We start from the raw sequence: 72,089 nt of genomic DNA, 5'->3' as shown, positions 1-72,089 counted from the left end.
GATACAACCTCACCTGATATAGGACGCCCATACAACCTGACCTGACATAGGACGCCCATACAACCTCACCTGCCATAGGACGCCCATACAACCTCACCCGCCATAGGACGCCGATACAACCTCACCCGCCATAGGACGCCCATACAACCTCACCTGCCATAGGACGCCCATACAACCTCACCTGCTATAGGACGCAGATACAACCTCACCTGCTATAGGACGCAGATACAACCTCACCTGCCATAGGACGCCCATACAACCTCACCTGCCATAGGACGCCGATACAACCTCACCTGACACAGGACACCCATACAACCTCACCTGCCATAGGACGCCGATACAACCTCACCTGCCATAGGACGCAGATACAACCTCACCTGCCATAGGACGCCGATACAACCTCACCTGCTATAGGACGCAGATACAACCTCACCTGACATAGGATGCCGATACAACCTCACCTGACATAGGACGCAGAGACAACCTCACCTGACATAGGACGCAGAGACAACCTCACCTGACATAGGACGCAGATACAACCTCACCTGACATAGGATGCCGATACAACCTCACCTGCTATAGGACGCAGATACAACCTCACCTGACATAGGACGCCGATACAACCTCACCTGACATAGGATGCCGATACAATCTCACCTGACATAGGATGCCGATGCAACCTCACCTGACATAGGACGCAGATACAACCTCACCTGCCATAGGACGCTCATACAACCTCACCTGCTATAGGATGCCGATACAACCTCACCTGACACAGGACGCCCATACAACCTCACCTGACACAGGACGCCCATACAACCTCACCTGCCATAGGACGCCCATACAACCTCACCTGCTATAGGATGCCGATACAACCTCACCTGACATAGGACGCCGATACAACCTTACCTGCCATAGGACGCCCATACAACCTCACCTGCCATAGGACGCCGATACAACCTCACCTGCCATACGACGCCCATACAACCTCACCTGCCATAAGACGCCCATACATCCTCACCTGACACAGGACGCCCATGCAACCTCACCTGCCATAGGACGCCCATACAACCTCACCTGCCATAGGACGCCCATACAACCTCACCTGCCATAGGACGCCCATACAACCTCACCTGACACAGGACGCCCATACAACCTCACCTGCCATAGGACGCCCATACAACCTCACCTGCTATAGGATGCCGATACAACCTCACCTGACATAGGACGCCGATACAACCTTACCTGCCATAGGACACCCATACAACCTCACCTGCCATAGGACGCCCATACAACCTCACCTGCCATAGGACGCAGATACAACCTCACCTGACATAGGACGCCGATACAACCTCACCTGCTATAGGACGCCCATACAACCTCACCTGCCATAGGACGCCGATACAACCTCACCTGATATAGGACGCCCATACAACCTCACCTGCCATAGGACTCCGATACAACCTCAACTGCCATAGGAAGCCGATACAACCTCACCTGCTATAGGACGCAGATACAACCTCACCTGATATAGGACGCCCATACAACCTGACCTGACATAGGACGCCCATACAACCTCACCTGCCATAGGACGCCCATACAACCTGACCTGACATAGGACGCCCATACAACCTCACCTGCCATAGGACGCCCATACAACCTCACATGCCATAGGACGCCCATACAATCTCACCTGCCATAGAACGCCCATACAACCTCACCTGCCATAGAACGCCCATACAACCTCACCTGCCATAGAACGCCCATACAACCTCACCTGCCATAGGACGCCCATACAACCTCACCTGCCATAGGACGCCCATACAACCTCACCCGCCATAGGACGCCCATACAACCTCACCCGCCATAGGACGCCCATACACCCTCACCCGCCATAGGACGCCCATACAACCTCACCTGCCATAGGACGCCCATACAACCTCACCCGCCATAGGACGCCCATACAACCTCACCCGCCATAGGACGCCCATACAACCTCACCCGCCATAGGACGCCCATACAACCTCACCCGCCATAGGACGCCCATACAACCTCACCCGCCATAGGACGCCCATACAACCTCACCCGCCATAGGACGCCCATACAACCTCACCCGCCATAGGACGCCCATACAACCTCACCCGCCATAGGACGCCCATACAACCTCACCCGCCATAGGACGCCCATACAACCTCACCCGCCATAGGACGCCCATACAACCTCACCTGCCATAGGACGCCCATACAACCTCACCCGCCATAGGACGCCTATACAACCTCACCCGCCATAGGACGCCCATACAACCTCACCCGCCATAGGACGCCCATACAACCTCACCCGCCATAGGACGCCCATACAACCTCACCCGCCATAGGACGCCCATACAACCTCACCCGCCATAGGACGCCCATACAACCTCACCCGCCATAGGACGCCCATACAACCTCACCCGCCATAGGACGCCTATACACCCTCACCTGCCATAGGACGCCCATACAACCTCACCTGCCATAGGACGCCCATACAACCTCACCTGCCATAGAACGCCCATACAACCTCACCTGCCATAGGACGCCCATACAACCTCACCTGCCATAGAACGCCCATACAACCTCACCTGCCATAGGACACCCATACAACCTCACCTGCCATAGGACGCCCATACAACCTCACCTGCCATAGGACGCCCATACAACCTGACCTGACATAGGACGCCCATACAACCTCACCTGACATAGGACGCCCATACAACCTCACCTGCCATAGGACGCCCATACAACCTCACCCGCCATAGGACGCCCATACAACCTCACGCGCCATAGGACGCCCATACACCCTCACCCGCCATAGGACGCCCATACAACCTCACCCGCCATAGGACGCCCATACAACCTCACCCGCCATAGGACGCCCATACAACCTCACCTGCCATAGGACGCCCATACAACCTCACCTGCCATAGGACGCCCATACAACCTCACCTGCCATAGGACTCCGATACAACCTCACCTGCTATAGGATGCCGATACATCCTCACCTGACACAGGACGCCCATACAACCTCACGTGCCATAGGACGCCGATACAACCTCACCTGCCATAGGACTCCGATACAACCTCACCTGCCATAGAACGCCCATACAACCTCACCTGCCATAGGACGCCCATACAACCTCACCTGCCATAGGACGCCCATACAACCTCACCTGCCATAGGACGCCCATACAACCTGACCTGACATAGGACGCCCATACAACCTCACCTGCCATAGGACGCCCATACAACCTCACCTGCCATAGGACGCCCATACAACCTCACCTGCCATAGGACGCCCATACAACTTCACCTGCCATAGAACGCCCATACAACCTCACCTGCCATAGAACGCCCATACAACCTCACCTGCCATAGATCGCCCATACAACCTCACCAGCCATAGGACGCCCATACAACCTCACCTGCCATAGGACGCCCATACAACCTCACCTGCCATAGGACGCCAATACAACCTCACCTGACACAGGATGTCCATACAACCTCACCTGCCATAGGACTCCGATACAACCTCACCTACTATAGGATGCCGATACAACCTCACCTGACACAGGATGCCCATACAACCTCACCCGCCATATGACTCCGATACAACCTCACCTGCTATAGGACGCCGATACAACCTCACCTGCCATAGGACGCCCATACAACCTCACCCGCCATAGGACGCCTATACAACCTCACCCACCATAGGACGCCCATACAACCTCACCCGCCATAGGACGCCCATACACCCTCACCTGCCATAGTACGCCCATACAACCTCACCCGCCATAGGACGCCCATACAACCTCACCCGCCATAGGACGCCGATACAACCTCACCCGCCATAGGACGCCGATACAACCTCACCCGCCATAGGACGCCTATACAACCTCACCCACCATAGGACGCCCATACAACCTCACCCGCCATAGGACGCCCATACACCCTCACCTGCCATAGTTCGCCCATACAACCTCACCCGCCATAGGACGCCCATACAACCTCACCCGCCATAGGACGCCCATACAACCTCACCTGCCATAGAACGCCCATACAACCTCACATGCCATAGGACGCCCATACAACCTCACCTGCCATAGGACGCCCATACAACCTCACCTGCCATGGGACGCCCATACAACCTGACCTGACATAGGACGCCCATACAACCTCACCTGCCATAGGACGCCCATACAACCTCACCTGTCATAGGACGCCCATACAACCTCACCTGCCATAGAACGCCCATACAACCTCACCTGCCATAGAACGCCCATACAACCTCACCAGCCATAGGACGCCCATACAATCTCACCAGCCATAGGACGCCCATACAACCTCACCTGCCATAGGACGCCCATACAACCTCACCTGCCATAGGACGCCCATACAACCTCACCTGCCATAGGACGCCAATACAACCTCACCTGACACAGGATGCCCATACAACCTCACCTGCCATAGGACTCCGATACAACCTCACCTGCTATAGGATGCCGATACAACCTCACCTGACACAGGATGCCCATACAACCTCACTTGCCATATGACTCCGATACAACCTCACCTGCTATAGGACGCCCATACAACCTCACCTGCTATAGGACGCCCATACAACCTCACCTGCTATAGGACGCCCATACAACCTCACCTGCCATAGGACGCCCATACAACCTCACCTGCCATAGGACACCGATACAACCTCACCTGCTATAGGACGCCCATACAACCTCACCTGCCATAGGACTCCGTTACAACCTCACCTGCTATAGGACGCACATACAACCTCACCTGCCATAGGACGCCCATACAACCTCACCTGCCATAGGACGCCCATACAACCTCACCTGCCATAGGACGCCCATACAACCTCACCTGCCATAGGACGCCCATACAACCTCACATGCCATAGGACGCCCATACAACCTCACCTGCCATAGAACGCCCATACAACCTCACCTGCCATAGAACGCCCATACAACCTCACCTGCCATAGAACGCCCATACAACCTCACCTGCCATAGGACGCCCATACAACCTCACCCGCCATAGGACGCCCATACAACCTCACCCGCCATAGGACGCCCATACACCCTCACCTGCCATAGGACGCCCATACAACCTCACCTGCCATAGGACGCCCATACAACCTCACCCGCCATAGGACGCCCATACAACCTCACCCGCAATAGGACGCCCATACAACCTCACCCGCCATAGGACGCCCATACAACCTCACCCGCCATAGGACGCCCATACAACCTCACCCGCCATAGGACGCCCATACAACCTCACCCGCCATAGGACGCCCATACAACCTCACCCGCCATAGGACGCCCATACAACCTCACCCGCCATAGGACGCCCATACAACCTCACCCGCCATAGGACGCCCATACAACCTCACCCGCCATAGGACGCCCATACAACCTCACCCGCCATAGGACGCCCATACAACCTCACCCGCCATAGGACGCCGATACAACCTCACCCGCCATAGGACGCCTATACAACCTCACCCGCCATAGGACCCCCATACAACCTCACCCGCCATAGGACGCCCATACAACCTCACCCGCCATAGGACGCCCATACAACCTCACCCGCCATAGGACGCCCATACAACCTCACCCGCCATAGGACGCCCATACACCCTCACCTGCCATAGTACGCCCATACAACCTCACCTGCCATAGGACGCCCATACAACCTCACCTGCCATAGGACGCCCATACAACCTCACCTGCCATAGAACGCCCATACAACCTCACCTGCCATAGGCCGCCCATACAACCTCACCTGCCATAGGACGCCCATACAACCTCACCTGCCATAGGACGCCCATACAACCTGACCTGACATAGGACGCCCATACAACCTCACCTGACATAGGACGCCCATACAACCTCACCTGCCATAGGACGCCCATACAACCTCACCCGCCATAGGACGCCCATACAACCTCACCCGCCATAGGACGCCCATACACCCTCACCCGCCATAGGACGCCCATACAACCTCACCCGCCATAGGACGCCCATACAACCTCACCCGCCATAGGACGCCCATACAACCTCACCTGCCATAGGACGCCCATACAACCTCACCTGCCATAGGACGCCCATACAACCTCACCTGCCATAGGACTCCGATACAACCTCACCTGCTATAGGATGCCGATACACCCTCACCTGACACAGGACGCCCATACAACCTCACGTGCCATAGGACGCCGATACAACCTCACCTGCCATAGGACTCCGATACAACCTCACCTGCCATAGAACGCCCATACAACCTCACCTGCCATAGGACGCCCATACAACCTCACCTGCCATAGGACGCCCATACAACCTCACCTGCCATAGGACGCCCATACACCCTCACCTGCCATAGGACGCCCATACAACCTCACCTGCCATAGGACGCCCATACAACCTCACCCGCCATAGGACGCCCATACAACCTCACCCGCAATAGGACGCCCATACAACCTCACCCGCCATAGGACGCCCATACAACCTCACCCGCCATAGGACGCCCATACAACCTCACCCGCCATAGGACGCCCATACAACCTCACCCGCCATAGGACGCCCATACAACCTCACCCGCCATAGGACGCCCATACAACCTCACCCGCCATAGGACGCCCATACAACCTCACCCGCCATAGGACGCCCATACAACCTCACCCGCCATAGGACGCCCATACAACCTCACCTGCCATAGGACGCCGATACAACCTCACCCGCCATAGGACGCCTATACAACCTCACCCGCCATAGGACGCCCATACAACCTCACCCGCCATAGGACGCCCATACAACCTCACCCGCCATAGGACGCCCATACAACCTCACCCGCCATAGGACGCCCATACAACCTCACCCGCCATAGGACGCCCATACACCCTCACCTGCCATAGGACGCCCATACAACCTCACCTGCCATAGGACGCCCATACAACCTCACCTGCCATAGAACGCCCATACAACCTCACCTGCCATAGGCCGCCCATACAACCTCACCTGCCATAGGACGCCCATACAACCTCACCTGCCATAGGACGCCCATACAACCTCACCTGACATAGGACGCCCATACAACCTCACCTGACATAGGACGCCCATACAACCTCACCTGCCATAGGACGCCCATACAACCTCACCCGCCATAGGACGCCCATACAACCTCACCCGCCATAGGACGCCCATACACCCTCACCCGCCATAGGACGCCCGTACAACCTCACCCGCCATAGGACGCCCATACAACCTCACCCGCCATAGGACGCCCATACAACCTCACCTGCCATAGGACGCCCATACAACCTCACCTGCCATAGGACGCCCATACAACCTCACCTGCCATAGGACTCCGATACAACCTCACCTGCTATAGGATGCCGATACATCCTCACCTGACACAGGACGCCCATACAACCTCACGTGCCATAGGACGCCGATACAACCTCACCTGCCATAGGACTCCGATACAACCTCACCTGCCATAGAACGCCCATACAACCTCAGCTGCCATAGGACGCCCATACAACCTCACCTGCCATAGGACGCCCATACAACCTCACCTGCCATAGGACGCCCATACAACCTGACCTGACATAGGACGCCCATACAACCTCACCTGCCATAGGACGCCCATACAACCTCACCTGCCATAGGACGCCCATACAACCTCACCTGCCATAGGACGCCCATACAACTTCACCTGCCATATAACGCCCATACAACCTCACCTGCCATAGAACGCCCATACAACCTCACCTGCCATAGAACGCCCATACAACCTCACCAGCCATAGGACGCCCATACAACCTCACCTGCCATAGGACGCCCATACAACCTCACCTGCCATAGGACGCCAATACAACCTCACCTGACACAGGATGTCCATACAACCTCACCTGCCATAGGACTCCGATACAACCTCACCTGCTATAGGATGCCGATACAACCTCACCTGACACAGGATGCCCATACAACCTCACCCGCCATATGACTCAGATACAACCTCACCTGCAATAGGACGCCGATACAACCTCACCTGCCATAGGACGCCCATACAACCTCACCCGCCATAGGACGCCTATACAACCTCACCCACCATAGGACGCCCATACAACCTCACCCGCCATAGGACGCCCATACACCCTCACCTGCCATAGTACGCCCATACAACCTCACCCGCCATAGGACGCCGATACAACCTCACCCGCCATAGGACGCCGATACAACCTCACCCGCCATAGGACGCCTATACAACCTCACCCACCATAGGACGCCCATACAACCTCACCCGCCATAGGACGCCCATACACCCTCACCTGCCATAGTACGCCCATACAACCTCACCCGCCATAGGACGCCCATACAACCTCACCCGCCATAGGACGCCCATACAACCTCACCTGCCATACAACGACCATACAACCTCACCTGCCATAGGACGCCCATACAACCTCACCTGCCATAGGACGCCCATACAACCTGACCTGCCATAGGACGCCCATACAACCTGACCTGCCATAGGACGCCCATACAACCTCACCTGCCATAGGACGCCCATACAACCTCACCTGTCATAGGACGCCCATACAACCTCACCTGACATAGGACGCCCATACAACCTCACCTGCCATAGGACGCCCATACAACCTGACCTGACATAGGACGCCCATACAACCTCACCTGCCATAGGACGCCCATACAACCTCACCTGCCATAGGACGCCCATACAACCTCACCTGCAATAGAACGCCCATACAACCTCACCTGCCATAGAACGCCCATACAACCTCACCAGCCATAGGACGCCCATACAACCTCACCAGCCATAGGACGCCCATACAACCTCACCTGCCATAGGACGCCCATACAACCTCACCTGCCATAGGACGCCGATACAACCTCACCTGACATAGGACGCCCATACAACCTCACCTGACACAGGATGCCCATACAACCTCACCTGCCATAGGACTCCGATACAACCTCACCTGCTATAGGATGCCGATACAACCTCACCTGACACAGGATGCCCATACAACCTCACCCGCCATATGACTCCGATACAACCTCACCTGCTATAGGACGCCCATACAACCTCACCTGCTATAGGACGCCCATACAACCTCACCTGCTATAGGACGCCCATACAACCTCACCTGCCATAGGACGCCCATACAACCTCACCTGCCATAGGACGCCGATACAACCTCACCTGCCATAGGACGCCAATACAACCTCACCTGACACAGGATGCCCATACAACCTCACCTGCCATAGGACTCCGATACAACCTCACCTGCTATAGGATGCCGATACAACCTCACCTGACCCAGGATGCCCATACAACCTCACCCGCCATATGACTCCGATACAACCTCACCTGCTATAGGACGCCCATACAACCTCACCTGCTATGGGACGCCCATACAACCTCACCTGCTATAGGACGCCCATACAACCTCACCTGCCATAGGACGCCCATACAACCTCACCTGCCATAGGACACCGATACAACCTCACCTGCTATAGGACGCCCATACAACCTCACCTGCCATAGGACTCCGTTACAACCTCACCTGCTATAGGACGCCCATACAACCTCACCTGCCATAGGACGCCGATACAACCTCACCTGATATAGGACGCCCATACAACCTCACCTGCCATAGGACTCCGATACAACCTCAACTGCCATAGGACGCCGATACAACCTCACCTGCTATAGGACGCAGATACAACCTCACCTGATATAGGACGCCCATACAACCTCACCTGACATAGGACGCCCATACAACCTCACCTGCCATAGGACGCCCATACAACCTCACCTGACATAGGACGCCCATACAACCTCACCTGACACAGGATGCCCATACAACCTCACCTGCCATAGGACTCCGATACAACCTCACCTGCTATAGGATACCGATACAACCTCACCTGACACAGGATGCCCATACAACCTCACCCGCCATATGACTCCGATACAACCTCACCTGCTATAGGACGCCCATACAACCTCACCTGCTATAGGACGCCCATACAACCTCACCTGCCATAGGACGCCCATAGAACCTCACCTGCCATAGGACGCCCATACAACCTCACCTGCCATAGGACGCCGATACAACCTCACCTGCTATAGGACGCCCATACAACCTCACCTGCCATAGGACTCCGATACAACCTCACCTGCTATAGGACGCCCACACAACCTCACCTGCCATAGGACGCCGATACAACCTCACCTGATATAGGACGCCCATACAACCTCACCTGCCATAGGACGCCGATACAACCTCACCTGCCATACGACGCCCATACAACCTCACCTGCCATAAGACGCCCATACAACCTCACCTGACACAGGACGCCCATACACCCTCACCTGCCATAGTACGCCCATACAACCTCACCTGCCATAGGACGCCCATACAACCTCACCTGACACAGGACGCCCATACAAACTCACCTGCCATAGGACGCCCATACAACCTCACCTGACACAGGACGCCCATACAACCTCACCTGCCATAGGACGCCCATACAACCTCACCTGACACAGGACGCCCATACAACCTCACCTGCCATAGGACGCCCATATAACCTCACCTGACACAGGACGCCCATACAACCTCACCTGCCATAGGACGCCCATACAACCTCACCTGCTATAGGACGCCGATACAACCTCACCTGACATAGGACGCCGATACAACCTTACCTGCCATAGGACACCCATACAACCTCACCTGCCATAGGACGCCCATACAACCTCACCTGCCATAGGACGCCCATACAACCTCATCTGCCATAGGACGCCCATACAACCTCATCTGCCATAGGACGCCCATACAACCTCACCTGCCATAGGACGCCCATACAACCTCACCTGCCATAGGACGCCCATACAACCTCACCTGCCATAGGACGCCCATACAACCTCACCTGATACAGGACGCCCACACAACCTCACGTGCCATAGGACGCCGATACAACCTCACCTGCCATAGGACGCCGATAAAACATCACCTGCCATAGGACGCAGATACAACCTCACCTGACATAGGACACCGATACAACCTCACCTGCCATAGGACGCCCATACAACCTCACCTGCTATAGGACGCAGATACAACCTCACCTGACATAGGAAGCCCATACAACCTCACATGCCATAGGAAGCCCATACAACCTCACCTGCCATAGGAAGCCCATACAACCTCACCTGCCATAGGACGCCCATACAACCTCACCTGCTATAGGACGCCCATACAACCTCACCTGACACAGGACGCCCATACAACCTCACCTACCATAGGACGCCCATACATCCTCACCTGACAGAGGACGCCCATACAACCTCACCTGCCATAGGACGCCCATACATCCTCACCTGACATAGGACGCCCATACAACCTCACCTGCCATAGGACGCCGATACAACCTCACCTGCTATAGGACGCAGATACAACCTCATCTGACATAGGACACCGATACAACCTCACCTGACATAGGACGCCGATACAACCTCACCTGACACAGGATGCCCATACAACCTCACCTGCCATAGGACTCCGATACAACCTCACCTGCTATAGGACGCCCATACAACCTCACCTGACATAGGACTCCGATACAACCTCACCTGCTATAGGATGCCGATACAACCTCACCTGACACAGGATGCCCATACAACCTCACCCGCCATATGACTCCGATACAACCTCACCTGCTATAGGACGCCCATACAACCTCACCTGCTATAGGACGCCCATACAACCTCACATGCTATAGGACGCCCATACAACCTCACCTGCCATAGGACGCCCATACAACCTCACCTGCCATAGGACGCCGATACAACCTCACCTGCTATAGGACGCCCATACAACCTCACCTGCCATAGGACTCCGATACAACCTCACCTGCTATAGGACGCCCATACAACCTCACCTGCCATAGGACGCCGATACAACCTCACCTGATATAGGACGCCCATACAACCTCACCTGCCATAGGACTCCGATACAACCTCAACTGCCATAGGACGCCGATACAACCTCACCTGCTATAGGACGCAGATACAACCTCACCTGATATAGGACGCCCATACAACCTCACCTGACATAGGACGCCCATACAACCTCACCTGCCATAGGACTCCCATACAACCTCACCTGACATAGGACACCCATACAACCTCACCTGCCATAGGATGCCGATACAACCTCACCCGCCATAGGACGCCCATACAACCTCACCTGCCATAGGACGCCCATACAACCTCACCTGCTATAGGACGCAGATACAACCTCACCTGCTATAGGACGCAGATACAACCTCACCTGCCATAGGACGCCCATACAACCTCACCTGCCATAGGACGCCGATACAACCTCACCTGACACAGGACACCCATACAACCTCACCTGCCATAGGACGCCGATACAACCTCACCTGCCATAGGACGCCGATACAACCTCACCTGCCATAGGACGCCGATACAACCTCACCTGACACAGGACGCCCATACAACCTCACCTGCCATAGGACGCCTGTGATGAACCTGTAGCCGCCATCTTGGTAATGATAAATCATATCCAGGGATGGCCACACTTCAGCAGCCCCCACCCTTGGGACCTTCTGTTAAAACGTCAACTAGATAGTTTCCCCCCATCCAGGCTCCTGTAAGATAAGAAGCCTACTTAACACTTGAATGCTAGGAGCTTCAAAGACTTCGAGAGGAAACACAGCCAGCAGGGGGGGGTGCTTCGTCCATCTGTAACTGACCATTTGTCCCATAGGACTAGTTTCTTTGTCTGTCACATATGGAGGCATAAGATATAGAAACATGAAAAGTACACGCATGTTGCGTGGGATGGGCCAATAAAAAAATATCACGGCGTCCCGGAGCCATTGCGCACACAAGCCTCCGCGGTAGACGTTTGTACGTGCTCTGGAAGCCAAGATATAGCGCTGAGCCATTCCTGAGGACCGTATGGTATCATAATTGATATCAAAAGGTCGGTTACGGCGGCCCGAATCCGTGGGAACCCCTGTGGGTATCCTGAGACCATCCCAGAAGAAGTTATTGGGTTCCTTAGAATTTGGGCTTCTGATCGAAGTTAGACCTGAGGGTGGAGACTGAGTCAGCTGACCTCACCAGCAGTGGGCGGGACAGGGCAGGTAAGATAGCAGGACAGACAAGAGACAAGTCAGTCTTGACCCAAGAGTGGTGTGCTGAACATCTGAGCACCAGCTGAGGCCACCAAGGGGAGGAGCAGTTTGACCATGCGGTGGTAGGCCTCAGCCTGTAACAAAGAACCGTGCCTGCGACCGCAGAATCCTCTCCCTGCGTCACAAGAAAATCAAGAAACCGGTAACTGATATGCTGTGGTGATTCTGTGTGTTGTATTCCATTGTTGTATAGTTTAGCCTGACCTTATACCTGTGTATATTTAGTTGTATATCGTGTATCTAGTGTATTATTATAATCAATTACCTCAAGTAATTGTGGGCCTGCCTTTTATTCTGCATAACGAACGCACGTCCGTGTGAGCTCGGCTCAAGCCAAAAACGCTACCCAGGGTTGGTTCCTGACCCGATATAGGCCCATTCACGGACTGGGCGTATATCTAAAATAGGGACTGGTGGCAGCATACCAACTGGGGATTGGGGAAGGCTGGTAGTGACGGTCGGAGGTTCAGATATATATATTCCTGGCGCGGCCAAGGAAGATATATATACCGCCCTCACTACAGAGGGCCCCGATACCCAGTAGGTTACAGGACAGTCTCTCTGGCGACCGCTTATCCTAGGTGCAGTTCCTTGACTGACCTGAGGCTAAGAGGGCGCTAGCGAGTTGTGCTGTGTAGTGACGTTGAAGGGATAACACACTACCGTGTTCCCTGCGCTGGTTGCAGCTACCTGGCACTACTTTCTCTAGGTGCAGTACCTTGACTGACCTGAGAGGTAAGGGGGCGCCAGAGAGCTGCACCCACCGGCCGGCTTTCATCACATTGGTGGCAGAGCGGTGGGATTGCAGAATAATAGTGTTGTGGGACCCCTACTCCCAGGCACTAAAGACTGCCAGTGGTAACTTCCACTGCTGGAGTCTTAAGGTCAGCCCAACGTTAGACGGTCAGGCTAAAAGTATAACAAGGTGTGTGCAAACTCAGGGTTGCAGCGGTGTCGGTTACCAAGATGGCAGACGGCACCAGGAGCAAGACCCTGCAAGAGGCTAATGCTACGGTCCGTGTGGCAGGAGGGGAGGACATTGTTACTCATGGCGAGGAGGAGTCCAGCCCGGGCACCTCAGGGAGCCAGTCCCCAGTATACGGTCCCGCAGTGGGCTGCCCACCACCTACCCAGCCCAGCCTGTCCAGATCACAAGCCCTTTTACAAGCGGCTATGGCAAGTCTCCAGTCTCATGGCGATGCCGTCTACAAAACCCTCCTGGCAGCATCAGAGAAGGCAGCGGAGGAGGAGCGTGCAGAGCGGGCTGCGGAGCGGGCTGCGGAGCGGGCTGCGGAGCGTGAAGCTGCAGAGCGCCGGGAGGCTGCGGAGCGTGAAGCTGCAGAGCGCCGGGAGGTTGCGGAGCGTGCAGAGCGAGCTGCGGAGCGCCAGCACCAACTGGACCTGGCCCAGCGGGGGCTTCCGCTAGAGCAACCAACCCATCAGGAGACCAAGTCGTCCAAAGTCCGAGCTGAGGACTTCCCTCTACTGGAGAAGGATGGGGACCTGGACTCCTTTCTGGTGGCATTTGAACGGACCTGTCTTCAGCACCATCTGGCCCGGGATCAGTGGGCCAGATACCTGACCCCCCGTTTGAGGGGTAAGTCCCTGGATGCCTTGGGGGACTTACCTGCCGGGGAGGTACAGAACTACGACTGCATCAAGCGGGCCCTGATCCGGCAGTACAACCTCACTCCCGAGTCGTACCGCCAGAAGTTCCGGAGCCTGCTGCGTGGCCCCAAGGACACCTGGACCGATCATATGCGGGCGCTGTTGAGAGCCGCAGAGCACTGGACCTCGGGTCTAGCGCTTACTACCCGCCAGGAGGTCCAGGAACTGTTCGTCACGGAGCAGTTCTTGTGGAACTGCCCAGAGGACCTCCGACAGTTCCTCCGTGACCGAAAACCAACAGGGGCTTCTGCTACAGCCGCCCTGGCAGACGAGTATGCCAATAACAGGGCGCCTGAGCTGAAGAAGTCTGCCAGCAGCACCTGGAGAGGGGGTAAGCCCAGTCATGCCCCTGTTTCCCCGGCCCCTAGAACACAAGGGGTGTATCCCCCTGTTGCCCTCTCCAGGCAAGGACCAGACGTAAGACGTTGTCATCTATGCAACAAACCAGGACACTTTAGGGCTGAGTGTCCCCAGCGCCAAAAGACCCCATCCCAGTCCCAGAGAGCGCCCAATGTTTTGTGTGTGGGAGGGGGTGGTGGTAGGTCCCTGGACAACATCCAACCCGTCACCATAGGCCGTTCTGCGGTCATGGGACTGCGGGACACGGGCGCTGAACGAACACTGGTACGGCCTGAGGTGGTGTCCCCCCAGGACTTGGTACCAGGAAAGACTCTTTCCGTCTCCGGGGTTGGAGGCGTGGAGCCGGCACTTCCCGTTGCCATGGTGTATTTGGACTGGGGTGCCGGAAGGGGGATGCGGGAGGTGGGAGTAACGCCAAATATTCCCGCAAATGTTTTATTAGGGACCGACTTGGGGCGTCTAGTATCGCAGTATGTACCCTCTGAACCCCCAAGTTCGGCCCCCCAAGAGTGTATTGATTTGTCTGCTGCTAATGCCAACCATGTTGTATGTAGTGTGTGTCCTGCTGAGGAGGAGGGAGTGAAACCTGAGGGTAACACCTGCACAGACACAACACAAACAGGGTTAGTGAAAGCAGGTGGGGAGTGTGGGGATGCCCGCAGAGGTGCTCAGCCGGCGTGCCGTGACCTCTTGTCCTCCGGTGAGGGAGGGGGCGGGCAGGATTCTGTAGAGGGAAGCTCAGGGATGGAGAGGGGGGCAGCTACCGGCAGTGTAGGGCTCCCAGGGGTATCCAGGCTGCTGAGTATAGGCCCACTGCAGGGGGAGGAACAGGCCATGGGAGGTGGGGGTGTCCCAAGAGAGGAGCCGCCAGGTAAGACCCCAGGGCAGGAGTTCCCCACATCCGAGATGTCCAAAGGCCTAGGAAGCCTGCCTGATCGGGCGGCTTGGTCAGAAACAGAGGGGAAGCAGGCACTACCCACGGTCACAGCGGTCATAGCCGCTGTCACCAGGAGTGGGAGCGCCGGAGCCCAAGGAGCCTTGCAGAGGTCCGACGGCTTCCCCACTTCTGACCAAGTGTCTGCCGGGTCAGACAGCGGCCAGGTGACATGCCCGGAGGGGCTGACGGAGGATGTGGCAGTTTCGTCGATTCTGGCCACATCAAGTCAGGAATTTCAGGCTGCGTTGGAAGCAGACGACAGCCTGAAAGCTCTCAAGGAACAGGCGGCACAGCCTCCCATGGAGTCAGACTGCGAGCGTGTGGTCTGGGACCAGGGACGGCTGTACCGGGTAACGGTCCAGCAGGGTTCACCGGAGGCGTGGCCCAGGGACCGACAGTTAGTGGTACCCTATCCGTTCAGGGCGGAATTGTTGCGGATCGCACACGAGATTCCGATGGCCGGACACCTAGGGATCGCTAAAACCAAGGCCAGGATAGCTCAGCATTTCTACTGGCCTGGGATGGGAGCCGCGGTGGGTGCCTACTGCCGTTCGTGTGACACCTGTCAGAGGGTGGGGAAGGCGGGGCCGCGCCCCAAAGCCCCACTGGTAACTCTGCCAATCATCGAAGAGCCTTTCTCGAGGGTCGCTGTGGATCTTATTGGACCTCTGTCCACTCCCAGCCACTCCGGGAAATGCTTCATACTCACGGTAGTGGACTATGTCACCCGGTACCCGGAAGCGGTAGCTTTGTCGTCCATTCGGGCCGACAAGGTGGCTACCGCCTTACTGGAGATCTTCTCCAGAGTGGGTTTCCCCCAAGAAATGCTCACCGACCGAGGGACCCAGTTCATGTCGCGGCTGATGGAGTCCCTCTGTAAGCAAATGCAGGTGCAACATCTGGTGGCCAGCCCGTATCACCCACAGACTAATGGCCTGTGTGAGCGGTTCAATGGCACCTTAAAGCAGATGCTTAAGATGTTGGTCGACTCCCACGGGAGAGACTGGGAGCGTTACCTCCCACACCTCCTATTTGCTTACCGGGAGGTTCCGCAGGCCTCAACGGGGTTCTCCCCTTTTGAGCTCCTGTACGGGCGACGGGTACGGGGCCCCCTGGCTCTGGTGAAGGAAGCATGGGAAGGGGATTTGGCCACCCCCGAGGTGTCGGTCATCGAGTATGTCGTGCGCCACCGGGACAGGATGATGGCCTTGGCAAAGCTGGTGCAGGACAATATGGCCCAGGCCCAGGCCGACCAGAAGCGGTGGTACGACCAGAATGCTTGTGAGAGGACCTACCAGGTGGGTCAAAAGGTGTGGGTACTGGTCCCCGTACCACAGAACAAGCTTCAGGCAGCCTGGGAAGGTCCCTACTTCGTGCACCAGAAACTCAATGCCGTCACCTATCTGGTCACCCTGGATCACGCCCGTGGAAGGAGGAAGGCCTTCCACGGGAACATGATGAAGGCTCATCATGAGCGGGAAGCGACTGCCCACCCAGTGTGCAACCTTCCCGAGGAAGGAGAGGTAGAAACCCTCCTGGATCTGCTCACCCAAGCCAAGGCGGGTGGGTCCATCGAGGATGTGGGGGTTGGCCACCAGCTCACGGAGGACCAACGGTCCCAGCTGGGGACCACCCTGCACCCCTTCCGGGGGCTGTTCAGCAGCCTGCCCGGAAGGACTGAGATGGCTGTCCACGACGTGGACACTGGCGATCACCCGCCGATCCGGCGTTCAGCATATCGGGTCTCTTTCGAGGTGCAGGGAAACATGCGCCAAGAGATAGACGAGATGCTGAAGCTGGGGGTGATCCAGGCATCCAGCAGCGCGTGGGCCTCGCCTGTAGTCCTCGTACCAAAGAAGGACCGAACTACACGGTTCTGCGTGGACTACCGGGGGCTCAACGCTGTAACGGCCACCGATGCGTTCCCCATACCACGCATCGATGACCTGCTCGATCGGATGGCCGGGGCTAAGTACCTGACCATCATGGATCTGAGCCGGGGGTACTGGCAGATTCCTCTGACCCCCGCGGCAAGGGAACGCTCTGCCTTTATCACCCCTTTTGGACTGTACGAGTCCACAGTGATGCCATTCGGCATGAAGAATGCCCCTGCCACTTTTCAGCGGATGGTCAATACGCTGCTTGAGGGACTTGAAGGGTACGCGGCTGCGTACTTGGACGATATTGCAGTCTTCAGTCCCACTTGGGAGGATCACCTAGAGCACCTGCGGCAGGTGCTCGGTCGGATCCACCGGGCAGGCTTGACCATCAAGCCGGAAAAGTGCCAGCTGGGCATGAGTGAGGTCCTCTACCTGGGTCACCGGGTAGGCGGGGGGGTTCTGAAGCCAGAACCGGGGAAAGTGGATGCCATCGCATCCTGGCCCACTCCTAGGACCAAAAAGCAGGTGATGTCCTTCTTGGGGACCGCCGGGTACTATAGGAGGTTCGTCCCACACTATAGCACCCTGGCCAAGCCCCTGACGGACCTCACCAAGAAGAAGCTGCCCGTCGCAGTCGACTGGACAGTCGCCTGCGAGACAGCTTTCGGGGCACTCAAGGCCGCCCTAAGTAGCTCCCCTGTACTGCAAGCTGCCGACTTCGACCGGCCGTTTGTGGTACAGACCGACGCCAGTGACTTTGGCCTCGGTGCTGTGCTAAGTCAGGTCAACACGACAGGCCAGGAACATCCTGTCTTGTACCTGAGCAGGAAGCTACTGCCCCGGGAGGTGGCTTACTCCACGGTGGAAAAAGAATGCCTGGCAATTGTATGGGCCCTGCAGCGTCTGCAGCCCTACTTGTACGGGAGCCATTTCACCGTGGAGACGGACCACAACCCCCTCAGCTGGTTACACACGGTCTCTGGGTCGAATGGCAGGTTGCTACGCTGGAGCCTCGCTCTCCAGCAGTACCACTTCTCCATTCGCCACAGAAGAGGCCGTGACCACGGTAACGCTGACGGGTTATCCCGGCAAGGGGAGGGTGCAGAAGGACGCACGGGGGAACACAGGAATGTGCTACCCCCTCGCGCCCTCGTATAGGGGGAGGTGTGATGAACCTGTAGCCGCCATCTTGGTAATGATAAATCATATCCAGGGATGGCCACACTTCAGCAGCCCCCACCCTTGGGACCTTCTGTTAAAACGTCAACTAGATAGTTTCCCCCCATCCAGGCTCCTGTAAGATAAGAAGCCTACTTAACACTTGAATGCTAGGAGCTTCAAAGACTTCGAGAGGAAACACAGCCAGCAGGGGGGGGTGCTTCGTCCATCTGTAACTGACCATTTGTCCCATAGGACTAGTTTCTTTGTCTGTCACAAGCATGGAGGCATAAGATATAGAAACATGAAAAGTACACGCATGTTGCGTGGGATGGGCCAATAAAAAAATATCACGGCGTCCCGGAGCCATTGCGCACACAAGCCTCCGCGGTAGACGTTTGTACGTGCTCTGGAAGCCAAGATATAGCGCTGAGCCATTCCTGAGGACCGTATGGTATCATAATTGATATCAAAAGGTCGGTTACGGCGGCCCGAATCCGTGGGAACCCCTGTGGGTATCCTGAGACCATCCCAGAAGAAGTTATTGGGTTCCTTAGAATTTGGGCTTCTGATCGAAGTTAGACCTGAGGGTGGAGACTGAGTCAGCTGACCTCACCAGCAGTGGGCGGGACAGGGCAGGTAAGATAGCAGGACAGACAAGAGACAAGTCAGTCTTGACCCAAGAGTGGTGTGCTGAACATCTGAGCACCAGCTGAGGCCACCAAGGGGAGGAGCAGTTTGACCATGCGGTGGTAGGCCTCAGCCTGTAACAAAGAACCGTGCCTGCGACCGCAGAATCCTCTCCCTGCGTCACAAGAAAATCAAGAAACCGGTAACTGATATGCTGTGGTGATTCTGTGTGTTGTATTCCATTGTTGTATAGTTTAGCCTGACCTTATACCTGTGTATATTTAGTTGTATATCGTGTATCTAGTGTATTATTATAATCAATTACCTCAAGTAATTGTGGGCCTGCCTTTTATTCTGCATAACGAACGCACGTCCGTGTGAGCTCGGCTCAAGCCAAAAACGCTACCCAGGGTTGGTTCCTGACCCGATATAGGCCCATTCACGGACTGGGCGTATATCTAAAATAGGGACTGGTGGCAGCATACCAACTGGGGATTGGGGAAGGCTGGTAGTGACGGTCGGAGGTTCAGATATATATATTCCTGGCGCGGCCAAGGAAGATATATATACCGCCCTCACTACAGAGGGCCCCGATACCCAGTAGGTTACAGGACAGTCTCTCTGGCGACCGCTTATCCTAGGTGCAGTTCCTTGACTGACCTGAGGCTAAGAGGGCGCTAGCGAGTTGTGCTGTGTAGTGACGTTGAAGGGATAACACACTACCGTGTTCCCTGCGCTGGTTGCAGCTACCTGGCACTACTTTCTCTAGGTGCAGTACCTTGACTGACCTGAGAGGTAAGGGGGCGCCAGAGAGCTGCACCCACCGGCCGGCTTTCATCACAACGCAGATACAACCTCACCTGACATAGGAAGCCCATACAACCTCACCCGCCATAGGACGCTCATACAACCTCACCTGACATAGGACACCGATACAACCTCACCTGACATAGGACGCCGATACAACCTCACCTGACATAGGAAACCCATACAACCTCTCCGGCCATAGGACGCCCATACATCCTCACCTGACATAGGACGCCGATGCAACCTCACCTGACATAGGACGCCGATGCAACCTCACCTGACATAGGACGTCCTGGTTCTGATATTGAGATGAAAAGTTTTTTGGTCCAGATATAATGTGAGACCTCATGGATCCAAGTAAATTCAGTCACTACCCACCCAACTTGACTAACAGCTGCAACTTGTTCTGAGCAGGGTGAGATCTCAGCAGGGGAGAGGGACAGTGATGAGTTGTCAATCAGGCACATTGAGATAAAATTTCATGAAAGATTATACTGCTATTCAGCTATAGATATACAAAAGAAGCACACCAGCCACATCAGTCTCAGGGCCAATAATAATGTATGCAGTTTGCATTGTGAATTCTGGTGACAGATCTGCTTTAAATGTAGTACACTGACAGGAGCAAGTGCTCTTAAGGAGACGGTGACAATAGATAGCGATGTTTTTATATGCAACTCGCACACAATCTACAAGGTTTCCGGTAAAAAAAATGTTTAAACTACTGATGACTGTCAGATTCAGCCATTTACTTCCATAATTGCTTCTTCTCTGTTTTCCTAGCAGCTGAAATGCCGGCAGCCCACACAATTCCCAATATCTGTAACGCTCTGCTGGCGGTGCGAGCGCTGCGTACTGAACCTTAGTGCCGTCTCCACTGTCTGGTCCCAGTCCTGCAGAGCGAGCTGGAGACTCATTTCGTTAATGAGAGCCGGGGTGAAGCCCGGATGGCTGGCCAGGATTTTGTTCACGACTTCCAAGGCTCCGGAATAATTCTGTCGTAACTCGTAATAGTGAGCCTAAAATAAAGCCATGTGCATGCATTAAATGCTCTATGTAGCAAAAGCCGTATACTGCTTCTGAATAGTAATTGTGAGAAAAGCATACATTGGACGAGCACTTATGGTCTCTTACAGGGGCAGGAAATTAGATATTGATCGCCTATCCTAAGGAAAGGCCGTGAATATGTAATCAGTGGGGTCTGACACCCGGCATCCCACCGATCAGCTGCATGCGGCTCCCATGGAGGTCAGATTTGCAGTGTGATCAGTGCAGCGCCGTACACGTGTAGTGGCCGTACTTGGTACTGCACCTCGGGCACTATTGAAGTGAGCTGCTTCACCCAAGAACAGCCACTCCACAGAGCCACTGTGGGATCCACGGGTGACAGACCACCTCCGGTATGATACGTCAGGGTTCCCCAACTCCAGTCCTCAAGGCCCACCAACAGGTCATGTTTTCAGGATTTCCTTAGTATTGCACAGGTGATGCAATTATCACCTGTGTAATACTAAGGAAATCCTGAAAACATGACCTGTTGGTGGGCCTTGAGGACTGGAGTTGGGGAACCCTGTGATACGTCATCAATATACAAGTCCTGGACAACTGCTCCCATTTACCTGGTCATAAAGGTTCTCAAGTATTAGATAGACTGAACAGTCAGTGCTAATAGCGGCATTTTCCATGTTATGAACGATTCTTCTCATGGACAATAATGAGTCTTTTTACATTGCTATCTGTGTATATTTTTCAAGGGAGGTTTTCCAGCTGACAACAAGATCTAGATCTGATAACTGGACCGGTGTGATCACGTCATGAACAGAACAGATCACATTCCCTTGAAATACACCGTGACAGCAAGCAGAGATCTCAAGAAGCATGAAGAATTCCTACAGAAAGTCAATTCTAAAATGGCAAAACGTTTAACTGCACAAAGAATTAGGTTTGTGGGAATATTCCCCAGAGACGACCAGTCAACTGCAATAAATGTATATGTGATATTTTATCCTGGTGTCAATCCTGCAATGCTCCTGAATTTATTTTTTATTTATTTTACTCACTTATATGGCGCCATTAATTCCACAGCGCTTCACAGACATCATCACTGTCCCCATTGGGGCTCACAATCAGTCACTGGGCTATACCGGGGGGGAGAAGGTCACTGGGCTATACCGGTGAGGAAGTCACTGGGCTATGCCGGGGAGGAAGGTCACTGGGCTATACCGGGGAGGAAGTCACTGGGCTATACCGGTGAGGAAGTCACTGGGCTATACCGGGGAGGAAGGTCACTGGGCTATACCAGGGGGGAGGAAGGTCACTGGGCTATACCGGGGAGGAAGGTCACTGGGCTATACCGGGGGGGAGGAAGGTCACTGGGCTATACCGGGGGGGAGGAAGGTCACTGGGCTATACCGGGGGGGAGAAGGTCACTGGGCTATACCGGGGAGGAAGGTCACTGGGCTATACCGGGGAGGAAGGTCACTGGGCTATACCAGGGGGGAGGAAGTCACTGGGCTATACCGGGGAGGAAGGTCACTGGGCTATACCGGGGGGGAGAAGGTTACTGGGCTATACCGGGGAGGAAGGTCACTGGGCTATACCAGGGGGGAGGAAGTCACTGGGCTATACCAGGGGGGAGGAAGTCACTGTGCTATACCAGGGAGGAAGGTCACTGGGCTATACCAGGGGGGAGAAGGTCACTGTGCTATACCAGGGAGGAAGGTCACTGGGCTATACCGGGGGAGAAGGTCACTGGGCTATACCGGGGAGGAAGGTCACTGGGCTATACCGGGGAGGAAGGTCACTGGGCTATACCGGGGAGGAAGGTCACTGGGCTATACCAGGGAGGAAGGTCACTGGGCTATACCGGGGGAGAAGGTCACTGGGCTATACCGGGGAGGAAGGTCACTGGGCTATACCGGGGAGGAAGGTCACTGGGCTATACCGGGGAGGAAGGTCACTGGGCTATACCGGGGAGGAAGGTCACTGGGCTATACCGGGGAGGAAGTCACCGGGCTATACCGGGGAGGAAGTCACCGGGCTATACCGGGGAGGAAGGTCACTGGGCTATACCGGGGAGGAAGTCACCGGGCTATACCGGGGAGGAAGGTCACTGGGCTATACCAGGGAGGAAGGTCACTGGGCTATACCAGGGGGGAGAAGGTCACTGGGCTATACCGGGGAGGAAGGTCACTGGGCTATACCGGGGAGGAAGGTCACTGGGCTATACCGGGGAGGAAGGTCACTGGGCTATACCGGGGAGGAAGGTCACTGGGCTATACCGGAGAGGAAGTCACCGGGCTATACCAGGAGGTGCAGGGGTCACTGGACTACACCGGGATGGGGGGGGGGGGGTCACTGGGCTAAACCAAGGGGTAAGCCACTGGGCTATACAGGGGGGAGTCACTGGGTTATACCAAGGGGGGGGGGGGAGTCACTGGGTTATACCAGGGGAGGGGGGTCACTGGGCTATACAGGGGGTCCACTGGGCTACACCGGGGGGGAAGTCGCTGGGCTATATCATTCCCTGACTCCCGTTTACTTCTATGGGAGTTCTGGAACTACAATAGTAAAGCTCATCTCCGTTCACTCTTGCGGCAGGACGTGGCCAGGGATCATTGTTCTAGGGATAAGTGGGACCACATCTATGAGACATTTATGGGCCGTCCTATGAGCATGGGAAAGCCTCTTTAAGTAGGATTTAATGACGTTTCATAAGGATCTACTTATAACTTAGACGGTTTCACATGTCCAGCATTCACGGTCTGAGTATGGACCGCTATGTCTGGACCGGCCGCGGGTCTCCTGACTCCACTTTACAGACTCCTAGACATATATAAGGCTCTTAAGTTCATACATGGAGACTGCGTCCAGCCCGGGTACTGCGCTTGGTGCTCGGACCGTTAATGTCGGACGTGTGAAACCACCTACGTTGTAAGTAGATCCTATGTGAAGCGTCAGAGAAGCCTACATTTATAGTACTGGTACTCATTTATGTAGAAGGACTGATGGGGCCTTTCAGCATCGCCAATATGAATGCTGCTGCCCAATATTCAGTAATGCACCTACATCGGTGAGGATCCGTCGGTCAGCTGTTTGTAGCTGCAGCCAGCTGTATAGGAGCAGAGGAGCACAGCTCTATGCGCTGCTTTATGACCACTCTCGGGTGCGGAAGCTCCTATAGAAGTGAATAGGAGCGGAGCTGCAGCATCCAAAGATGGTCACTACACTGTGCACATCTGTCAGTGAAGAGGACAACAACTGATCGAAGGGTGCACTGAGGAACAGACCCCCACACATCCAATATTAATCGATAGGTCATCAATATACAAGCCCCCCTTAACTCCCCTCCTTTCTGGATGCTCCTAATAAACTTTACCTTTATGACCAGATTATCTACAAGATTATCCAGATGTAAGTTAAAGGGGTTTTCCCACTAACAAAGTTAATTTTAAAGTTGATTTTAATCAATAAATCTTGGAATAACAATAATTTCCACAATTGGATGTGTTTAAATAAAATGTTCCTGTGCTGAGATAATCTTATAAATGTGCCCCTGCTGTGTACTGTGTAATGGCTGTGTCTGACCATGCGGGAACATGGTCTGATCATACCACAGCTCCTGGGCAGGGGAGGAAGCAAAAGAGTATACAGACATTACAGCACGGGATCACACCTGATTCTTTCTGTGAGATAAAATATTTCTCTGCATCTTTTTAAAAAATGTTTTATCTCACAGAAAGAATCAGGTGTGATCCTCTGCTGTAATGTCTGTATACTCTTTTGCTTCCTCCCCTGCCCAGGAGCTGTGGTATGATCAGACCATGTTCCCGCATGGTCAGACACAGCCATTACACAGTACACAGCAGGGGCACATTTATAAGATTATCTCAGCACAGGAACATTTTATTTAAACACATCCAATTGTGGAAATTATTATTATTCCAAGATTTATTGATTAAAATCAACTTTGTTTGTGGAAAAACCCCTTTAAGTAAAACTGCATCGATAGCAAGACATTTACTAGAACAATGAACTCGGCATTCACGCCACCATTTTTGATGATCTTACCCTTCCCATCATTGCGAACACGTCCGTGTCATCGCTCTGTCCGTCCTCAAAGTACTTCAGAGCCTTTTTAGCATTGGCTTCCCTCCCGCAGGTCAGATCCAGCCACCCTTTCAAAACCAATCCCTGCAAGACCAGAGCTCGACATTTCATTTCATCTTGTCAGACAATAAAACAAGGCGTCCATGCTGTTCAGGACTAACGTGATGACGGTGCTCGGCTTCAGAGAACCATCTCTCCGTCTTTACCCACCACCCACCCTGTAAGTACCTGGATAAGCAAAAGCTGGGAAAATTACTTAAGGCATAAAACACAAGATTTGATTTATATAGATGCAAAACGTTTGGTTATAAATGTTGTACTCGTGCGCTCTCTGTGTACAAAGTCCATAGACAGAGAGCTGCTTATCACAGGAGGGGGCATTGCCGGACTAGTGTAGTCCCAATGTTAATCCCTTAGTGATAAATCCTTCAGTTAGTAGACAACAGCACGCACTTTGTCAAGTGACACATCCCTGAATTCTGTGTTTCAGCCTCTATCTCTTGCATAGTAAAAACCTGCTGACAGATTCCCTTTAACACTTTCCCATTTTTTTGCTTTTAAGTTTTTCTTCCTTTTCTTCCAAAAGCAAAATTATTTATTTCTCTGACCACTTGAAGGCTTGAAGTATAGGGGGATGAGCTGTAGTTTTGAATGTCGCCATTTTTCTACCATTCAATGTGCAAGAAAACAAGAAAAACAAGATTTCAAGTGCGGTGAAATTGTGCAAGTAGAAAAGAAAAAAAAAAGATGCAGGTTCAGCTCCTGAGCCAGCATACAAGAAGGTGACTTCTCAGATGTCGCACTCGTATGTCAGATGTCGCACTCAGGCTGCGTGACCTTATATCTCCACGGAGCACGCTGCTGGTTCAGTTTCTGTAAGTAACATGATATGTTGCGGAGGACTGTAGATTGTGAAAACTTGTAAACTGATGTATAAAAAAGAAAAACATAAGGGCCGATTCATCAAAGCTTTTACGGCAGAAAAGTGAAGTAAAAGCTTTAAAAAGTCATAACATTTTTGCACAATGGGGTGTTGCATAAAAACGTTGAGATTTTGGACATTTTGACGCTAGTCTGAATCAACTCTACCGGAATGGTCAAAGCTGGTGAGACGAGGTGTGCCTATACCCGCCCACCAAATTCCTCAAATGTACCGGCCTCTTAGAAGAGGTGTCAAATTCATTAAAGTGACGTAATAAATTCAGCCCCTTCTACTGCAGTAAGACTAGCATGGGCTACTCCAGTCTTGATGAACCGGACCCATTATTTTGCAGGTTGCAGTGCACCATAATGGCGCACAACCTCAGTCAAGCTATTAGGAGAATATATCAGTCTGAGTGGCAACGAGCATAACCCTGAATATAAGTTTGGATGGGGCTGGCTATAGTTCCTTGCATATCGGCGGACGGCAGGAAAAACTTAGAAGGGGACTCAGTGGTAACGTGGTCTCTTCATTCTCTGGAAATCCCACAGAGGTCGCACCTTCACTGATCATAAAGTGATACCAATCCCCACTTTATGGCACGGCATACTGCCCAGTGAGTGTATGAGGGTATTGTTGTATTATGGCGCTGTGTTACTTACATCTCGGTCTCCGTTTGATATCTTAATCATCCAGTCGACATACTCCCGCGCTTTGTCATGACGCTGCACGTGCCACAGGAACAGCCCGGCGTAGTATAAGGCTCTGGGCGCCGCAGTCTTTCGCTGCTCTTTCATCCTCGTTTCCAGATCCTGAATCGCTTCTCTGTCTGCACAAAAGTAAAAGGAACTTTATTGTCTTTAGACACAGAAATATAATTAACCGTTTAAAATAAGAAAAGAAAGAGAATATTGATATAATGTCAGGGGTCTCTATGTGTATGTTATAGATTCCCAAAATATCCATGTCCTAGTGAGGCTGTGTCCCAGAGGACCAGGCTGCTACACAAAAATAAACGTCCATCCTAATTATCTGTCATCTCAGTGGGGACGATATTGGACTGACTACATGACCTGTAGGAAAATTATACAGGTGTATTCAGTCTCTGCCCACCCAGCCTGACTGACAGCAGCAGCTTGTACTGAGCAGTGTGAGATCTCAGTAGGGAGGAGGGACAGTGAGGAGCTGTCAATCAGGCCAGGTGGGCGGAGATTGAGCTAAACTTCATAGAGGATTATACAGCCATTCTGACATGGTTTTTCAAAGTAAATACCGTACAGCAACCTTATAAGGTCACATAGTGTTGCATATATTTCTGATATTAAAGAAATCAGAACGACAATGTATAAGCCTGACGTCAGTATAACAATATTAAGGGAAAAATAAAATATTAAAATTATTAATGCATTTAATTTAAAACAAATACATTTAAAAAATATGGCAAATGTTGTGAATGGATTAAAATGTTTTTCCAGCATTTGGAGGGAGAGAGAAGACGAGAGAGAGAGAGAGGGGACGAGAGAGAGAGAAGACGAGAGAGAGAAGACGAGAGAGAGAGAGAGAAGACGAGAGAGAGAGAGAGAAGACGAGAGAGAGAGAAGACGAGAGAGAGAGAGAAGACGAGAGAGAGAGAAGACGAGAGAGAGAAGACGAGAGAGAGAGAGAAGATGAGAGAGAGAGAGAAGACGAGAGAGAGAGAAGACGAGAGAGAGAGAGAGAAGACGAGAGAGAGAGAAGACGAGAGAGAGAAGACGAGAGAGAGAGAAGACAAGAGAGAGAGAGAAGACGAGAGAGAAGACGAGAGAGAGAGAGAGAAGACGAGAGAGAGAGAAGACAAGAGAGAGAGAGAAGACGAGAGAGAGAGAGAGAAGACGAGAGAGAGAAAGAAGACGAGAGAGAGAAGACGAGAGAGCGAGAGAAGACGAGAGAGCGAGAGAGAAGACGAGAGAGCGAGAGAGAAGACGAGAGAGAGAGAGAAGACGAGAGAAAGAGAGAAGACGAGAGAGAGAGAGAAGACGAGAGAGAGAAGACGAGAGAGCGAGAGAAGACGAGAGAGCGAGAGAGAAGACGAGAGAGAGAGAGAAGACGAGAGAGAGAGAGAAGACGAGAGAAAGAGAGAAGACGAGAGAAAGAGAGAAGACGAAAGAGAGAGAGAAGACGAGAGAGAGAGAGAAGACGAGAGAGAGAGAAGACGAGAGAGAGAAGACGAGAGAGAGAGAAGACGAGAGAGAAGACGAGAGAGAAGACGAGAGAGAAGACGAGAGAGAGAGAAGACGAGAGAGAGAGAGAAGACGAGAGAGAGAAGACGAGAGAGAGAAGACGAGAGAGAGAAGACGAGAGAGAGATGACGAGAGAGAAGACGAGAGAGAGGGAAGACGAGAGAAGACGAGAGAGAGAAGACGAGAGAGAGAGAAGAGAAGAGAGAGAAGACGAGAGAGAGAGAGAGAAGACGAGAGAGAGAGAGAAGACGAGAGAGAGAGACAGACGAGAGAGAGAGAGAAGACGAGAGAGAGAGAGAGAGAAGACGAGAGAGAGAAGACGAGAGAGAAGACGAGAGAGAAGACGAGAGAGTAGAGAAGAGAGAGAAGAGAGAAAAGAGAGAAGAGAAAAGAGAGAAGAGAAAAGAGAAGATCGAGAAGAGAGAGGAGAAGAGAAAGAGAAAGAAAACATCTAATTGTATCTATTAAGCCATCGACCTTGGTATTTCAGCCCAGATTAATTCACTTGGGGAAAGGGCTGTGGAGTCGGTAAGTCAAACCTTCGACTCCTCAATTTCCATGACACCGACTCCACGACTCCCTCATACATGGCTCATGTTTAAGTGATAAATTTACTGTATCACAGGTTCATCTCCGCTAAAAGTCTAGACCCTTAGATCAGGAATAGGACAGACATTTATAGGACATTACATAACTTTCTCAAATTCTTTTGAAAAAATATTCCCCACAAACTGCATTGAACTACTGTACCCAATTTATTATATGTTTTAGGAGTTGAAGTCGGTCCATTTTATAACAACTCCAACTTCACCAAAATGGACACCGACTCCAACTCCACAGCCCTGCTTGGGGATCAGCTGCAATACTGCACACATCCTATGACCAAGAGTGGTGCTGTTTTCTTTTTAAAAGTCCAAATCTTACATATTCAATAAGTTGCTTATTCATTTTCCACAGTATGACCACTAATAAGACTATTCATTCTGGGCGAGGATTACCAGGGTGTGAGCTCTTCTTGTGCGCATAGATCAAGGCCATTACAGCACACAGAGACACATCCGCCTTGTCTTTCAGCGTTTCCAGTTCCTGGATGGACTCGGACACTTGATCTGCGGATAAAGAGAATAAAGCAAACATGGGTTAAAAGGAGTGTTCAAATGGAAAAGGTTAACCGGGAGTTTCAGCTAAAATCCATTACCTTCCATTAACATCCCAAAGGCCCGGAAAAAGAAGAACACCGGATCATTCCCATACTCCTTCAGCCCCTCATTAGCGGCTGCCTGCACGTGATGAAAGTACTTTTCCTGGCAGTAGTAATTGATTAATGCCGGAAAAGAGGAAAGAATTACAATTGTAGGCGCTTTCTAGAAATCCCCAAAGAACATTTCCATGAACGGTCATGAAAAACACAATGTTGACTCTTAGGATTCTGGAGAAACACAGGCTAAAAGGAAAGGTGTGAGAAGATCTGCAGGCTGCATCCTGCACAAGATCGATGGCCATTACTGCTCTTCTGGTGATCTGCACTCTCTCTCTCCGACAGGTGATGGCGTCCTATGGCTACACCTCTGTAGGGACCACCCTGGCACAGCAGAAGTGCCGCCTAGGCTTCTGCAGTAGTGATGAGCGAGTATGTTTTGTTAACCCTTTCGGCGAGTATGCTCGGGCCGAGCACCGAGTATTTATAGCGTGCTCGGTGATATGTTTGTGTGCATGATTTGTGACTTTTTGACAGCTTTGATACATGTGAGGAATGTCTGCTTCTTACACATTCCTCACATGTATTAAAGCTGTCAAACAGTCGCAAATCATGCACACGGGAGTGATTCAAACATATCACCGAGCACGCTATAAATACTCAGTGCTCGGCCGAGCATACTCGGCGAAAGGGTTAAGAAAACATACTCGCTCATCACTATTCTGCAGACTTCTACAAATTTCTGCTAGAAGCCACAGGAACATGCGCAGAGGCAAATCCAGACAAAATCATATGGATTTTGGAATAGATTTAGAATAAGCAATATAAAAAGAAAAGTAATCACTGGTAACAGCCTGTAGAGTTGGCGCGTATTGATTGGCAGGAACCTGTTCATTGGCCAGTGATCTGTGGCTGCTAGACGGTAGCCCTGAGAACAGCCTCTTACATAGCGGCATCGGCGGCTCTTCTTTTGGCGTGATGTCATATGTGTTTCACACCGCGATGATAATGTCACGCCAGGTCGGCTAATCAGATGAAGAGCGGCAGATGCTGTCAGGTAAGAGGCAGGTCCCAGGGTTCCTGTCGTGGCCATCAGACTGCGTCCTGTGGGGCGATTTGCACCACCTCTACTAGCCTGGTCTCTTGAGTTGTCATCGCAGCAGACTGCGCTATATTGACCGGCAGGGAACCAGGGGAGTTTTACCAGGGGAGTTGAGTACAGAATATTTGTTTTTATCTTCGACTTACTGAAAAGTGATTTTCCTTTTTATTTTGTACATTTTTTATTTTTAAGAAGTTGTGGATTTTCAGTAATCAACAAAAAATGGGATCTGTTGATATATTTTTATTTCAATGGGAAAAAAATCAGCAAGTGAGACAGGCAGCAGCTCCATGAGTCATTACTGACCCTAATGGGTTTTGTTTTACTCCCATATCATCCACTATGCTTCTTAGACCACATTCACAAATTCAGTATTTGATCAGTATTTTACACCAGTATTTGGAAGCCAAAGCCAGAAGCCGACGTTCGCCGTCAGCCCCCTCCCCGACGTTCGCCGTCAGCCCACCCCGACGTTCGCCGTCAGCCCACCCCCTCCCCCGACGTTCGCCATCAGATCCCCAGATGTTTGCCGTTAGGCCCAGCCCCCCATCGTTGGCCGTCAGCCCTCCCCCGACGTTCGCCGTCAGCCCTCCCCCGACGTTCGCCATCAGATCTCCAGATGTTTGCCGTTAGGCCCTGCCCCCCATCGTTCGCCGTCAGCCCTCCCCCGATGTTCGCCGTCAGGCCCCCCATCGTTCGCTGTCAGCCCCCCCCCGACATTCGCTGTCAGTCCTCCCCGACGTTCGCCGTCAGCCAATAGTGAACTATAAAAGACGATACAATCTATTCTGAGGCATTCTCCGGTCCCTGGTACATTTTTGGGTCCTTTTGCTTTGGGAATGGGGTTTTGCTTTTTTCTGCCATTTCCACATACGTGCAAAAAAAATTATGAATAAAATGAACAAAAAAAAATACTATACTAGTGAAAACTGCAAGAAAAAAATCACAAACACCTAAGTGTGAAGGAGGGAGCAGAGCTCGACCCCCTCTGACTTATATGTGACAGACCGAGGGCTGATAATAAACGCATATTCGCTCTTATTCAGTCGCCATCTACACTATAGCACAGCCAGTAAGTCGCAGCCGCTCCCACCTGAGCACTGGAGGCGGCAGCATCTGCAGCCATGTTCCCGGAATGCCCGGATGCTGCCTCTCTCCACAGCGGACACCGCTGACACTAAGGACCAGTCCTGTAACCCCGCCCACCGGAAGTACAAGGCCGGTGCGGCTCCAAGTTCTCGGAGTCCTTAGGAGACAATATTTACGTGATGACGTCACCAGCGCTTTACGTTCTGTCATAGTCAGTGTAATCATTTCTGAACACTAGAGGGAAAGCAAAGTATAAACTGCACGTTATAATATGTCGGCCTTTGTGGTGTGACGGAAGTGAGGGTTAACCAGTTATATGCCGCTGTCGATCGCTGATGACAGCGGCATTTAAATAAGAGTCGCGCATGTGATCGAGAGCACCAGCTCCCGTCTGCTCCCCCGCAAGGCGATCGTGGGGCACCGGTGGCTTACAATGACGGGGGGAGGGGCAGCTCACAAAAAGAGACAAAAAGAGCTACAACTCATTCTGCAGCAAGCAATTAGGGAAAAAAAGCAGTAATGTTGGACAACCCGTTAACCCTTTAAAGATTTAGTATTTTTTTTTATTTTTGCGTTGTTGTTTAGGCCCAACTATTTTCATTTAAAGGGAACCTGTCACCTGAAAAGGTTCACAATGCTATTAACCTGCAGATTAACCCCATGTCTGTCAGTTAATCAATTTTTTTTCAGGTGACAGGTTCCCTTTAAATAATAATAAAATGTCCCCAAAAGAGGAAAACCCCTTTAAGGGCCAATTTTTTTAACTTAAAGGTGTTGTCCTATGAAATACAGTTTTTTTGACTTATGAAAAAGGCTACATGGTACGTGTATTATTGCTGGCGGTCCAGCTGCTGAGACCCCGACCAATCCGGAGAACAGGGGGCTCCTATAGTCAGTGAGTGGAGCTACAGCCACAGAGGGAGCTAAGTGACGGAGGGGACGTTTTCATTTCTGCCTCCTCATTTTGCATCAGCTATATATTTTTTTTACTTTAAGGCTTTGTAGCTACTTAGGGACTTTATTTTTTTGGGAAAGGCTTTATATTGTAAAAGCTGCAAAAAAATATGTATTTTATGGCATCCACTAAGGGGTATTTCAGGCAAAAGTATTGGTTGCCTCCCCACTGGCAGGTGATAAATGGTGGGACCTGATCTCCGCGATCAGTGCAGTGCACTGGAGTTTACATGGCCTTATGTAGGAATCTGGCTGTCAGTCACTGGTGCCCTACTGATCGTACAGGCAGCTGATCCCGATAATGCTCATCTATAGCACGATGCAGGAATTATCTTCCGTATTGCTGATCATATTGTCAGGCTACTCTCGTGTTATTGATGAGGAACAACAGTTTTGATGCAATTGATTTTTTTTTTTCTGCAAAGACCTTTCAGTGACTGCGTCGGTCAGGGGGTTCATTGACCCTTTATTTTAACATTTGACTTGGTGCCGGGTCAGAAGTTTAAAGCGGATCTGTCACCAGACTTCACAATACAAGCAGCATACAATACTAAATAGATCTCTTACACCTGATGAGGCTGGTGTATTTACTTAGAAAAATCCAAGTCCTTTGTTTCCCTCCCTAATATTAAAGTGAGCATTTTATGAGTCCAGATCTCAGCAGGACTCATAAAATGGACATTTTACTATCCGGATTATATAGCCGTTCTGACAAGGATTTTCATTGTAAATATACCAGCCTCATCGGGTCTAACAGATTTAATTTGTATATTCAGTTTTTATTTTGCAATCTGGTGACAGATCCTCTTTAACCCCTTACCGACATGTGATGTGTCAATTGCCCCTGTCTATGGAGGGGGTTCAGGATCTGAACGTGCACCATACCTGGGAGAGTGAAAATTTGAATCACCCCCTTTTTCCATAATTAATAATATTGAAATACTGGCAGATACTTTTCCATCAGCGAGGCGTCTGATTAGCCCTTAATTTATTCTGCAGCCGGACAATGACCCCCAAACATACAGCCAATGTCATTAAGAGCTATCTTCAGCATAAAGAAGAACAAGGAATGATGATTTGGCCCCACAGAGCCCTAATCCCACATCGTCCAGTCTGTCTGGGATCACATGAAGAGACAGAAGGATTTACACAATCAACATCCTCAGAAGATCTGTGGTTAGTTCTCCAAGATGTTTGGAACAACCTCCCTGCCGAGGTCCTTCAAAAACTGTGTGCAAGTACCTAGAAGAAGTGATGAAGGCAAAGGGCGGTTACACCAAATATTGATGGGATTTAGATTTCTCTTTTGTTCATTCACTTTGCATTTTGTTAATTGATCAAAATAAACTATTAACTCTGATATTTTTAAAGCATTCTTACTTTCCAGCATTTTCCCACATTTTAAGAAATATAAAAAAAGACATAGAATAAGGTGTAAATCACATGAAAGTAACATGTGAACATGTGGTCAGGTGGCCACAGTCTTGAAGAACTCAACTAGTGACCCCTATGAAGGTCTGTTACACAGTTCTTCTGCACAATGGCACTTCTGGTCACCTATTGTCACCATCAGGAAACTGAACACGGCTCCAGAGCTTATTTTAAAAGGGGACGTCACCACTTTGAGACATGTAGATCAGGAGAGCAGACTGTCAGTCATTACATGTCTCTTTCATTTATAATAAGTTCTGGAGGCAGATTCTTGGTGAGATCTGTGTCCGGCTCATAGATCTTAACAGCTCATTTACATAGTAAAAAAAAAGTGTATTTCTCTAGAATAAGATATCAGATCATCGATATCAAGGTATCATTTTATTCAGCTTCCTATGACCTACTCGAGGTGGGCACACTTGGGGAGGAGAAAGTGACATTGCTGAATGCCTGTGGTATCTTCCCCTAGCCACAGGCATTCAGCACAGTGACAGCCGTGGCGCAGGCACACAGAGGAGCAGTGTCCGTCAATGACACTTCTCGCCCCTCTCTCTGCCTGTGCACCAGCCATTTTTCCCTTCCTGCACTCACGTCTGTCAGACATGCATACAATTGATGTCGGCACTGCCCGGAACAGGAGCAGAGGAGCTGTAATCAGCCCCTTGCTCCTCCGGGAACTCCACCTGAACACAGGCCACTTCCGGCCTGCGCACTGAAGGAGATGGCGCACACAGGGGACGGCGCGATGCTGTGACGTCATCACGCCTTTCAGCGTCCACTTCTGCACGAGACAGATTAGGTGAGTATAAGCTTTTTTTTACATTTTTCTTATTAGTTTGCCAATGAATGGGGGACATAGCAAGAGAGGCTGGCTGTGGGGATCTACATGGAGCTAGCTGTGGAGCTGGCTGTGGGGACCAATGTGAGGCTTGCTGTGGGGAAATACGTGGTGCTGGCTTTTGGGACCTACGTGGTGCTGACTTTGGGAACATAACAAGAGGGGCTGTTGGGGACATCATATTATATGGGAAACAATATACGGGGAGCTGTGGGGACATTATACCTAGGCTGTGGTTACATCATACTCTGTAGGATATGTGGGGAGGCATAATACTGTATAGGGGGCCAAGGGGGACATTATACTGGGGCTGTGGAGACATCATCCTGTATCGGGTTGTGGTGACCATACTGTATAGGGTGCCGTTGAGGACATTATTTTGTATATGGGGCTGTGGTGGACATCATACTGTATATTGGGGGGTTCTGGTAAACATCATGGTTTATATTGGGGGACTGTTGCGGATATATCGCATGGGCCGCTGTGGTGTCTATCATACCATGTAGGGCAGTGTTCCTCAACTCTACTATATACAGTATGATCCCCCATTTAGCCTCCTATATACAATATGAGCCCCCACATAGCCTCTTAAATACAGTATGAGGCCCCACATAGCCTCCGATGTACAGTATGACCCACACACAGCCCCTCTACATACAGTATGAGCCCCCACATAGCCTCCTATATACATGTAAAGTCCCCATACACATATGAAAAAAACCCGACATACTCGCCTCACTCCCGTTCCCCCGCTGCTCTGCTCCGGTGCACTCACTCTCGGCACAGCAGATGCGATTAAGTGACGTCATCGTGTCAGCTGTCTCACATGGTGATTGGTGAAAAAGGAGCCGGCAACCCTTCCTCCACCAATGTATTCACCGCTGTCTACCCCTACGTCCTGATGATGCAGACAGCAGTGACAGCGGGTGGCTGAGGGCATGGTGCGGCCGGTGGGCCACTGTTCCAGCCCTTTGGCTGTCTCGGTTAGTGGGCCGGACTGGGACAGCCAGAGGGCCGGATGTGGCCACAGTTTGACCAGCTCTGCTCTAGTGGCTGCAGTAATAGAATCATCTCACTTGATTCTTCATATTGGATCTCTGAAAAATAAAAATGTAGCTTTGCATACTAGAGAAATCTTATACCGAGTAATGGTGTTCACGGGTGTTTTTTGCCACCTTATATCACTAATTTCCTTGCTAAGATAACATTCTCTGGAACGTTTTCATTATCCTGACGCCTCTGTTATCAGTGCTGGCACATTACGGGTGCTATAAGCAATAAACCCCTCACTTTTGTGGCTTAAAAGTAGTTTACTGGATGAGTGGTGAATGGAAGACCCCTGTAACAAATGCATGAGAGACACGCGGCGAACATTTTCCTGTACGTCACCTGTAGCAGCCGATATAGAGCTTCTTATCTTTCCTGTGCTGGAGATATATCTCAGCCATTTTCTCCTTGGTCTGGACAAAATACGGCTGCTCTGGAGAAACATTTCGGGGCATGGACAAAGCTCGTTCCACGTCCCCGTGAGACAGGGCCAGCTCAGCGTTGGCTATCATGAGGCGCAGCTCCTCCGCTGTCCCGGAGAATTCATTGATTGCATCTTGTAAGACTTTGGCAGCTTTGTGCTGTAGATATAAAAGGGAAAGTGGAAAAGATTTATTATAAGAGGCAGGACAGATGCAACACACTCGCTAGAAGAAAAATATTCTGGAAATTAAAGGTGGTTGTCTCCTAAGAAAAAACAGCTTTCAGAGTGCAGCTCCTGGGGGAGATCTGATAATCCGGCACCCGTGGCCACAGCCGGCCTACTGGAAGGCAATAATAATGACCACTATGAGCAAGATATGGGGGTCCGACCTCTGGCACCATCACAGAAGACTGTGAATGAGAATGAAGAGGCCATTTCCCCGTTCTCTGGATGAGTGGGGGGTACTAACGGTTGGACCCTCAGCAATCAATATGTTACTCTAAACAGTGGTGGCCAGTTTCAGCGGTGCAGGGAAAGAGTTTAGAGGGACTGCAGAGCTGAAACACTTTCTCCATTTTTATGATCTATGATTGTGGGGATCTTACATTTAAAGTGTAAAGAAACTTTTGTAAATTTTTTATACATATTTTACGCCCTTTAAATCTGAGCAGATAGGTGGGGGTCCAGGTCCTGAAACCCCCCGACAACTGCTTAAAAAACCTTTTAAAAGTGCGCAGCTCAGGTGACAGTAGAGCAAGTGCACAGCAGAGTATGGATTAATTAAAAAGTCATAGGAGCACAGAACTACTGCCAGATCGTAACCCCCCCCACCCCCCCGGCTGAGCGCACAACCCCCTGACAGAGCACACAACCCCCCTGACCGAGTGCACACAGAGCAGACATGTAGTAGGAAGCTTAACTTTCTACTGAAGCCGTACTCATCTGAGCATGCATGCCCAGACAGGAGTTGGCCGCTCCTATGACTTTCTTTTGAAGCCGTACTCCATGATATGCGAGCTCCATGAGCTGCCCACTTCTAGGAGGTCTATTGAATGATGTGTGGGGGTCTCAGGACTCAGTCCCTCACCAATCTGCTCAGAATTAAAAGGCCTAAAACATATACATTTTATTTTTTACTCTTTAAATGTGACAATAAATTCCTTTTTTACTAATACTCTGCAGGTATACAGTTCTTATTACCGGATTACAGAGAGGAGTGATGTTTTCTATGCAATTGCAAACCTGACATGTAACTGTAAAGGCGGCTTTATACGTCCGTATGTAAATGATAGCAAAGTATATTTCTTACAAACAAGATAACAAGTTCTCTAGTAGTGATGGGACCGGAGTGAGTGGACGCTTTCCCTCCGTTACCTGCTCTCCGTTCATGCTATGACAATCAACGAGCTCCAGGAAGATGGACACTCGGTCACTTGCTCCGATTTCTACTTTTCTTCCTTTTGCCTTTAGAGAAGATCCGGCCTTTTTCATTCCCGGTAAGTTCATTGCCATCTGTAGTGTTTTAATGGCCTCCTGAATTTCTCCCATTCGTTTCTGGGTCTGCGCTTTCAGGAGATTGTACAATGGATATTCACTAGTGTTGAGCGAGCATGCTCGACACTGCTCGGTACTCGCCCGAGCATCTCACTACTCAGGATGTTCGGCGAGCACCGAGCATTTCTGGGTTACTCGGGCGGGAGCTCCGGTCTCCGCCCTGCATGTTTGGCGCTCTTTACAGAGCCAATGAACATGCAGGGATTGCCAGCCAGTCACTGTAATGCCGCAGCCATGTTGTGGGCATTACAGTGATTGGCTGGACGCACAGCGTCACCTTGAGTATTTAAAACCGTGCGCCGCCATCTTGGACACAGTCGCCCGGGATCAGACAGTGTAGGATCAGTGCTGCTGAGTTAGGGAGAGATATATAGTGCAAAATAGGTAGTGTAGGGTCTATAAAGCCTGCCAAATCAAACAAACAGTCCTTCTGAGGACTAATATCCATCCCAGATATCAAGCAGGCAGGCTGTATAGGAGACGCAATGGTTATACCAACAAACACTGCATTACAGTCCTGTGTGCTGCTGCTGGTCAAATTACTAGACTTAGCTCCCGGTCTCAGGGGCCAGGAAAAATCCTTTTTTTTTCATCTAAATCCTCTTTTTTTTTTCTCTCAGTCAGACTGTACAAATACCCGTCTCATTAACCTTTCGGTATTCTCCCCCCCCCAAAAAAAAAAAAAAATTGAGTGTGTCTGTGAGTGTTCAGACACAAATATATCTGTTTAAACGAGTCTGGTTTCGGCTGGATAACTAGAACTGTGGTTTTGCAGTTCCACGGTTCAAATCTCTGTATTACCCACTTTTTTGCCTTTTTTACATAAAAAAACAGTTTGAGTGTCTCGCTGACTGTTCAGACACAAATATATCTGTTTAAAAGATTCCGGTGTAGGCCAGAGAACTAGAACTGTGGTTTTCCTCTTCCACGGTTCTAATCTCCTTTTTATTACCCTTTTGCCATTGATAGTGCGAGTGTAAGCTATTTTAGTTAATTTACAATGGGCAAGGCGCGTGGCAAGGGACATGGAACTGGACGTTCTGGTGACGGTGTGTGCAGAGGACGGGGCCGTGGCCAAGGTGAAAATGTGCCGCAACCAACAGCCACATCTTCTCGCTCCCAGTTCTTGACCGAATTACTAGGGAAGCACTGTCAGGCAAAATGTATTTTTGTCCTAGTTTTAAAAATGAGAGATGTCCTAAATTTCCACCCCTCTGTCCATTTGTAAGACATAGGACTCACTGTAGCTTCCCCCAACCCTCAGGAATTTTTATGACGCCATAAAACCTCAGCCCAGAGCAAGTATACTGGTATACCCTGGATCTTTCCCTCCAAAAATCCTATTGTTTAAAAGTTTGTACAATTAATGTAGAATTTAATAAGGCACATGACTGTCATAAACCCAGGGACCACATTTTTGGAATGCTCACTTTTTTCCGGTTACAATGGTATATCTTGCATGGCTGGGAAACCGCCGGAAACGTGGGAAATGGTTTCTTAGCTTCTGAGCGTCATAGAGATATCATATTTGATAGCCATCCGCATGAATATTAGTGACGGCAAACATGATGTCTCCATCTTGGATGTGGGACACCCCCACACCAAGATATGAAAGATGGAGGATTTTTATGTCTTATGCAGCTGGGTGGGTTCACAAAACCGAGTCCCCGTGTGAGGTAAGCGATATGGGTGTCTCCTGGTGTTTTGGCCCCATACTAAAAACCAGAACGGCCATAAACCAGCAGATTCTTCTCAGGGACGTCAGACGCATGCCCTACACGCTGCGTGGAAGAATCACATCTAATTTCCGGGGAGCCGTCCCCCCCACAGAATCTGAGACCATCACCTTGTGAAGCAGGTTTTGCTATTACTTATCCCTTTTATTTTAATAACTGTTTTATGCATATATGTAAATTGTCTCTTTTATAATATCTTGTATATATTTTGTAAACACTGCCCCCCTTTCGGGAGTAAATCATTATTATTTACCAGTTTCGTTCTTCTTGTCCTATGTCGAGCAAACACGTTCCTCACCCGCTAATTCACGTTACCTAACGGGTACCCGATCCACCTGTTAAGAGATCGGTGGTGGCAGTATACCAGTATTTATGTGATATTGTGGTTTGAGGGTGGCTGGTCGGAGGTATATATACGTTCCTGGAAGGAACTGGTGGTATATATATGTCCTGTCACATCACGTGACGCAATAGTCGACATAAATTAGAGCAGCTGCACCCGTGCTTATCCTCGGTCAATATCGTGTTTGACCAGCAGGATAAGGGGGCGACAGAGAGCGGCAAGGTCTGACCCAAAAGTGGGTGTTGTTTCCTGACAAGCACATAACAACACCAGTATTGCGAACTGATCAGTGTGAACAGGTTATTAATTGGATAGCAGATAATACTTCCAGTCACCTGGGCACCACCACCTCCGGTCTGTCTTCCACACGGTCAAGTGTTAGTAGCTTTGAGTTTCGACCGCATACTCCTCCTCACCCTGATGCTCCTTCCTCCCACCATGCCGAGTGTCGTCAGACAGCAACTGATCCCACACTTGGACACTCTGAAGAGCTGTTCACTGGTCCATTTCCATATTTGGGCCCCTCGCCTGCTCCGCTTGAAGTGGTGGAAGAGGAGATTCCATGTTGCGATGACCAAATATTTGAACAGCCACGGCCACAGGAAGGCGACGCTGGCAATTTGTCACAAGAGGTGGACGATGACGAGACACAATTGCCACGAAGTGAGGAGGAGGACCGTGGTGCGGAAGTGGAAGAGGAGGAGGTGGTGGATGATCTAGTAACTGACCCAACGTGGCAGGAGGACACGCAGAGCGAGGCCAGCAGCACACAGGGGGAGGGAGGCAGAGTACCCCAACAGGCTGGAAGAAGCAGTGTGGTGGCCGCAGACAGAAGGCGGGCAACCGTTTCCCATAACACCAACACGAGGGACGTTGCCAGTACAACCGGTAGGTCTTCCAGAGTCTGGAATTTTTTTAAAGACTCTGCTGATAACCACAAAAAGGCCATTTGTACCACCTGCCAGGCCAGCATCAGCAGGGGTGACAAAACTACCAGCCTGACCACCACCAGCATGATCAGGCACATGTCAGCAAAGCACCCGACTTTGTGGGGCGAACCCCAGGGTCCATGACCAGTGTCAGCGGGTGTCACCACTGCTTCTTCCGCTGTTGTGCATGTAAGAGAAACCCCTGTTGTGCGTGCAAGGCAATCCCCTGTCCATACTGCATGCAAAGATGCCCCCTCCTCTCAGTCTTCACTTGTTATGGCAGTTTCTCAAGAAACAGCATCAACGTCCACGTCCACGTCCCACCGCAGCGTTCAATTGTCCATATCGCAGACCTTTGAATGAAAGCGCAAATTCGCAGCCAACGCCCCACAGACCCCTAAATTCGCACATTTCACGACTGCTTGCGTTGGAAATGCTGCCTTTTAGGCAGCTCCTGTGCATCCTCCTCCTCCTCATGTTCAGCCTCCATCTCAGATATCACCACATCAGTTACAAGCTGGAAGCACTGCCGTACTGCCTCAGCCAAGCGGCAACAGGCTGTGCTGAAACTCATAAGCTTAGGTGATAAGCCTCACACTGCTTGTGAGTTGTGGACAGCTATGAAAGAGCAGGCAGATCTGTGGCTGAGACCGCTGAACCTACATCCAGGCATGGTCGTGTGTGACAATGGCCGCAACCTGGTGGCGGCTCTGAGGCGAGGCGAGATCACACACGTACCATGGCTGGCTCATGTGCTTAACCTCGTGGTTCAGCGGTTTCTTAAATCGTACCCCGAGTTGCCAGATCTGCTCATCAAAGTACGCCGCCTGTCAGCTCATTTTCGGAAGTCGGCTACAGCTTCCGCCGCCCTTCCTGTGTTGCAGCAGCGTTTGCAGCTTCCGTCACACCGACTGGTGTGTGATGTCCCCACACGTTGGAACTCTACCCTCCACATGTTGCAAAGGATTTGTGAGCAGAAGAGAGCATTGTGGAGTACCAGCATCAACAATGCCATCGGTATTCAGTTCAGACTCCACACATAAGACCTCAGGAGTGGACCTGGATGTCTGACATATGTACCATCCTGACAAACTTTGAGGAGTCCACCAAGATGGTGAGTGGCGATGACGCCATCATTAGCATCAGCATTCCACTTGTCTGTCTTTTGCAACGCTCTCTGCAGAGAATTAAAGAGGAGGCATTGCAGCCAGAGTATGATGAGATGGATCAAGAAGCCGTAGCGGGCGATTACACACAGCCCAGCCTCATCTCATCCCAACGTGCATTGGGGGACAATCAGGGAGAGGAGGAGGAGGAGGAAGAACAGGAGCTTGTATCATGCACTGTAGACGGTAGTACCTGTACAACTGTCATACCGTCGGTTCAGCATGGCTGGCCTGAGGACAGGTGGGAGGAGGACGGAGGACAGCATGGTCAGTCGTTATCTTGGTGAGGACACGGAAGTCTTGCCCATTACCAGTCTGGTACGCATGGCTGCCTTTATGTTACATTGCCTTAACCGTGACCCTCGCGTTGTCAAAATGTTGGGTGACAGTCATTACTGGTTGGTGACACTTTTAGACCCCCGCTCCAAGGAGAACTTTCACTCTCTTATTCCTGAGGTGGAGAGGTCTACAAAAATGGGGCAGTACCAGAAGGCCCTTGCTGTAGAACTGTTAAAAAAATTCCCATCTGAACACGCTAGCGGCAGAGGTCACAGTTCGTTGCCCAACCAAGGTGTACAGGAGAGTCGCAACTCCAATCCAGCAGAGGCAGGGGAACACTGTCAACGTTCTGGAACAGTTTTCTCAGACCCTCCCTTCGGACAGACCCTGAGGCGTGGGGTACTCTCGCAAGGAGTGGAAAGTTTCAAAAGATGGTGAGGGAGTACTTTGCCGACCGTACCAGCATCCTTCGTGATTCCTCTGTGCCTTTTAATTATTGGGTATCCAAGCTGGACACTTGGAATGAACTTGCTCTGTACACCTTGGAGGTCCTGGCCTGCCCTGCCGCTAGCGTGTTATCGGAGCATGTTTTTAGTGCCGCTGGGGGAATTATAACTGATAAGCGAACTCGCCTGTCAACTGACAATGCTGACAAGCTGACCCTTATCAAAATGAACAAGGGCTGGATTGGGCCAGACTTCTCATCACCACCAAATGACAGCAGAGTAACATAAAGTCAAATCCACTGTGTTATTTCGGGAGGTGTATTCACATGCACCGCTTCACACCCACACATGGGTATACGCTTCCTCATTTTGGCTGTTTTATGTTCTTCTCCTTATCCTCAGCCTCCACCACCACTATACCACCAGGGTGACCGTGGTACGTGTTGCCATTATTGAAAGTTCTTCCGTCCTTATTTTTGTCAGCTTTTGCTTGGAAGGCATAAGCAAAGACAGTGGGCGACCCACTCCCCAATAATGGGAATAATATTTTTAAGATGCGTCTTGTTAAGCTACTGCGACCTCCACGTCTCTTCCGAGGGGCAATAAAACTGTCTTGTTAAGCTACTGCGACCTCCACGTCTCTTCCGAGGGGCATTAAAACCATCTTGTTAAGCTACTGTGACCTCCACCACTTTTCCAAGGGGCATTAAAACTGTCTTGCTAAGCAACTGCGACCTCCACCACTTTTCCAAAGGGCATTAAAACCGTCTTGTTAAGTTACTGCGACCTCCACGTCTCTTCCGAGGGGCATTAAAACCGTCTTGTTAAGCTACTGCGACCTCCACGTCTCTTCCGAGGGGCATTAAAACCGTCTTGTTAAGCTACTGTGACCTCCACCACTTTTCCAAGGGGCATTAAAACCATCTTGTTAAGCTACTGCGACCTCCACGTCTCTTCCCAGGGGCACTAAAACCGTCTTGTTGTAACATCCCTGGTGGCATGCTTGCATGGTGCACCACCTCCCACCATGCAAGACCGCAATCTTACCCATCAGTCCAGCCTGCAAGCCGTGCTCCAGTTCTTGCCGTGTGCATGCCTCTTGACTGTCTGCTTAGGGCGGCGGCCCAGTTACTTCCTGGTTCTTATAGCTGCTGTGGGCACACCCCTAATGTGTCTCCAGCCTATTGCTATGAGTCACTGGATATTTAAACCCCCTCCACCCAGTAGGAGGTGCCTGAACAACACTTACATTCAGTGTGCTCCTTTACTCTGAAGTTGCCAGGTCCAGTCTGCTTCTTGCCTGTTTCCACCATCTCTGGGGGCTGTATACCCAGACCTGTTTTCTGTGACTTCTAGTCCGTCTCCGCCACTCTGGGGAATGCCTTCCCAGACCTGTTATCTGTGACTTCTAGTCCTTTCCGCCATCCCTGGGGGCCGTATACCCAGGCCTGTTCTTGTATCTCTTGCAGTAGCAGTTCCTATCTGAACTGTATCCTAGCCTGTTATCTGTTTGTCTCTATGTTCGTACCTTCCCTTTTCCTGCAGTGTCTGAACCAGCAACTAACTCCTACTCGTTGTCTCTGTACTTCTGTTTGTGAGTTTTGTGTCCACTCGCTACTTCAGTGTAAGTACCTTGTGTGTATCTGGTTCTGCTTGTCCCTTTTCCCTTCTTCCGTATCTACCTCCTGTGTCCTAGCCATCTTTCTGTATCCTTCAGTCTGTTCCATGTGAACAGAGCCCTGTCCTCTCTGCCTGCACCGTCAGCCCTGTTCTGCTCTGCCTTGCTCACCGCTCCGGCGGTTCCTCTCTGCTCTGCCTTGTTCACCGCACCTGCGGTTTATTTCTGCTCTGCCTTGTTCCCCGCACCTGCGGTCCCTCTCTGCTCTGCCTCACTCACCGCTCCGGCGGTTCTTCTCTGCTCTGCCTTGCTCACCGCTCCGGCGGTTCCTCTCTGCTCTGCCTTGTTCACCGCACCTACGGTTTAGTTCCGCTCTGCTTGCTCACCGCTCCAGCTTTTCCTCTCTGCTCTGCCTTGCTCACCGCTCCAGCGGTTCCTCTCTGCTCTGCCTTGTTCTCCGCACCTGCTGTTTAGTTCTGCTCTGCTGGCTCACTACTCCGGCGGTTTCCCTCTGCTCTGCCTTGCTCACCGCTCCGGCGGTTCCTCTCTGTTCTGCCTTGTCCACCGCTCCAGCGGTTTCGCTTTACTCCGCTTGTCTACCGCATCTGTGGCTCTGTTCCTGTCTCCAAGTCTGTACTGGACTCTATCCAGCAAGCGCTCCAACTTGCCAGTATTTCCCTGTCTGCACTCCAGCCGTGCTTGTCAGCACCCACCAGTCTGTACACCAGCCGTGCTTACCAGTACCCCCCTGTCTGCATACAAGCCGTGCCTGCCAATACCCACCTGTCTGTGTGCCAGCCTAACCTGCCTGTTCCTGCATTCCCCGGTGTGGGTCAACAGCTGTGACCGGGGTCTGACCTGGTGTAGCACCTGGTCCCTCTGCTCGGTTCCTCCTTGGTTCACGGAGTCGTTAGCTGCCATGCGACTTAGTTACACCTCTCCAGGCACTCCTCGGTTCATGGTACAGTGGGATCACTAATCACGCTCACGCCAGTCAGTCCGGGCGCGAGCGTAACACTTGTTAAGCTACTGTGACCTCCACCACTTTTCCAAGGGGCATTAAAACCGTCTTGTTAAGCTACTGCGACCTCCACGTCTCTTCCGAGGGGCATTAAAACCGTCTTGTTAAGCTACTGTGACCTCCACCACTTTTCCAAGGGGCATTAAAACCAACTTGTTAAGCTACTGCGACCTCCACCACTTTTCCAAGGGGCATTAAAACCGTCTTGTTAAGCTACTGCGACCTCCACGTCTCTTCCGAGGGGCATTAAAAGCGTCTTGTTAAACCACTCTGAACTCCACAGGTCTTCCAAGGGGCATTGAAATGTTGTTTTTAATTAACTGTAACCTCCACGACTCTTCGAACGGGCATTGCATTTCCTCCTAGTTTTTGGCAGCTTTTGCTTGGAAGGCATAAGCAAAAACTATGGGAGACCCACTCCCCGATAATGGGAATAATGTTTGTAATATGCTGTACTGCATGGCTCTTGTAAGGGGCATTGCAAGTTCCTCCATCCTAAATTTTGGCAGCTTTTGTTTGGAAGGCATAAGCAAAGACTATGGGAGACCCACTCCCCAATAATGGGAATAATGTTTGTAATATGCTGTACTGCATGGCTCTTGTAAGGGGCATTGCAAGTTCCTCCGTCCTAATTTTTGGCAGCTTTTGCTTGGAAGGCATAAGCAAAGTCTATGGGAGACCCACTCCCCAATAATGGGAATAATGTTTTTAAGATGCTGTACTGTATGGCTCTTGTAAGGGGCATTAAAACCATCTTGCTAAGCTACTGCGACCTCCACCACTTTTCCAAGGGGCATTCAAACCGTCTTGTTAAGCTACTGTGACCTCCACCACTTTTCCAAGGGGCATTAAAACCGTCTTGTTAAGCTACTGTGACCTCCACCACTTTTCCAAGGGGCATTAAAACCGTCTTGTTAAGCTACTGTGACCTCCACGTCTCTTCAAAGGGGCATTAAAAGTGTCTTCTTAAACCACTCTGAACTCCACAGCTCTTCCAAGTGGCATTGAAATGTTGTTTTTAATTACCTCTAACCTCCACGACTCTTCCAACGGTCATTGCATTTCCTTCTAATTTTAGTCAGCTTTTGCTTTTCAATGCAAAGGCGAAAACTAAGGGAGACCCACTCCCCAATAATGGGTAGAAGGTTTTTAGTATGCTGTAATCTACGTCTGTTTCAAGGGGCATTGCAGTTCCTCATAATTTTTGGAAAGCCTTCCATTCACTGCTTAAGCCAACAGTGTACAGGAGACCCAGTTGCTATAAATGGAAAAAACGGTTTAGTTAAGGCCCTCTGACCTCCATGTCATTTCCAAGGGGCATTGGAGTGCCTCAAAATTTTTGGTAGGCATTGCATTCACTGAATGCTCTATAACTGTGTAGCCGAACCGCTCCTTTTGTTACAGAAAGATATCCTACAAGACATATGTGGTTGACTGGCCTGATATTGATGTGAATGGTCCCTGTTCCTCCTGCTCTTTATCCTTTGCCACCACCTCATCCATCATTTATCACCTGAAGCTTTGTTTTAACGGGAGTCATAGAACTGGGATAGTAGCAGGAAAACATCCAGCAATCCTCGGAGGAGGTAGGATATGCGCCAAAACGCTGACCACCTCAGGCCTAGCCACTACTACATACAGTTAGGTCCATATATATTTGGACAGAGACAACATTTTTCTAATTTTGGTTCTAGACATTACCACAATGAATTTTAAACAAAAGAATTCAGATGCAGTTGAAGTTCAGACTTTCAGCTTTCATTTGAGGGTATCCACATTAAAATTGGATGAAGGGTTTAGGAGTTTCAGCTCCTTAACATATGCCACCCTGTTTTTAAAGGGACCAAAAGTAATTGGACAGATTAAATAATTGTAAACAAAATGTTCATTTCTAGTACTTGGTTGAAAACCCTTTGTTGGCAATGACTGCCTGAAGTCTTGAACTCATGGACATCACCAGACGCTGTGTTTCCTCCTTTTTGATGCTCTGCCAGGCCTTCACTGCGGTGGTTTTCAGTTGCTGTTTGTTTGTGGGCCTTTCTGTCTGAAGTTTAGTCTTTAACAAGTGAAACGCATGCTCAATTGGGTTGAGATCAGGTGACTGACTTGGCCATTCAAGAATATTCCACTTCTTTGCTTGAATATTCCAGGGTTGCTTTGGCTTCATATTTTGGGTCATTGTCCATCTGTAGTATGAAACGACGACCAATCAGTTTGGCTGCATTTGGCTGGATCTGAGCACACAGTATGGCTCTGAATACATCAGAATTCATTCGGCTGCTTCTGTCCTGTGCCACATCATCAATAAACACTAGTGACCCAGTGCTACTGGCAGCCATGCATGCCCAAGCCATCACACTGCCTCAGCAGTGTTTTACAGATGATGTGGTATGCTTTGGATCATGAGCTGTACCACGCCTTTGCCATACTTTTCTCTTTCCATCATTCTTGTAGAGGTTGATCTTGGGTTCATCTGTCCAAAGAATGTTCTTCCAGAACTGTGCTGGCTTTTTTAGATGTTTTTTAGCAAAGTCCAGTTTAGCCTTTTTATTCTTGATGCTTATGAGTGGCTTGCACCATGCAGTGAACCCTCTGTATTTACTTTCATGCAGTCTTCTCTTTATGGTAGATTTGGATATTGATACGCCTACCTCCTGGAGAGTGTTGTTCACTTGGTTGGCTGTTGTGAAGGGGTTTCTCTTCATCATGGAGATTATTCTGCAATCATCCACCACTGATGTCTTCCGTGGGTGTCCAGGTCTTTTTGCATTGATGAGTTCACCAGTGCTTTCTTTCTTTCTCAGGATGTACCAAACTTAAGATTTTTCCACTCCTAATATTGTAGAAATTTCTCTGATGTTTTTTTTCTGTTTTTGCAGCTTAAGGATGGCTTGTTTCACCTGCATGGAGAGCTCCTTTGACCGCATGTTTACTTCATAGCAAAACCTTCCAAATGCAAGCACCACACCTCAAATCAACTCCAGGCCTTTTATCTGTTTAATTGAGAATGACATAACGAAGGGATTGCCCACATCTGTCCATGAAATAGCCTTGGAGTCAATTGTCCCATTAATTTTGGTCCCTTTAAAAACAGGGTGACACATGTTAAGAAGCTGAAACTCCTAAACCCTTCATCCAATTTTAATGTGGATACCCTTAAATGAAAGCTGAAAGTCTGAACTTCAACTGTATCTGAATTGTTTCATTTAAAATTCATTGTGGTAATGTCTAGAACCAAAATTAGAAAAATGTTGTCTCTGTCCAAATATATACTGTATATACACTGCTCAAAAAAATAAAGGGAACACTTAAACAACACAATGTAACTCCAAGTCAATAACACTTCTGTGAAATCTACCTGTCCAGTTATGAAGCAACACTGATTGTGAATCAATTTCTCCTGCTGTTGTGCAAATGGAACAGACAACTGGTAGAAATGATAGGCAAATATCAAGATACCACCTATAAAGGAGTGGTTCTGCAGGTGGTGACCACAGACCATTTCTCTGTTCTCATCCTTTTTGGCTGATGTTTTGGTCACTTTTTCATTTTGCCATTGCTCTCACCCCTAGACGTACAGTAGCATGAGGCGGTGTCTACAGTACAACCCACAGAAGTTGCTCAGGTAGTGCAGTTCATCCAGGATGGCACATCAGTGCGAGCTGTGGCAAGAAGGGTAGCTGTGTCTGTCAGCACAGTGTCTAGAGCATGGAGCAGATACCAGGAGATGTGGAGGGAGCCATAGGAGGACAACAACTCAGCAGCAGGACCGTTACCTCCTCCTTTGTGCAAGGAGGAACAGGAGGAGCACTGCCAGAGCCCTGCAAAATGACCTCTAGCAGGCCACAAATGTGCATGTGTCTGCACAAACGGTTAGAAACCAACTCCATGAGGTTGGTATGAGGGCCCGACGTCCACAGATGGGGGTTGTGCTCACAGCCCAACACCATGCAGGACGCTTGGCATTTGCCACAGAACACCAGGATTGGCAAAGTTGCCACTAGCGCCCTGTGCTCTTCACAGATGAAAGCAGGTTCACACTGAGCACATGTGACAGACGTGACAGAGTCTGGAGATGCCATGGAGAGCGATCTGCTGCCTGCAACATTCTTCAGTATGATCGATTTGGCAGTGGGTCAGTAATGGTGTCGGGTGGCATTTCTTTGGAGGGCCGCACAGCCCTCCATGTGCTCGCCAGAGGTAGCCTGACTGCCATTAGGTACCAAGATGAGATCCTCAGACCCCTTGTGAGACCACATGCTGGTGCGGTTGGCCCTGGGTTCCTCCTAATGCAGGACAATGCCAGACCTCATGTGGCTGGAGTGTGTCAGCAGCTCCTGCAAGATGAAGGCATTGAAGCTATGCACTGGCCCGCCCATTCCCCAGACCTGAGTCCGATTGAGCACATCTGGGACATCATGTCTCGCTCCATCCACCAACGTCATGTTGCACCACAGACTGTCCAGGAGTTGGCGGATGCTTTAGTCCAGGTCTGGGAGGAGATCCCACAGGAGACCATCCGCAACCTCATCAGGAGCATGCCCAGGCGTTGTAGGGAGGTCATACAGGCACGTGGTGGCCACACACGGTACTGAGCCTCAATTGTTTTAAGGACATTACATCAAAGTTGGATCAGCCTGTAGTGTGTTTTTCCACTTTAATTTTGGGGGTGACTTCAAATCCAGGCCTCCATTGGTTAATGAATTTGATTTCCATTGATGATTTTTGTGTGATTTTGTTGTCAGCACATTCAACTCTGTACAGAATAAAATATTCAATGAGAATATTTCATTCATTCAGATCTAGGATGTGTTATTTGAGTGTTCCCTTTATTTTTTTGAGCAGTGTATATCTCCGTTAGGATTCGGTTCTGCTGGTTCCAGCACAATCATACTTGCAGTCAAGTGACAGCTAGTGTCAGTGACTAGAACACTGTAGGACGTGGCTGACTCTCTAGTTGGCACATGACAGCAAGTGTGCAAAGTGCATCCTCGTGGTTACGTGATTAATGATGGAACTGGCAGAGCCTAATCAAGTATATATTATATTATATTACATTATATGTCTGGTATCGATACCATCTTGTATCTGGTCGAATTCTACAAATTAAAGTATGGAATATTGTAGTACGCTGCATTATTCCATACAATGGTATCCTGTAAAACTCGTACTTAAAAGATTGACATTTTTTTTAACAGTGGATGTTGAAACCACTGTATGGCAGGTGGGAGTGGATGGGTGTCACGGGTGTGTCAGATGCAGCAGACAGTCGTTCCGCAGCTGGTTGCAGAAGGTTACTTTGTTTGACATTACAGACGACTTCTTAAATCTCTCTGAAGTCGGCTCAAGCTAAGTTGCTTCCACCTGTGTTTGTTTTCCTTGTTGTCTTTAGTTGTTTAGTGGGGACTGACCAGTGCTCATCCCCACCCTTACCTATCTAGGGCCAAGTTCTAGGGAAAGACAGGACTTAGGATTCCTGTTCGGAGATTGGTGAGGAACCAATATAGGGATGGTAGGGGAGACAGGGTGATATCTCCCCTTTCCTTAGTGTCTGGGCTCCCTTCCCCTCATCCCTTCGTGTTGCACTTTGTCTTTCCTACACTATGCGTGACATTGGGTCAATCAAAATCGGGCCCCTTGACTGAGAGGCCCCATAGCGGTTGCATGGTCTTCTGTCATGAGCAGTATGCCCCTACATCCATGGGCCCCCCTTGCCTCTGGGCCCTGGTGCAGCTGCACCGACTGCACCAGCAGTGTGTCCGCCTCTCACCAAGCTGCTTGCCTATTGCCCTGTAGCCCATCCCAGCTTTGTGCAGGTCTACAATTTTGTCCCTGGTGTCCTTAGACATCTCTTTGGTCTTGGCCATGGTGGAGAGGTTGGAGTGTGATTGATTGAGTGTGTGAACAGGTGTCTTTTATTCAGGTAATAAGTTCAAACAGGTTCAATTAATTCAGGTAATGAGTGCAGAGTAGGAGGGCTTCTTAAAGAAAAACTAACAGGTATGGGAGAGCGAGAATTCTTGCTGGTTGGAAGGTGATCAAATACTTATCTCATGCAATAAAATTCAATTTAATTATTTAAAAATCATGCAATGTGATTTTATGTTTTTTATTTTTAGATTCTGTCTCTCACATTTGAAGAGTACCTATGATAAAAATTACAGACCTCTCCATTCTTTGTAGGTAGGAAAACTTGTAAAATAGGCAGTGAATCAAATACTTATTCTCCCCACTGTAGGTACTAACCACGCAGGGTGCCCAAACTTTTGCATTGGACCATTTTCATTTTTGTAATTTTTAAATGTAAAAGTTGAATGAATAAATAAATAAATATATATATATATATATATATATATATATATATATATATATATATATATATATATATATTTTTTTACCTAAAATACAAAGGAAATGTGTCATCTTTAACTTTATGCCTTTTAGAGATCATTTCATCTTCAGCTTGCTTAACTGTTTACAGTAACAGTAATTTTGACCAGGGGTGCTCAAACTTTTACATGTCACTATAGATATGTACATCTGAGGAATCATTGTTTGTTGGCTCATTTTCATGAAATGTGTATGGGGGCATGTAGTTTCAGATTTTTCTCTTGTATTAATGACTCTCCTAGTAATACATGTTGGATGTGATCTCAGTGTATCTAGGTTTCTGCGACCTTCACTAATATATCAGCACAGCTTCTATCCTGAACTTATTGTTTATACAAGTGTTTTCCTCTTTGTCCACAGCCTGTTTCTCTGCCCTCCTTAAGACGGTAGATGCTTTGCCACTTCCCCAAAATGTGTGGAGATATGTGTACGAACCATTCTAAGCTGCTATCCCCACCAGGGAGAGAACGGAAGACGACAGCAGAGACAGCCGTCAGGAATGAGCAGTCTCTGATGGATTTGTATCATTTTTGTAGATCACTCAGCCAGGTAAAAGATTTACAAACAGTCTGCAGAAGCAAAACAGTAGAATGTTTTATTATGAAAACTGTCTTAAAAAATGCTTTATATTGCATTTAGCAAGAAAATAAACAATAAAAATGAATCCTGCAAAGTTGTATAAAGATTTTAAGTTCCATATCCACTAATTGTAAGAGTGTGACTGATTACACCTCCACTAGGGCTTACTGTCAAGTGTCTTTGGAAGGTTTGTCGGGCACCAATTGCACCTAACGTCTCCCCAATCTGTACAATTGTTGTAAATATGACCCATGATGCTAAAATGCCATTGACGTAGACTCACAAAATGTCTTTCAAATTGCGAGATTCTTATCTGTTACATAAAGCAGTAAGATTTCTATCCCTTATAATACACCGATGCAGGTGCCAGACCCTTTCTTAATGGGAACCTGTCTTCTGATTTTGCCCAGTCCGCAGGCAGCATGGATCAGAGCCTGGCTGCATAATTCAACATGTCTGCTATTCTCTGAAATTCTCCAGCATTTCAGGGCAAATATGGTCTGGAGGTTCGGCCGGGGAACATAGCCACAGATGAGACTCTTCCCAGCACTGCTAGAGATAAGGGACAGGTCTCTCCCTATGTACACACGAGGGAAAGACCTGTCAATCACCTGCAGAAGCGCTGGAGAAAGCTGGACCTAGGTGGCACTAGTCTGGTCTCTGGCTATGGTCCCCGGCCGGATCTATAAACACTGGAGAATTTCAGAGAAAAATATACCTGGCAGCAATTTTGAAGCTGGACTCTGATTCATGCTGCCTGCGGTTTGGGAGAGGGATCTTTTATTTATTGCAATTTCTCCCAATCCGTCCTTCCTGCTTTTCATCTTTACAAGGGTCATGGGACCCCGTATGATAAATCATTTATGCTACATTTTATCTTTATATGGATGTGTTATACATATTCAAGGCCAGATCAGCTAAATGGCTATAAATGAGAACGTGCAGAAGATTTGTCATTTACTTATGATATCATTGCATTACATATATAGGACTGATATAGGTTGATATATGGTGGGGTATGAACCAGCAATTTGTACTGGAAGGGACTTTCATTTTTCAAACTTGCTTTTTCTTTCTTTCTCTTTCATTTATTTCATAATAAAGACATAAGAGTGGGACATTTCACTACTATAATACGCGTTTCTTATTGCTGATTTCCCCAGTAACTAGGGCTGGATATTAGCATTTTCAGGCTTCTGCCTCCGCTGCAGAGCTGATCTGTGCCGTGGGTTTAGTATATTATAATAAATATATCACTTTGTGTCATGCATTTTTCGTCTTTTTCTGATTTGATTGTCAGTCCTCTGTAATAAACCATCTTTATAGGGAGTCTGGCCGGCTCTGACAGCGGCTCTCCGCTCCGGCTGCTGCACGATCACCACCTAAACCCCACATGGTAAAGGATGGAACTTTCCAGAGACACAACGATTAATATTAATGATGTAAATGATTTATCACTTAGGTCACATATCATTAATTCTTCTATAGTTTTTAATAGTAAACTCTGCAACCAGTGAGTTAAATGTTCTATGGCGAAAAAGAAATACATGAGGTACTAAATATATTCAATATTCCCCATAATATGACAGAGTATATCATTAGTGTATGTTCAACATTGTCGCTTTTTCAGCATTAAGATTCTATCACAAGATTCCGTGATGACATCACTGATGATGGTCACCCATTATGACATCACGGCTCACAGTCCCTACTTATACAATGTACGCTGGGTCACGGGTGCCTTTGTTGGCTTCATAGTGATTGAGCGCACTTGCAGTTTCTCGCTATTTCATAGTGACTGATCGCACTTGCAGTTTCTAGCTATTCCATAGTGATTGAGCGCACTTGCAGTTTCTCGCTATTCCATAGTGACTGATCGCACTTGCAATTTCTAGCTATGGCTGAATTACTTCTGGACAATCTTCAGGTACAAGCCCTATGGGGGATTGTTATCAATAATCGCCCTGACATTGAGCTTCTACCACCCGATGGCGTCCTTAGCTTCACTCACCAGCTGATGGTGGAGCTAGTAAGGGACTGCCTGTCCAAACACCGACAACGTCGTCTTACCTCAGACTATCTGACGGATTTACATTACAACATCAGGACATTACTACACCAGGTAAATGGCGGACACTCCGCACAAAACTTCTCTATAATAATAGATAATAATGGTGGGAGAGAAGCTTTTTCTTTCCTCCAGTGTAAATTATGATGAATCCCCAGATATGTAGACATTGTATCTGCAGACACAGGAGCAGATGTCACATACAATGGCCGCCTCCATTGTGCCCTTTCTCATAAACTCAGGATTTTACTTTTTCTTTTTTTCTTTATAGGCTGAAGAAAAATCTCAAAATGGAGATTTGGCTTTTATAAAAGAGCTGGCCCAAGAAGTCCTGTCTGTACTGGAATGTACGGCCCCCTCATTGGAATGCCCGGTAAGTACCCATCCAGGGGCATGCATAGCAATCATGGGGCCCCATAGCGGAAATCCCAATTGGCCTCCCAAAAATTAAAAAAACTGAATAATCCGAAGGGTCACAGAAGAGCACAACCCACAACGGTGTAGCCCTTACATAATGATTTTCCTCCAGTTGAAGCCCCTTAGTGTTCCTATGCATTAAGATACCACTTTCATGGCCCCCATAAAGTATGATGCCAACAAAAGTGCCCTTCAAACACAGTGTTATACTCCGCACAGTGAGATATTTCACAGCAGCCTCTAGACGCATAGTTTGATGACCCTACATTACCCCGAATCCCGCAAAGTATAATACCCCCACAGTGACCCCAACACAGTATGATGGCCCCGACACAGCCCTCGATACAGTATAAAATCCTCCATACAGTTTTATGACCCTTACTCCCCTCCACACAGTATGGTGGCCCCTACACAATCCTATACACAGTATGGTAGCCCAACACAACCCTCCACAATGTAAAATGGCCCCCACACTGTATAATGAACCACACTGGCTCTCCAAACTGTATAGTCACCCCACATAGCCCTGCAAACAGTATAATTGCCCCCACATAGCTCCAAACAGTGTATTGGCTCCCACATAGTGCCCAAACAGTATATTTACTCCCACATAGCCCTCCAAACACTATAATTGCCCCCACATATCCCTGCAAACAGTATAATGGCTCCACATAGCGCCCAAAGAGTGTAATGACCCTATCTATATAGCCCTCCAAATAGTATATTAACTCCCACATAGCCCTCCAAATAGTCTAATGGCCCCCATATAGCCCCCCCGAATACTATAATGGCCCCCATATAATCCTGTGAACTGCATAATGGCCCCAACATAGCTCACCAAATAGTATAATGGCCCACACCTAGCCCTGCAAACTTTATCATGGCCCCCACATAGCCCTTCAAACTGTAATATTGCCCCCACATAGCCCTGCAAACAGTATAATAACCCCCACATAGCTCCAAACATTATATTAACTCCCACCAAGCCCTCCAAACAGTCTAATGGCCCCCACATAGCCCTCCAAATACTATAATGGCCCCCACATAGTCTTGCATGCAAACTGCTTAATGGCCCCAACATTGCCCTCCAAATCTCCAAATAGTATAATGGCCCACTCCCATCCATGCAAATATTATAATGGCTCCATATAGCCCTGCAAACTCTTTTAGGGCCCCCACACTGCTCTCCAAACAGTATAATGTCCCCATTGATTTACAAAAAAAGAAAACAAAAATACTCACCGCTCTTTGTACCGCCGCTGCTCCGGTCTCCTCAGCGTGTGTGTCCCCCGCAATGTAATGACGACATAGCACCTGCTGCGCTGAGATGTCAGAGCTCAGACGCAGAGGGAGAATGATGGCGGAGAGATCGTCAGCTGATAGCTCCCTCTTCCATCATTGTTTTCAACTATATAGGCATCCTCTGCAACCGCAATCGTTACGCCCCTGGGTGTAAATGTCCCGTCCAGCATTATCCCCCATATGACCATGAGATATCTCTATCCTAAGGGTAGATGACACGACTGTGTTACAAATTACAAATTAGGTTTTATATTAAAGGGAATCTGTCACCAGGATTTTGCTTCCCAATGTGAGAGCATTATTATGTAGTAGGGGCAGAGACCCTGTTTCCAGCAATGTGTCACTTACTTACTTACTAGTGGTTGCAACAATTGTGATAAAATCACAGTTTTCTCTGCTGCAGATCTAGCAGTGCTCTGAATGCTGACCTCTGTATAACTCCGCCTACACCACTGATTGGCTGTTTTCTGTGTAAACTGTGCATAGACACAAACCTGCTAATCAGTGGTGGGGACGGGGTTACACAGAACAATAGGACTATATGGCACAAGACAGCTAGTCCTTTAGTGACATTCTTCTGCTGATAAAACACTGATTTTATTGAAACAACAGCTCACAGCCTAGTAAGTGACACATCTCTGGACTCAGGGTCTCTGCCCCTACATCATGCAGCTCTTAGATTACATAGCAAAAGCCTGCTGACAGATTCCTTTTAAGTTCTCCCCTGTGTGATCTTGCGTATTATCCAGCACTATACAATGATACCGGTGTATAGAGGATCCCCTTTATATTACTTCCATGCGGAGCGTCCTGCTTGTATCGTCACCTACATCGGATCAGTGTAAATCAGCTGGGACATAATATAGGAGAGAGAAGATTTTACGTCCTGAGATGTTTTCCTGCAGCTTCTATATCTTAGTGTTATTTCATATTCTTTTTTAGGACTTGATCAAATCATTGGTCCCGGCAGGAGAGCCGCACATGAGCGACTATGAGACATCTAAACTGATCAGCAGTGGAGCTTTTGGGTGAGATTTCTGCTACCATAATCCACATTTCTCAGGGTTCCCTATGACAATGCTTCTGCCTCTGTGCTCGGCCATTCAGTGTTATCATAGGGAAACGATATGAGTCCACATCACTGCCCACATCTAAATGTCACTATGCAGGTCTTTTATATAGAGATGACCAAACTGATCTGTAACAAATCAAACTGTTAAGGAAAGAGATGACAATAATACATTACCCTCGCCTGTCCGAGACCCTCATCTGTCCTTATGCTGCCCCCTCCATCAGAGCTTTCCGCTCCTCTGGCCGTTCTTCACTTTTTTCGGGGCTCCATTATGAAGCTGATAAGACTGATTGGCTGGGGTGAGGGTCCCGGCAGACGTGGCATTGTGCCCACCTCCCATAGGTGATCTATATAGTGATATTTCATGGATTTCTAGATGTGGATTTCTAGTGACGGCCGGACTTCTAGTATTAAACATTAGGACAGAAGATCATATAATGACTTCTATAGACGGACTGTTAATAAGGATTTATTATAACCCATGGATTCTCCTTCTCTCCAGTGCCGTCTACTTAGTGCGCCATAAAGACTCCCAACAGATCTTTGCTATGAAGAAATTGGCTAAGCAGAATCTGGATACTCCACAGAAAGTGGAATGGGCCTTTCAGGAGAGGGACATCTTAACATTCGCAGATTGTCCCTTCGTGGTCTCCATGCTCTGCTCATTCCCTACTAGATCTCACCTGTGTATGGTCATGGAGTATGCAGGAGGTAAGACACCTACATTGTATTATATTCAGCCCATGTCTGCTTTCTTCTTATCACCTCATATCATTAGGACTTGTCCATGTGAACGGTTACATCCCCACAGAGCATTTACTATAGGTGATCTAATACCCAGATGGCCGGAAAGTCATTGATCTGTGTGATCTCCTCTGTATGTCCGCACTGAGTATGTCCATATCTCCAGCTGTAGACGTCACATCACTTTATGTTATTAGTTACATGGAGGACATTTCACCATCACTTCAGACTAATATTATGACACTATACATTATATCTTTCTATATTCTCTCCTGCCCCAATGTCTCCGCTCACTTCTCATTATACATCATGGTGATCTGCTGTATTAACCCCTCACCGGTCATATTTCCTTTCTTCTATAGGTGGAGACTGTGGGACCCTTCTAAGCACCAGGGGTCATTTATCTGTCCCCTTGGCCCGTTTGTACTTTGCAGAAGCGGTTCTTGCTTTGGAATACCTGCATAGTTACGGTGTGGTGCACAGAGACCTGAAGCCGGAGAAGTAAGTGCCCCCTGTATTATAATAAAGGGAGTAAAGTTATCACTTAATATCACATTGTGTGTGAGGCTAAAACCATCTTCTCTTTCACAGCCTCCTGATAACATCTTCGGGACACATTAAAGTCACCGATTTTGGGCTTTCAAAACTTGGTCTAATGATACCAAAAACCAACACCTATAAGGAATTAGCACAGGACATCAGCAGAGAGTTCCAGGATCGAGAGGTTGGTAACACTTACAAGAACTCAGCTTGTTCTTTACAAATGTCATTGTATTGTCTTCTCTCTACGTTCTTTATTTCTAGAGAACTTTTCCTCTGATTTCATTTTCTTTAAATTGCGATTTTATGGCGAGAACTTGTCATAATTATAGTTTCATCAATCTCATCCTTTTTCTATTGGTTTCCAGGTCTGTGGCACCTTGTATTACACAGCCCCAGAGGTCCTCCTGAAGCAAGGCTATGGAAGACCTGTTGACTGGTGGTCAATGGGCATAATCCTATATGAATTTCTTGTGGGATGTGTACCTTTTGATGGGGATTCCCTTAATAGGCTTTACAAAAATGTTGTCATTAGTAAGTAGAATTATTTGATCTTTACTTTGACTGGTTACATTGGTTTAGTTATTTCTTTTGCTTTATAGTACAGTCCATTAAAAACATGTTATTTTCTATACAACAGGAGACATAATTTGGGATAGTGATCCCGCTCCTCCCCCGGATGCTCAGAATCTCATCACTGAGCTGCTAAGAACAAATCCTGTGCATAGACTTGGGACAGGTAACATATATAATCTAATATATATAATTGTCTTATCCTGTCTGTCTGTCTGTCCTTCTGTCCAGGAAATCTCGCGTGGCTGATTGGTCCGGCCGCGGCCAATCAGCGACACGGGATTTCAGAAAAAAAATGGCGGCCCTTAGCGGCTCATCTGCCGCACGGAGGTCAGCGGTGATGCAGCCGGGAGATGAGCGGCGCTAGCCGGTCATCTCCCGGCAGCTCGCAGCAGAACCACCCTGACCGGCGGCGATGCTGACCTCCATGCAGCTACCATCGGGAGATCAGCAGCTAGGACCGCTGATCTCCCGACGGCAAGTGTGAACGGAGGACAGGGGAGCGGCGCCGCCGGTCGGGATGATTCTGCTGCGAGCAGCCACTCATCTCCCAGCTGCTCGCAGCGGAAGTACCCGCACAGGCAGCGCCGCTCCCCGGTCCTCACTAATACGACGCTGATTGGCCGCGACCAATCAGCGATCTTGGCGCCAGATTTAAACACCGCTGTGCTGATTGCGCCTGGTCGGCCGCATACATGTTCTAGAATACCACATGCGTTAGAATCGGACCACCATCTAGTAGTATTAATATTCCCTTATAACACCAAGGACATATCACTCATGTCCATGAGGACCAGCACTTCTCTATCAGCTTGTCCATTTCTAGTTCTCCATACTAAGACTTTCAGTCTATTTTCTTCATGTCGGCTCAGTTATATCTTGAGTTCAGATTAAGATATACTCGTCAGATATGGAGAAATCTCTGAAAATATCCACCTCACTTTTATTTTTATTTTTCCAGGAGGAGCATTTGAGATCAAGGGTCATCCATTCCTTAGTGACTTGGACTTTGACAACATTCTAAGTCAGAAGCCGGAGTACATTCCTCAGCTTGAGTCAAACGTGGACACCAGCTTTCTTATCAGTAAGTAAAATGAGACGTCATCTAGACTAAGCGACTGTTTGTCTTGTCTTCCCCAATATGTGATCATTGGTTCCCATTAATATTAGTGATAAATGGTGACTGTATTATACTGACAACCTCTAATAATCCTTCATTACGTATGTCTTGCAGATCACTCTGATATAAATAACCATCTGGTCTCAGAGGATAAGGAGGGCACAAGTGAGGACAGTGAGAGCTTTGACTTCCTAAATTTCACATCATCTTCTGAAAGGCTTCCTAAAGTACGTATGTGATCAATAAACCCAAGATATTCAGAAATAACCCCTCTAAAAGTAAAAAAAAAAAAAAAACTTGTTGTTGTCTGCATTTAGCTCTGTACCATCACAACCGGGATGATGAACAATGAGGATGCCAAGTCCCCTCCAGAGTCTACCCCAGCGTCAAGCACAAACATCTCAGAAATGTGAGTAGATTAAGGGGTCATTACTTGGCTCTAGGCTGATAGATGTGCACCAGACCAAATATAGGACATAAATACCATAATTTTAAATGCAGCATTCACTGCCCCATGATTATCGGCTATTTTGCTTTTGGCTTTAGAAATCACTGGTGCTTACAGACCATAAATATGGCCGGTCATGCATTTTTAATTCTGCCCACGGTGTAGGAGAGATGTAGTATTGAATGCCAGATATTCTTGGTGGTTGTTTTCTGCTCCGCTCTATAAAAGGTAGTTTTGAGCAGAAGACCTTCCCCACCACGACAGTCATATGTCCTATTAGGCTTTATAGTCAGTGTTATTATAGTGAGACAGCCCCTTTTATACTGCGTTTACTTGTGATTTACAAGTTTTTCTTCTTTGAAACAGGCAGGAAGAATCTATTCCTGTAACTAATACAGACGATGATATTACCATCTTGCCAACCTCGTCCTCATTATCAGGTATGTACATGTCTTCAGCACCAACAATGTGAATGTTGAATTCAAGGCTCAAACATTTCCACATGGTTTTTCTGCAATAGGTCTCCTATGTTATCAATGATTCATGGATCCCAAGTATGTTGACCATGGGCCCATCCTCTATCCCTATTTCCCTAATTTTATACAGGAGTTTTTGTTATAGCATTCTGTGATTTATGTTGTAACATCCAGTAATCTAGTGATAAATGGTGATTTTATTATACTGACAACCTCTAATAATACTTCATTAACTATGTCTTGTAGATCACTCTGATAAAATCAACCATCAGGTCTCAGAGGATGAGGAGGGCACAAGGGAGAACAATGAGAGCTTTTTCTCCCTAAAAATCACACCATCTTCTGAAGGGGTTTGTAAAGTAAGTATGTGATCAATAAATCTAAAATATGTAAAAAAAAGACCTCTAAACGGAAAAATAAATAATTCAAATCTTATTATTGCCCTCATTTAGCTCTGTACCAACACTACCGGGATGATGAGCGATGAGGATCCCACGTCCCCTCCAGAGTTTACCCCGGCCTCAAACACAAACACCTCAAAAATGTGAGTAGATTATGGGGTCATTACTGGGAGCTCCAGGCTGATACATGTGCACAACACCAAACAAAGGACATAAAAACCATAATATCAAATGCAGCATCCACTGCCCCATGGTTAGCGGCCATTGTGCTTTTGGCTTTAGAAACCGCTGGTGATAACAGCCCACAATTGTGACCGGTCATGAATTTTTTACTGCTGCCCACGCTATAGTAGAGATGTAGTATTACATGCCAGATATTCTTGATAGTTATTTTCCACTTCGCTCTATAAAAGGTAGTTTGGAGCAGAAGACCTTCCCCACCACGACAGTCATATGTCCTATTAGACCTTTTAGTCGTTGTTCTTATTGTGAGACAACCCCTTTTTTTACTGTGATTACTTGTGATTTACACATTTTTCTTTTTCTGAACAGGGAGGAAGGATCGGTTCCTGTATCTAATACAGACGATGATATTACCATCTTGCCACCCTCGTCCCCATTATCAGGTATGTACATGTCTACAGCACCAACAATGTGAGTGCTGACTTCAAGGCTCCAACATTTCCACATGGTTTTCTGCAATAGGTCTCCTATGTCATCCATGTTTCATGGATCCCAATTATGTTGACCATGAACCCGTACTGTGTCCCTATTTCCCTAATTTTGTACAGCAGTTTTTTGTTCATGGATTCTGTCAATTTCTTTGTAGTATCCAGTTACCTGCGTTATCATAATGTAACATAATCTCCTATAGTAGAATATCGCTCATTAGGGATGCACCACATGGCGGCACACAAAGAGCTCACTGCTCTATATTAGTGACACATCTAATGCCCCTCAGATGAGGTCTTGTGTGGTATATAGGACTTATTATGCCCTATTATGATGTAATACCAGAATACCAGGACTATAGGAGACAGGACTAGAGCAATTTTACTATATACAGGAAAGATACAAAGCAGATCCCATAAGAATATATCATTAATGAGGTTTTTTTTTCACTTTCTGATCAGAATTTCCAGCTCAGGAAGAAGGAAAATCTGCAATAAATCTGAGTAAAGAGCAAAAAAAATCAGAAAATGTAGAAAAGGGGAAAAAGAGACGAGGTAAGTGTGAGAATCAGCTCCATGTTGTATGATGTCAGTGAGAATAATTCATGTGGAGCAGATGTCATCTGTCAGTGATGTGATTGTCACATGTATGATGGCTGACAATGATCCCTGACCTCCGTATGATAAGATTCCTCTGCCGTCCGACCACAGTGACCGCACAGTAGCATCATGTAATATGGAGTCCCATCACTTACATTATATTTACTTCTCTTCTCATAGGTTCCATCTTCCGCCGGATCTTATCATCCTGCCGGCGTGGATTATCCAGGGCTGCTCGTGCTTTTGCATGTTGTCACTGTTGCCCTAAAACCATCTAAAAGACAGGACACCTCCGCATCCAGCACCCTGAAGTCCAGCAGATCCACCATCACTGCTGGACCAGTATAGAAGGACCTTCACCAACTAACTGTGGCCTTCAGACTGTTACATCTCTACCCGGACATGTATCACCTCTGTCACCAGGCTCCGCGGTATTCATACTGCTCGCCTGATGTGACTTTTACTATCACCTGGTATCTGGCCCTCATCCTTCTATCCTTTTTTTATTTTTTATTATTAAAAAACTATTGCAACCATCACTTACAGCAATGAAATAAAACATCATATTACATCACTTCTGGATATGGCATGGACCCTCATTATTAGCGCATGAACCAAAACTACATGGCCTAATAGAAAACACAACACGTTATTTTTTGGGTGTCAAACAAACAAAGGGGTGGGTGGGAAATTCTTCTGCCATCTCTTCTGGTAGGAAAAAGAGGAGGAGACAGTGAGACAAGAAGTTATATTTTTCCTAATCTCCTGCCCCCCAACAGTAATAAGAAACCAGGCACACAACCGGACTCAATGTAAATATAGATAATAGAAGATCCAGAAGTTGAGGGTTCCCCCCTTTCTACAGTCATGTGTCACCTTTGAATAGTACTCTGGGGAGTTCAGTAACATTATATGGCATCAAGCAATTGGAAGTACATTTGTCCCTTAAAAATATGATGAGGGATTTATAATATAAGTGAGGTTCTTTAACAAACTGATTAGTCTCGCTTATTTTCTCTTTTTTAGGGAGAGTAAAAATCTAAAATAAAAATTAGAAGCAAGAGAGAGAGATGAGAGAGGAAGGAGAAAAAAACAAAGCGAAGGGAAGGAGTGGTAGGGGACTGTAATATGCAACCAATCAATAACAATTAAGAGGTTAAGTCAGGGAGAGGTGCCTGAGAGCGCTAGGTTTCCATATTCTGTGGAGCGTTGAAACTAAATCCACTTGTACCATGTTTTGCAAAAGGCATCATATCTGTTGTAAAGAGAAGCCGTCAGGTCTTCCATATACATTAAGCCACTGTCCTTGGAAATCCAGAGGGACATATTAGGTGGATTTGCAGTCTTTGAAAGTAGAAGAATGCAGGCTGTGGCAGCCATCACCAAGAATCTTAAGAATGGACGTTTAAAGGAGGAAGCAGGAGTCTCGCAGAGCTGAAGGAGAAACAGTTTAGGACCCATCTCTGAAGTGTAACCAGTGACTAGCCTAATTATGCTTTTAAAATCAGCCGAGAAGGGTTGTAGAACTGGGTAGGACCAAAAGATATAGCAAAAATTGCCCCATGAAGTCTACATCTCCAACACACAGGATCGATCGAGGGGAACGTTTAATTTTATTTAGTTAGAACCTTATACCATCGGAACAAAATTTTATAGTTCGATTCTTGAAGATGTGTGCTTACTGAAGATTTTTGAGCCAAGGAGGACAGTACCTTAACCCTTTGATCAGGTAAAAGAAGTGCCCAAATCATCCTCCCACTGGGGCAAGAATCCAAGAGGTGGCTGATCCATTGGATTAACAAGCAAGGAACAGACAATAGATAATGTATGGCGGATTATACCTTCTCCCACAAAGATGTTTTCAAATGCAGTTGTTTTACGTACATATTGAGCCTAATTTGGAAGAGAATGGCTCTGTTAAGCTTGGAGGAAACTCAGGAGAACCAACAATAGGAGAAAGAGGTGATGGATGGGTAAGAGAAGTTTTCATATCTCTGAATTGGAGCAGCAATGGAAGGTGGTACTAATAGTAAGATGAGACTTCAATGAGGGAAAGTTAATGTTGGCTGGCCAAGACAAAGCTGATAAAGAGACTTCTGAAAAACTGTGCTCTATTTGCACCCACAGCTTCAAGGAAGCATGTCTACACCAATCTAATACTCTTGACGCATGGGTAGACAGATTTTAGCCCCTTAATTCCAGAAGACCCAACCCGTCCCCTTTTTTAGGTCTACAAAAAAAATGTATAATCTGTAATCTGGCTGGTTTGTTTGCCTAAATAAAGCCAATAAATCCTATCTGCAGAGAATCAATGTATTTTAAAAAAGAATTAAGGGATTTTAAAAGGGAGAGTTTGGAGAAGATATAAAACGCAAGGGAGGGTATTTATTTTGAATATTTTACATCTCCCAAACCAAGTAAAGAAATGTTTAGACTATTTTGCACAATCTTCTCTAATAGCCTGGAGTAGAGGTAAAAAGTTAAGTCTAAAAGTGGAGCGTAGATCTGCAAGGAGGAAAATGCCCAGGTATTTTAAAGACTGTGATGACCACCAAAATGTAAACGTATGTTGTAATGAGGAAACGGTCTTATTTGGGAGATTGATATTCAGAGCTTCGGATTTGGATAAATTAATCTTAAAATATTCAAAGATGCATATCTTTTGAACTCCAACATTAGATTAGGAAGGCAGATGATCGTATTAGTGATATAAATAAAATAGCAAATTGCCAGCATAAGCAGCGATTTTATATGATTAATCTTGGATCTTTAAACTCGAAATGTCAAGATTAGCTCTAATGGGACAGATGAAGGGTTCGAGGGTAAGAATAAAGATAAGAGGGCAAAGGGCACGACCTTGGCGCGTGCCATTTCCCACTGCCCCATATCGCTGCTCCCATTTGCCTCCAAACTACTTGAGCAACACGTTCACACTGAACTTTCCTCCCATTTCTCATCTAACTATCTCTTCGACAGCTGACAATCCGGTTTCCACCCCCACCATTCCACCGAAACTGCCCTTACCAAAATCACCAATGACTTACAGCCAAAGCTAACAGACAATTCTCTGTACTCCTTCTTCTTGACCTGTCCTCTGCTTTCGATACAGTTGACCACTGCCTCCTACTACAGATCCTCTCTTCCTTTGGCGTCAAAGACCTTGCCCTATCTTGGATCTCCTCATACCTTTCTAACCACACATTTATATTTTCCCACTACCACATGACCTCCTCACCCCGCCCCCTCTCTGTTGGAGTCCCTCAAAGCTCTGTACCAGGACCCCTACTCTTCTCAATCTATACCCTTGGCCTGGGACAGCTCATAAAATCCCATGGCTTCCAGTACCATCTGTATGCTGATGACACCCAGATCTACCTCTCTGGCCCAGATGTCACCTCTCTGCTGTCCAGAATCCCAGCATGCCTAGCAGCTATATCCTCCTTCTTCTCCTCCCGCTTCCTCAAGCTCAATGTGGACAAAACTGAACTCATCATCTTTCCCCCATCTCACATATCTTCTCCATCTGATCTTTCTATCACAATAAATGGTATCACACTTTCCCCTGTACTGGAAATCCACTGCTTTGGAGTAGCTCTTGACTCTGCCCTGTCCTTCAAGCCCCACATCCAAGCCCTCGCCACCTCCTGTCGCCTGCAGCTCAAAAATATTTCCAGAATCCATCCTTTCCTCAACCCTGAATCTAGTAAACTGCTTGTGCATTCCCTCATCATCTCCTGCCTCGACTAATGCAACATCCTCCTCTGTGGCCTTCCTGCTAACACTCTCACACCCCTCCAGTCCATCCTTAACTCTGCTGCGCGACTGGTCTATCTCTCGCCTCACTACTCCTCTGCTAACCCCTTTGCAAATCCCTTCACTGACTCCCAATTGCCCAGCGTATCCAGTTCAAACTACGAACACTGACCTACGAAGCCATCCATAACCTCTCTACTCCATACATCTCTGAACTAATCTCCCGATACATTCCCTTACGTAATCCCCGGTCCTTCCAAGACCTACTTTTCTCCTCCACACTTATTCGTTCCTCGCCCAATTGCCTCCAAGATTTCTCCCGAATATCCCCCATCCTCTGGAATTCTGTGCCTCAACCAGTCCGATTATCTGCCACACTTGGATCCTTCAGACCGAACCTGAAAACCCATCTCTTCAAACAAGCTTACAGCCTGCCATGACCTTGCCCTCTGCCACCTCAACAACACCGGAGCTATCGCAACCCCCAACCTACTGTCTCCTTCCCCGTTACTGCAGAATGTAAGCCCGCAAGGGCAGGGTCACTTTCCCTCTGTACCAGTCTATCATTGTTAGTTTGTTTACGGTAAGTGATATCTATATTTGGTATGTAACCCCTCCTTATGTACTGTGCCATGGATTCAATGGCGCTATATAAATAAATAATAATAATAGGAAAGCCATCGGAAAGGAAACCATTTACCCGGACACAGGCTGTAGGTGAATTATAAAGGGACCCTTATCCATTTTAACACGGAACTCTGTAATCCAATTATCTTTAGTAATTCTTCCATGATACCCAATTAACTCTATCAAATACTTTTTCAACATCCGAGGAGTGCAGCATCAAAGCGGTATCATCTGATTTGGCTCTAGGAATAAGGTTCAGGGCTTTGGTAGTGTTATCTCTCGCCTCTTTGCCAGCCATGAAGCCAGCCTGGTCATGGTGAATGATGCCTCCTAGCGGAGGTGCCAATCTAGTTGCCAGGATCCTGGTATTAAGTTTAAGATCTACATTAAGTAGAGAGATTTTGCAATAACTAGAGCATTGAGCAGGGCCTTTTCCTTCTTTGTGTATAACAGTTATATTGGTATTTAATGCGTTTTTAGGTAATGGTGACACCAATCAGGTAGTTATGTTATTGATGGCAGAGAGAAGGGGAGTAAGTAGTGATGAGCGAGCACTAAAATGCTCGGGTGCTCGAAGCTCGGGTCGAGCACATTTGTAAGTCTATGGGAAACTCAAGCATTTTTCTGGTGGTCCCCCCCCGGCGGTCTGCAGAAGGCCAAAATTGCTCAAATCGATGGGAACGGTGCTCAATTAAACATCAGGCAGGCAGAATATATAGGCAGACAGGCAAGCAGGGTATATAGGAGGGTGCATGAAAAACATAGTAGGGCACTTGGAACACACTAGTGCCCTCCGATTTTCATGCACCCGTCTCTTTAAAGAAGCCGGCCGGCAATTCATCAGCGGCATACACCGGTACCCAACAATTTAGAACAGAAAGAATAGAGCATCACACATAGATTAGATAGATAGAAACATGTCAGTCACATATATAAGAAGTACAGTGACAGTATTGGTTACTGTACTTGTCATTTAGTGTTAAAGGATTTATTAAAAAAAATGTTTTCATGCACCGTCTCTTTAAAAAAGCCGGCCGGCAATTCAGCATCGGTACCCGACAATTTACAACAGAAAGAATAGAGCATCACACATAGATTAGATAGATAGAAACATGTCAGTCACATATACAGTGGTGGCCAAAAGTATTGGCACCCCTGCAATTCTGTCAGATAATACTCAGTTTCTTCCTGAAAATGATTGCAATCACAAATTCTTTGGTCTTATTATCTTCATTTAATTTGCTTGCAAGGAAAAAACACAAAAGAGAATGAAGCAAAAATCAAATCATTGATCATTTCACACAAAACTCCAAAAATGGGCCAGACAAAAGTATTGGCACCCTCAGCCTAATACTTGGTTGCACAACCTTTAGCCCAAAGAACTGCTTTCTCCAAACTGCCATTTTGAGATCTCTCCACAGGTGTTCTATGGGATTCAGGTCTGGACTCATTGCTGGCCACCTTAGAAGTCTCCAGTGCTTTCTCTCAAACCATTTTATAGTGCTTTTGGAAGTGTGTTTTGGGTCATTGTCCTGCTGGAAGACCCATGAACTCTGAGGGAGACCCAGCTTTCTTACACTGGGCCCTACATTATGCTGCAAAATTTGTTGGTAGTCTTCAGACTTCATAATGCCATGCACACGGTCAAGCAGTCCAGTGCCAGAGGCAGCAAAACAACCCCAAAACATCAGGGAACCTCCGCCATGTTTGACTGTAGGGAACGTGTTCTTTTCTTTGAATGCCTCTTTTTTTTCCTGTACACTCTATGTTGATGCTTTTTCCCAAAAAGCTCTATTTTTGTCTCATCTGACCAGAGAACATTCTTCCAAAACGTTTTAGGCTTTCTCAGGTAAGTTTTGGCAAACTCCAGCCTGGCTTTTTTATGTCTCGGCGTAAGAAGTGGGGTCTTCCTGGGTATCCTACCATACAGTCCCTTTTCATTCAGATGCCGACGGATAGTACGGGTTGACACTGTTGTACCCTTGGACTGCAGGGCAGCTTGAACTTGTTTGGATGTTAGTCGAGGTTCTTTATCCACCATCCACACAATCTTGTGTTGAAATCTCTCGTCAATTTTTCTTTTCCGTCCACATCTAGGGAGGTTAGCCACAGTGCCATGGGCTTTAAACTTCTTGATGACACTGCGCACGGAAGACACAGGAACATTCAGGTCTTTGGAGATGGACTTGTAGCCTTGAGATTGCTCATGCTTCCTCACAATTTGGTTTCTCAAGTCCTCAGACAGTTCTTTGGTCTTCTTTCTTTTCTCCATGCTCAATGTGGTACAAGCAAGGACACAGGACAGAGGTTGCAGTTCAAGTGAAGGTCTGGGGTGCTGGGTTTCTTTTTATACACTCCCACTAATTAACCGATCCTTTACTGAGCACTGGTGAGGATGTAAACTAGGATTGGGTGCATTATATGACCAGGCGACAAAACTTTTGTCTTGCCAAAATCTGACCATTCTGTGTTCATTAAATGATCAATATTTCAGCATTGATGGCAATTTATTTTCTTAACCTAAACCAAATTTGGGAGGGTTTCAGCTTTCAAAAGAGTAATTTATAAAACCAATGGATGAATTTAACGTAAGGTTATAAGCTTTTATTTACATAACATGGATAAGCGACATAACTTCTGTCAGGGAGTGTATAATAAGTACAGTGACAGTGTTGGCTACTGTACTTGTCATTTAGTGTTAAAATAAAGGATTTATTAAAAAAAAATTGGCGTGTGGTTCCCCGTAATTTTAGTCTCTAGCGGAGGTTAAGCAGACGGCTGGGGCAGATGTTTGAAGCCTGGGAAGGGGGTAATACCCACGGAGATTCCCAGGCTACTAATATCAGCCCCCAGCTGAATACCTAGCTTTTACTAGATATTAAAATGGGGGACCCAAAAAAAAAATGACGTGGGGTCCCCGCTATTTTAATAGCTAGCAAAGGCTAGGCAAACAGCTGGGGGCTGATATTAATAGCCCAGGAAGGGTGCCATGAATATTGGCCCCCTCCCAGGCTAGAAAAACCAGCCGCCAGCCACCCCAGAAATAGCGCATCCATAGGATGCGCCAATTCTGGCACTTAGCCTCGCTCTTCCCACTGCCCTGTAGCGGTGGCAGTGGGGTAATAGGGCTGGGGTTGATGTCAGCTTATAATGCCAGCTGACATCAAGCCCAGGTTAATAATGGAGAGGCGTCTATAAGACATCCCCATTACTAACCCCATAGTCAAAATTAACAAAAAAACACAAACACCCAGAATAAAGTCCTTTAACCACTTCGCGCCAGAGCCTGTTTTTGCCTTCGTGACCGGGCCAATTTTTTCAATTCTGACCACTGTCACTTTATGAAGCAATTACTCTGGAACGCTTCAACGGATTCCCCTGATTCTGAGATTGTTTTTTCGTGACATATTGTACTTCATGATAGTGGTAAAATTTCTTTGAGATCACTTGCGTTTATTTGTGAAAAAATCGGAAATTTGGCGAAAATGTTGAAAATTTTGCAATTTTCAAACTTTGAATTTTCATGCCCTTAAATCAGAGAGATATGTCACACAAAATATTTAATAAATAACATTTCCCACATGTCTACTTTACATCAGCACAATTTTGGAACCAACATTTTTTTTTGTTAGGGAGCTATAAGGGTTAAAAGTTGACCAGCGATTTCTCATTTTTCCAACAAAATTTACAAAAACATTTTTTTAGGGACCACATCATATTTGAAGTCACTTTGAGGGGTCTTTATGACAGAAAATACCCAAAAGTGACACCATTCTAAAAACTGCACCCCTCAAGGTGCTCAAAACCACATTCAAGAACTTTATTAACCCTTCAGGTGCTTCACAGGAATTTTTGGAATGTGGAAGAAAAAAAATAACATTTAACTTTTTTCACAAAAATGTTACTTTAGACCCAATTTTTTTTATTTTCACAGGGGTAACAGGAAAAAATGGACCCCAAAATTTTTTGTGCAATTTCTCTTGAGCGAGCTGATACCCCATATGTGAGGGAAAACCACTGTTTGGGCACACTGCAGGGTTCGGAAGGGAAGGAGCGCCATTAGACTTTTTGAATGTAAAATTTGTCTGAATAATTAGCAGACGCCATGTTGCGTTTGGAGAGCCCCTGATGTTC

Source organism: Phyllobates terribilis, unplaced genomic scaffold (genome assembly GCF_046119375.1).
Source record: "Phyllobates terribilis strain yellow unplaced genomic scaffold, ASM4611937v1 Scaffold_9__5_contigs__length_417890890, whole genome shotgun sequence".
Taxonomy (NCBI): Eukaryota; Metazoa; Chordata; class Amphibia; order Anura; family Dendrobatidae; genus Phyllobates; species Phyllobates terribilis.
Note: the sequence above shows the minus strand (reverse complement) of the source record.